Source organism: Ranitomeya imitator, chromosome 4 (genome assembly GCF_032444005.1).
Source record: "Ranitomeya imitator isolate aRanImi1 chromosome 4, aRanImi1.pri, whole genome shotgun sequence".
Taxonomy (NCBI): domain Eukaryota; kingdom Metazoa; phylum Chordata; class Amphibia; order Anura; family Dendrobatidae; genus Ranitomeya; species Ranitomeya imitator.
Window position 1 is genome coordinate 450,211,300 of NC_091285.1, and position 72,089 is coordinate 450,283,388.

General features: G+C 45.1%; 2 protein-coding genes and 3 non-coding genes across 5 annotated transcripts; all 5 read right to left on the reverse strand.

The window, feature by feature from the left end:
• Positions 1 to 8,744: 8,744 nt before the first annotated feature.
• RPS17 (ribosomal protein S17) lies at positions 8,745 to 26,472 on the reverse strand. Its single transcript, XM_069765745.1, has 5 exons — positions 26,334 to 26,472; positions 22,297 to 22,448; positions 19,655 to 19,760; positions 9,759 to 9,824; positions 8,745 to 8,868 (listed from the first exon to the last, which is right to left on the reverse strand). Exons 1-5 carry the CDS (start codon positions 26,334 to 26,336, stop codon positions 8,788 to 8,790), a joined length of 408 nt encoding a protein of 135 aa, XP_069621846.1. The 5' UTR covers positions 26,337 to 26,472; the 3' UTR covers positions 8,745 to 8,787.
• LOC138677731 (small nucleolar RNA SNORA71) lies at positions 9,562 to 9,687 on the reverse strand. Its single transcript, XR_011321125.1, has one exon. It is a non-coding gene; the product is annotated as a small nucleolar RNA SNORA71 (small nucleolar RNA).
• Positions 19,838 to 19,963, reverse strand: LOC138677730 (small nucleolar RNA SNORA71). Its single transcript, XR_011321124.1, has one exon. It is a non-coding gene; the product is annotated as a small nucleolar RNA SNORA71 (small nucleolar RNA).
• On the reverse strand, positions 22,972 to 23,102 carry LOC138677732 (small nucleolar RNA SNORA71). The gene has a single exon (XR_011321126.1). It is a non-coding gene; the product is annotated as a small nucleolar RNA SNORA71 (small nucleolar RNA).
• Positions 26,473 to 38,546: 12,074 nt separating the features above from the next.
• Positions 38,547 to 47,072, reverse strand: LOC138674187 (uncharacterized). The gene is made up of 6 exons (XM_069762095.1): positions 46,800 to 47,072; positions 44,239 to 44,357; positions 43,706 to 43,874; positions 42,453 to 42,546; positions 40,312 to 40,530; positions 38,547 to 40,230 (listed from the first exon to the last, which is right to left on the reverse strand). The coding sequence occupies exons 1-6, from the start codon at positions 46,812 to 46,814 to the stop codon at positions 39,581 to 39,583; spliced, it is 1,266 nt and encodes a 421-aa protein (XP_069618196.1). The 5' UTR covers positions 46,815 to 47,072; the 3' UTR covers positions 38,547 to 39,580.
• Between the last annotated feature and the right edge of the window lie 25,017 nt (positions 47,073 to 72,089).

Consider the following 72,089-nt stretch of genomic DNA (forward strand, 5'->3'; position numbering starts at 1 on the left):
ATATTAGTTATGATTTATGTTGATCATTTTTAGGTTTTATTGTTCTCAACACATTCCACTATGTAATGAATAAAGACTTACAACTGGAATATTTCATTCAGTGATATTTAGGATGTGGGATTTTAGTTTTCCCATTTCTTTTTTTGAGACACGCACGCACACACTAGTGATGAGCGAGTACACTCATTGCTCGGGTTTTCCGGAGCATGCTCGGGTGGTCTGAGTATTTATGACTGCTCTGAGATTTAGTTTTTATTGTGGCAGCTGAATGATTTACAGCTACTAGCCAAGCTGAGTACATGTGGGGGTTGCCAGGGAATCCACACATGTTATCAAGCAGGCCAGTAGCTGTAAATCATTCAGCTACGGCAATGAAAACTAAATCTCCATGCAGTTACAAATACTCGGGAGTCTACCTGAGCGTGCTCTAGAAAACCCGATCAACGAGTACACTCGCTCATCACTAAGATACACACCCCCGGATACGGTCACTGCCGACTCCACAATAACAAAAAGGAACCACAACTAGCTGCCACCAGTACCGTAATAGGTTAAACAGGCCATTAGACACCAGTTACTGATAGTGCATCGCTTCAGGGATGCGGTTTACAGAGCAAGAGGAACAGGGCTACTACATTTTATATATTTAATCTGGACCGGTAGGCAGTGGATATAAAGAAATATACAAAGATGATACAAAATGGTAACAATACGAGCTATAGTTACATAAAATAAAAAGGAATAGTGACAGAATTACTATCCCTGATGTCGCAGAAATGATTCAGAGCTTAGTGGAGGGAAATACTCCTTAGGAAACCAGACAGAACTTACAGCAAGATGTACCTTCCAAGACTGACAAATTACCAAACCCAAGCTTTGCTTTTAATTAGATCAAGGTTACACCCACAAACCTCCCCTTGGTGAGCTCATGTGGGGGCTGGCTGTGGAAAGTGCTAGATCCATCTGAATTTTAGAAGCTCCTCAACTTGAAAATCCCTGACAGTATACAACTCATGTTTTTTATTGCGATTTTATCTTTCGATATGAAACATGGCCTGGATAGCATCATCCACCATACCATTAAGTTAGAGGGGTTATAATGGCTTTACAATTATGTGAGTAAATGTGTTATGTTCAATATTTCTCATAAATATCGGATCAATGCAAACTCCAATATTCATTACTGACTATTGGCTCCAACTCGTCTGCGACCTGTGCTTTGATAAGAGGTTCGTTAGTGTAGAAGCGTTCTTCCCCACCTCTGTGTAACCAAATCTCCCTGCTCTAAATCACCTTGTTACTGCAGGGGGTACTACTTCAATGAAGGTTGAAGTGTAAGCACTCTCATTTGTTATAAATTGGCGCTCTCAGCCATAATTAATCTTTTCTCTTCGCCACGACAGCACCCACTGAGAGGGGATCCGCCCCTAGGAACAGGAAACCCTACGGAGAGATAAAAGGGGCGGTCCCCCTCGCTCCCAGTTTGGTTTCCTGCTCCTACGGGAAAATCCACGGAGAAGAGGATGCCCAGCCTGGACGCCGCTTGCGCAGTTTACCTTTGAGGACGGCAAGGGCTCCAGAGCTGGAAGCAGCGTCGGGGGTTCTGGCTTAGTTTCCTCCCTCTGCTGGCAGACGCCGTGAGGCCAGGACGGGTGGTTGCTGGCTCACGTAGTACCATCTGGATTGTCTGTGGGAAGTAAGCGCTGCGATAGGGAGCGTCGCGCTGTCCTCGGCGGACGCTCAGGCAGCATGGAGCCCCAGTGTGTTCCCCCGGAAGTACAGGTAAGCTTCCGGGGTGATGGAGACGCCGCCTGCGCTGATGCCGGTGGCAGCGCAGGCGCACAGAGTATGGCCGCGACCCGGAGGTGGTTAGCACTTCCGGGTTCAACAGGAAGAAGATGGCGGCCCCCATGTGAAAAGGACACCGGCGCTGACAATCCGGCGTCCAATATGGATTCCATGGAAGTCACCGCTACCACTCCACGCAGCCATGCCAGCAGCAGTCGCTCTAGACAGAGCGGATCTTCTAGGAAGAGCAAGTCGGATCGAGCTGTTCCTCTGCTTGTGCCTCAGTCTCCTCCTCATCAGCCGGTACCTTGACAGACAGCTTCACTGGGTGAGTGTGCATCTACCCCACTAAGCTGATTATTGTTCCCTTTCCCTCTATACACCCTAGGCAAAAAGAACTGAAAAAACGAAACACAAACAGTGTGCGTTATGTCTCCTGCCCCTTCCGGATAGTCACACTAAGAGGCTTTGTAAATCATGCATTGATACTACCTTACGGGATGAAGCCTCAGTTAAATCAGAAGACATTAGAATCATGATTAGGGAAGAATTACGAGCCCTGCATAGTTCTGACAAGGAGCCGCATACTAAGGGAAAAAGGGGTTACATTTCCCCTATATCTGACCAGTCTTCTGATATAGAGAATGCAGACTCTGATAAATCCCAAGAATGTGTTTCCTCAGACGAGGATCAAGATACATGCTTTCCCACTGATGGTATTGATAACTTTGTGAAATCCGTTTGTAACACCATGGGCATCGAGGATTCTAAGGTCCCTAGAACACAGCAAGACATAATGTTTGCTGGACTATCTGAAAGGAAAAGACCATCCTTTCCGGTAATGGCAGCAGTGAAAAATTTAATCAAAAAAGAGTTGGAAAGCCAGGGGCACAGGGGATTACCACAGTCTTCAAAAAGGCGTTATCCCTTCAATGATGAGTTTTCGACATGGTCAAAAGCCCCGGAAGTAGAAGCGGCTGTGGCATCCACATCCAAAAAATCCTTGCTGCCTGTGGAGGATTCGGGCTCATTACAAGATCCATTGGACCGTAAGGCCGACTCTTTTAAAAAGAGCCTGGGAGTCTTCTATGGGGGCTTTTAGACCGGCTATATCGGCTACATGCACCGCTAGGTCCATGCTAGTCTGGCTAAGTGACTTGGAGGAAGGGCTGAAAGGCGGTCTCTCGAGGGAAAAATTGTTATCCTCTATACCCCTAATTAGGGGTGCTACAGCCTTCCTGGCGGACTCATCTGTGGACTCCATACGCCTGGCAGCCAAGTCGGCAGGACTGACGAATGCAGCGCGTAGGGCCCTGTGGCTTAAGGGCTGGAAGGGTGATCCCCAGACAAAATCCAAATTGTGTGGCCTCCCATGTCAGGTCGAGTACCTATTTGGTACTAAACTGGACGAGATTCTAACCAAAGAGGGAGAGAAAAAAGGGCTTCCCTAGTAGTAACATTTACCTTCCATTCTATAGGAGAGCGTTCCGAAAGCCCGCGTTTAATAAAAGGAAGGATTTTAAGAACCAAGACCGCTGGGCCACAAGAGACACCAAACAAAGAGGTGCATTCTTTGGGAAGCGCCCTTTCAAAGTTGAAGACAAACCCCGTTAGAGCAGATCTACCTGTGGGAGGTAGATTGTCCTCCTTCTCAAATCAGTGGCGAGCAATAACCTCAAATGTTTGGGCAAATAGCCTCATCACCTCTGGCTTGAGATTAAAATTTTCCCGAGTCCCTCTGGACTCATTTCTATTGACTTCTTTAAAGTCTCAGTTGCAACAGGAGGCATTGGAGCAGGAAGTAATGAATCATCTATCCAAGGGTGTTTTGGTGGAAGTTCCATTTCTTCAGGAGGGAAAGGAATTCTATTCCCCATTATTTTTGATTCCAAAACAGTATGGATCTTTCAGAACCATTATAAACCTTAAAAAGTTGAACACCTTCTTAGAAAATCAAACCTTTAAAATGGAGTCTATCCGGTCCACCATAAAACTCCTGTTTCCCCATTGCTTTATGACGGTTCTTGACCTTAAAGATGCGCATTACCATCTACCAATCTATATAGAACATCAACAATATCTCCGCATGGCGATTGTATTGAATGGGTGTATACGGCACTTTCAGTATGCCGCAATGCCCTTTGGACTATCAATAGTTCCAAGAGCGTTCACTAAATTAATGGCGGAGGTAATGTCATACCCAAGGTTAAAAGACACCCTTATAATTCCATACCTAGACGACCTTTTGGTAGTAGGAAATTCCCCTTCACAATGTTCGCAACGATTGTGTGATATGATTTCATCTCTACAGGGGTTAGGGTGGTTAATAAACTGGGAAAAATCTAGACTATTCCCAACAACTCGGCAAATTTTTCTGGGGATTATATTAGATTCTATAAGCCAGAGAGGTTTCCTTTGCGGAAACTAAACAAATAACGGTTGGAAATAAGGTTCAATCGGTAATAGATAAACCTCTAATTTCTTTGAGAGGAGGCATGTCCCTTCTTGGCTCCTTCACGTCATGTATCCCAGCTGTTCCATGGGCCCAATTCCATTCGAGGCGTTTACAGTATGCAATTTTACATGAAGAGGTAAAATGACAAGGTCGTTTAGACGGTAAAATTTCCCTTTCTGGTGAGGTAATCCAATCTCTGAACTGGTGGCTAGAACCAAAAAACTTGGTTAGTGGAGTCTCCTGGGTAGTTAAATCCTCAAACACAATATATACGGATGCCAGTCCTAGTGGTTGGGGAGCACATTTAGGAGAACATCTAGTCCAAGGACTGTGGTCAGTTGCGGAGTCAGACGACTTCTACTATAAGAGAGCTAAAAGCTATCTATCATGCTCTATGTGAATTCCTTCCGCAGCTACATGGGACACATACCAGAGTTCTGTCAGACAACATGACATCAGTGGCTTATATCAATCATCAAGGAGGAACAAGATCAGGAACTCATGTCTATAGCCGAAGACATTCTAACTATAGCCGAAGAACATCTTCTGTCCCTGTCAGCGCTACATGTCAGAGGAGTGGACAACTCAAAAGCGGACTTCCTCAGTCGTCATACCCTCCACCAAGGGGAGTGGGTTTATCATCGAATTTTCAAAGTGATAACCGTGAAATGGGGTATACCCGATATAGATCTCTTCGCTACAAGAGACAACAGGCAGTTAAAAAGATTTGCTTCAATGTTCCGGGCCGACAATCCCGACATTCTCGATGCCCTTCAGGTTCCATGGACATTTCAGAAAGCATATGCTTTTCCTCCTTTGATTCTTCTTCCAACAGTAATCAGGAAGATAAGGGAGGACCGAGCAAATATAATCCTGATTGCCCCATTTTGGCCAAAGAGACCATGGTTTTCCCTGCTCAGAGCCATGTCCATCTCAGATCCATGGATTCTCCCAGAGGATCAGAATCTTCTCTTCCAGGGACCCTTCAACCACCCTCATGTGAAGGGTCTACGGTTGACAGCTTGGAATTTGAGAGGCAGCTGTTAAAACTAAGAGGCTTCTCTGATAAAGTAATTAATACCTTATTGTCAAGTAGAAAAAAATCCACTACATCCATATATGTGAGAGTGTGGAAGAAATTTCTAAGTCTCTATCCATCGGCCTTGTCAAATGAAATTCCCGTCTCTACTATTCTAGAATTTCTTCAGAAAGGACGTGATTTAGGCCTTTCAGTTAGTACTCTAAAAGTACAAGTTTCTGCTCTAGGCGCCTTGTATAATCACAATGTTGCGGGTAATAGGTGGATAGCCATATTTATTTCAGCCTGCCAGAGATCAGAACCAGTTCAGATTCCCCAAATACCTCCTTGGGATATTAATTTGGTCCTGGAAGCCTTGACAGGTCACCCGTTTGAGCCTCTAGACTCAGCTCACATTAAACGTGTTTCCCTCAAGACTGCTCTTCTTGTCGCTCTGGTGTCGGCAAGAAGGGTAAGTGACATACAGGCACTATCAGTAGATCCTCCCTTTATGTCAATATTTCCAGATAGAATTGTCCTGAAAACAGACCCTTCCTACCTAAAATGTGTACTAAATTTCATAGGTCTCAAGAAATCCTTCCTTCTTTCTATAATAACCCTACAAATCAGGAGGAAGAAAAGTACCATACTTTAGATGTGAGAAGGGCTATAATAGCTTATCTAGACAGGACTAGAGCCTGGAGGAAGAGCAGGGCTCTCTTGGTTTCCTTCCAGGGTCAAAGGAAAGGATCCGGTGTTACAAAAGGCACATTATCCCGATGGATTCGGGAGGCGATATACCTGGCCTATTCGTCTAAAGGGGAGAATCCACCTGAGGCTGTGAAGGCATATTCCACCCGGGCGATAGCATCATCCTGGGCTGAGTGAGCAGATGCTCCTATAGAACTCATATGTAAGGCCGCAACCTGGTCTTCTCCTACTACCTTCTATAGTCACTATAGATTAGATCTATCTGCCTCCACTGACTTGTGTTTCGGTAGATCAGTCCTTAATACGATAATTCCCCCCCCCCCAAATAACTATCTCTGAAAGTCTCTCAGTGGGTGCTGTAGTGGCGAAGAGAAAACACCGGATTACGTACCGGTAATGCTCTTTTATAGAGCCACGACTGCACCCCTTCACTTCCCTCCCATTTACATATATTAGTTTGCATATGAGCACTGTTAAGGGTGGTTGGTTCTTGTAATTATACGTAATTAAGTTAAAATAGATGATGATATAGAATTACCTACTAAAACTGGTGGGCGGTTCCTCGCAATCTCTGTAACCCAAACTGTGGGAGCGAGGGGGACCTCCCCTTTTATCTCTCCGTAGGGTTTCCTGTTCCTAGGGGCGGATCCCCCCTCTCAGTGGGTGCTGTCGTGGCTCTATAAAAGAGCATTACCGGTATGTAATCCGGTGTTTTGAGATGTCAGTATTCATTTTTATTTTCCTCTATGACAGAGCTTGTAACATGAATACACAAAAATTTGCTTTATACAGTTACGTTGTTTTAACCCCAAACGTGTCATGTTCACACAGAATAATAGAAAATAAACCCCTCAATTTGTTATACAATTTCTCCTGCACAAGGTCATACCCAACATGTAACATAGTAACATAGTTAGTAAGGCCGAAAAGACATTTGTCCATCCAGTTCAGCCTATATTCCATCATAATAAATCCCCAGATCTACTTCCTTCTACAGAACCTAATTGTATATAGTAACATAGTTAGTAAGGCCGAAAAAAGACATTTGTCTGTGATCAAAGCTAATGTTTGCAAATGGGTCCGCTCCGAGCCAAGAGAGATTGATGCAGGGCACAACAAGCAGGTAGTTTGCCCTAGAGGGAAACAAACAAAAAAAGTCCCAAATAATCCCTTTAAGTGAGCTCTGCGTTTTTCTTTTTTTTAACAATGATTGCGATTTCAGACCCAGGAACTCAGGGAGAATCTAATTTGTCATCACTGGAAGTCAGGGGGATTTTCAGCCAGGCATCATGCGTCACACAGCATTTTAGGTTACAGAATGATTTGGAAATACAAAAGAGCCCATCGGTGGCAGTTAGTTCACATTAAAGGGAGTTATAAAGTTGGCAACCCCTTTAAGAACAGAGCCCTCCACTACACATTTCTAGACCTGTCACTGTCAATTTTTATCCATTTGTTTTACATTCCATTACTTGCCTGACAAAAGATTGTAATACGTGATTTATATACACATTGCCTTGGGTCTTGCTGCAAAAAAACAAGCAGCTGACCCATCATGTATTCATTTAGAGGTGATGTATAAAGATTAGTGATGAGCGAGTGTACTCGTTGCTCGGGTTTTCCAGAGCACGCTCGGTGACCTCTGAGTATTTGTTATTGCTCGGAGATTGTAAATCATGCAACTGAGGCGATGAAAACTATCTCCGAACAGAACAGAATGACTGTTCAAACCAAGTTCTGGCTATCAGTGCACCCTTGTTGTGGCAAAACTTTTAGCACACCTTCCCCACTTACTTGTTTTCCATCCACCTCCTCCCTAGTCTGACTATAAAACCAGAGCTTTCAAGGAAGAGTTATAGTAAAAATGCATGCATATTAAATAAAAATCATTTATAGAGCCCAAAATTTGCAAAGTCACAAGGGGGCACAGAAAGATGCTGCTGCATTTTTTTTTTAAATATCAATCTGCTCATTCATCTGCTGTCTGTAGCCCTTTTCCACATAGAATTATCTAGCACTTCATACCATTAAATTTTCCATTTTCATTTATTATTAAATACAAACTAGGCATCAGATTCCATGTTATATCAAAACCTCTTAATCATAGCTGGGAGACAGGCGGGTGACAATGGCTTGGTAAAACATAAAATCTGTGATAAAGAACATGAATAATGGCTTAGTACAACATAACTATTTATAGCTTAAGACATCGTTCGTAACATTCCCAGATTCAAAATGGGCCTGTCTTAATAATGGATCCACAATAAGCCCCTATTCTTTAACACACCTTTCATGCTCAAACAGACATAGTATCTCATAGCTGTGATTAAAAGTCCCATGCTCATAAGACTGCTGTCAGCCGGAATTGCCTAAAGTCAATCGTTCATGTCTGATTTCATTGTTCTCCTGAAGATAACCAGCCGATACGTCAGTCTGCAGTTTTCTCAGAACACAGGAACGTTTGGCCAAACAAGAGCTACTATACATGCGAGAGTTGGTTTTCTGATGAACAGTCGCTCGTAGCATCGTTTGGCCAACATATATGCCCTATATGTCTATGATCGGTTTAGAGCTCATGATTTAAGCATGCAAGCCGATGCCATATACCGTATTCATGGATGCCACATACAGCACTATAACGTAATTCGATGTATCAGTCTTCAGTTTTAAACAGACCTCAATAATAATGGGAGCCAGTGTTCATTTAAGCTCCAAGAACTCATTGTTGATATTTTACAGGATCCGAAAGATCAAAGAACATTTGCACAAGTATTTGGTTTTCCCAAGTTTATTGGAAATGGTATGATACAAACATTTAAACAGCCCCCCGTGGTGTTTTGAAGTTCATGCCAACAGTAGGCTGGGTTACTTGCAGATTGGACAGGCCGCCAAAGTCCTGAAAATGAAAAGAAATAATTTAACAGATGCTTTAAAAGGTCTGTGTGAATTTAATCTATTCCCTACTTAAGCACCATCAGTATTTTAGAATAAACTACATATTTTTCAACTTTATTATTTTAAATATTTAAATGAAACCTGTAACCTAAAAAGCTAAAGTAGTAATCTGCAGGTATTGTTTAAATCATGTTAGGATTGTTTTACTGGAAGTGCAGATACAGGGAGAAAAGGAAGTTATATTCTCTCTGCAGCCACTGGTGCAGGAAGCGGATACAGTCCCCACTCACTATACAGGGAGCGTAGCTGTCATCACTCCCCAGCACATTGATAGATCTCTCTCACACACACACACACGACTAACTTTGTTCTCTCCCTGTAACTGCTGCTGCAATAAAATCTGGAAAATATTTCCAGATATTTGTAAAAACATAGGGAAACAAGGCAAAAACCAGTGCGCCTATAACTTGCTAGTAACATCAGAAATATTATTTGACAATAACTATTATTATTCATTTTTATAGCGCCATTTATTCCATGGCGCTTTACATGTGAAAAAAGGGGCATTCAAAGACAAGTACAATCAACATGAGCAATACAAGACACAAGTACAGAAGGAGAGAGGACCCTGCCCGCTAGGGCTCACATCTACCCAGTACAAACATTAATACCTTGAGGATTATTTTATCTATATTGTCTTAAAGGAACAGGATTTGGGATGTACAAGTGACACCCAAATACGGAAAACCTTTCATATTGCTTTTCCTGCAGTATCAATGACTAGGTCACTGATCAAACCATAATCACTTTCGATGCAGGTAGAAAACAGCATCTGGGTCCAGACTTATATGCCTCATTTGAGGGAATAAAAAAGGTTTGCATAACACCTACCAGCAACTTCAGCATTTCCTTGGTGTCAGGGTCAACCTCAATGATCTCTTGATCTAGGGCAGACACCTAAAGAAGAAAAAGTGAAAGTTAGCTATTCAATTATAGGCACAACCAAGATCTGCAGACTTGTGCCCCAATAATATATCAAAAGGGTTGTCGCAAACGCTTTTCCCAATATCTGATAAACTGTGCTCTATAAAATAGGCCAAAAATGTCATGTGCGAGCTAACCTTTTTACAGAATATTAACACTGCATCATCTAATGGTTATAACAATAATAACCCTCGCATAACTTAAACTAAGTACCTAATTTAAGAATGATGAACTAAAGATAACTGCACCGAATGTTGGGCCACATGAATTAGTTGAAAGAGCACATCAATACAACCTTAGTAACTGCTATACATTGATCCTTACAAGAGTCATGGCAAATATGTTTGAGGCAAGAATATCAGGATGCAATCAAGCAAAACCAAAGCTACTGTAATTTTGGGACTATAACACGCACTTTTTTCCTCCCAAAATTAAGAGGCAAATGGGGGGGCATGCATCTTATTATTATTTATTGTTATAGCGCCATTTATTCCATGGCGCTTTACATGTGAGGAGGGGTATACATAATAAAAACAAGTATAATAATCTTAAACAATACAAGTCATAACTGGTACAGGAGGAATGAGGACCCTGCCCGCGAAGGCTCACAATCTACATCTTATAGTCCGGATGTATGTGCTCTGGCTGTGGTGGGGAGGTGTGTTGGCGGAGCATCGGATCACAGGAGGCTGAAGCCAGCATCTCCGGCTAACTCCTGTGTCCACTGCTAAACAAATGAATATGCACTGCATTCCACGCCCATGGGCGTGGAGGGCAACGCATATTCATTTTTCTGGCATCCTGGTATAAATGGCCCCATCCTGTTCCTAGTATGATGAGGCCAATTATAAAAGATAGGATGGGACCAATCCCGTTCCTGGTATGCAGGGCCCCATCAGGAAAGATTATTAAATAAAAACCCATTACACTCACCTACACGGAGCTCCCTCGCAGCGTCCTGCTCCGGTGCCAGCAGCTGCTTGGTGCTATGGGGGGGGGACCATGTGTATCAGAATGGGGATGGGGGAGGGACAATGGATATCAGAATGGGGATGGGACCATTGATATCAGAAAGGGGATGGGGACCATGTGTATCAGAATGGGGATGAGGTGACCATACATACCAGGATTAGGGATATTACAGTACAGAATTGCCTTTTTTTTTAGACTCAATTTTTTCCCCTAATTCCCTCCTCTAAAACCTAGGTGCGTCTTATGGTCTGGTACGCCTTTTAGTCCGAAAATACTGTAATCCCTTCCTGACAAACCAATATTCATTTTTTTTTACTTTTTCCTCCAGTTCTTGCAAGAGCATTAATTTTTTTTGTTCACATAGCTTTGTGAGGGCTTATTTTGGCAGGACAAGTTTTAGCTTTGAACGCCATTCATGTACTGGGAGAGAAGATTTTTTTCCCTCTCAAAATTGCAAAAAGGAAAAAAAAACCAACAATTTCCGCAACTGTTTTTATGGTGTTCTTTGTGCGGTATGTACGATTACAACAATACCATGTATAGCTTTGTTTTAAAGTTTTTATTTTTAAGTCTTTGGGGTCTTCAGCCTCTGATCTATCACACAATGTAGCAGGTTACAGCTGTCATTACAACACATCAGATCCCAGTGATTGCATCTCAGGGCCTGGAGGATGCCGGTGACCATGCATACTGGCACCGACGTCATGGTCAGGAATTCTCAGAAGCATTGAAGTGGTTAAACTAAAGCAACTGTAGTGCTCCAGGCGGTGTAGTTACAGGCAGATGCCAGCTACATACCATAGTATGACTAGTATCTGCTTGGTTTAGCTAGAGCTCCATACACGGAGAACCAGCGCAAGATTACTATTGTATTATCATAAATGGGTTAATCCGATTGTCAGACATTTAGGGTATGTTTCCACGATCAGTAAATGCTGCAGGCGTTATAGGGAGGTCAGCCACAGCATTCAATCTGCAGCGTCCAGATGTTACAGCATAGTGGAGGGGCTTTTATGAAATTCCATCTCCACTATGCATGCAGGGACGCCTCCGGCATCCCTGCGTATACACACATGCAGCATGTCTTTCTAGACTGCAGTATGTCAATTTATCTTGCGGGGACGCTCCGTCTCTGCAAGATAAATATTACAGTCCTATGTATAGGATGCAGTGATTCCACAAGGTTCAATATGGAATCACCACGCATACAAAAGCCGGCAGCGCTTTGGATGGAGCGGACATGCACGGCCAATACTGACTGTGGAAACATACCCTTAGGCTATGTGCACACGATGCGGATTTAGTGCGGATCCGCAGCGGATTTTTCCGCGCAGAAACGCTGCAGATCCGTACTGTGATTACAGTACAATGTAAACCAATGTGAAAAAAAAAAAAGCTGTGCAGATGGGGCGGAAAAATCCACGCGGAAACGCTGCGAATTTTAAAGAAGTGCATGTCTCTTTTGTGCGGATCTGCAGCGCTTCTGCACCCTTCCATTATAGAAATCCGCAGTGGTAAAAACCGCACAAAATCCGCATCAATTCCGCACAAAATCCACATAAAATCAGCGGCAAATCTGCACCTGTGGATTCTGCCAGGAGATGCGGGTTTTGTACAGAAAATTCTGCACCCCATTCCGCAAAGTGTGCACCTAGGTGCACAAGTCAGGATTTTATGCAGAAATTTCCTGAACAAAACCAGACTTTTTCTGCAGAAAAACCGCATGCGTTTGTCACGCTTTATGTGGATTTTTCACATTTTTTTCCTGGAGCTTCCCAATGCATTAAATAGCGGGAAATCCGCAAAATTAATGAACATGCTGCGGATTTTTCCACGATGCGGTTTTTTTGCGAAAAAAAAAAAAAAAAAACACATGTGCACAAAAAATGCGGAATGCATTAAAAAATGATGGGATGCTTAATGTATGCATTTAAGCGTTCTTGCTGCAGAAAACCGCCGAAAAAAAACACACAAAATCCGGAATGTGTGCACATAGCCTTACAGTGGCATTTTAAGAAGTTACATAGCAGCAATCGGAGGCATCTTCAATCTCTGCTGTTAGAGGTAGGTGGCAGCCGTATAACCCATTGTAACTACCATAGTAAGGGCTCTGCCCCATGATCACATCTCATGATCCTGATGGCTTTCCCTCCCTCCGGTAAACCAATCAATCACGAAGGAAGGTCCAGCTCCATGACATCCATAAAAATTATTAGTAATTCATTAAAAAGTTGATACAATTGGCATGAATGTCACAAGCCCCTTATGGGGAGGTATATAGTAGCAAAAGAGTTTCAAACCTTGCGGTTCTTAATCATTTGATTACTTAAAGAGGTTGTCCACTAGTACGGTAGTACCCCATCTCAGTTACTGCTATTGCCATAAATGTTAAGGATAATGACACTTTCAGACAATTTTCAACATTTTATAACTTTCAGGATCACTTCCCTTGCATCAGCTACATTGCTTACAGCCATCACTACTTTTTTTTTTTAGAATCCCCAGCTTTCCGCTGACTACATTCCCCATCATTCATTGTGCTGGGCTACAAGCAAGCAATGAAGCACAGACATGTCATGCCACCCAAATCCCTCTCTACATCTTCATCATACCATCCTGTCCAGGACACTGCTGCAGACAGATAACTGATACAATCGGACTTATAAAGAAGTGATCAACCCCTTTAAGTCATCCAAGTCAACACACAAACCAAACACCAGAATAGCATTAAATACAATTTCCTGGCGAGTTCATAATCTTTAATCTTTATTTTTATATAGCGCTAACATATTCCGCAGCGCTTTACAGGTTGTACACATTATCATCACTGTCCCCGATTGGGCTCACAATCTAGAATTCCTATCAGTATGTCTTTGGAATGTGGGAGGAAACCGGAATGCCCGGAGGAAACACACGCAAACACAGAGAGAACATACAAACTCTTTGCAGATGTTGTCCTGGGTGGGATTAGAACCCAGGACCCCAGCGCTGCAAGGCTGCTGTGCTAACCACTGCGGCACCGTGCTGCCCACGGTTCATCCAACTAGATGCTCAAAACCAACATTTTGGGTCATATCACAAGTCACAACTTTTAACCCCTTAGTGACAGAGCCAATTTGGTACTTAATGACCGAGCCAATTTTTACAATTCTGACCACTGTCACTTTATGAGGTTATACAGTCATGGCCAAAAGTATTGACCCCTTGCAATTCTGAAAGATAATACTCAGTTTCTTCCTTGAAATGATTGTAATCACAAATTCTTTGGTTTTATCTTCATTTAATTTGTCTTAAATGAAAAAACACATAAGAGAATGAAGCAAAACATTGATCATTTCACACAAAACTCCAAAAATGGACCAGACAAAAGTATTGGCACCCTCAGCCTAATACTTGGTTGCACAACCTTTAGCCAAAATAACTGCGACCAACCGCTTCCGGTAACCATCAATGAGTTTCTTACAATGCTCTGCTGGAATTTTAGACCATTCTTCTTTGGCAAACTGCTCCAGGTCCCTGATATTTGAAGGGTGCCTTCTCCAAACTGCCATTTTTAGATCTCTCCACCTCTCCACAGGTGTTCTATGGGATTCAGGTCTGGACTCACTGCTGGCCACCTTAGAAGTCTCCAGTGCTTTCTCTCAAACCATTTTCTAGTGCTTTTTGAAGTGTGTTTTGGGTCATTGTCCTGCTGGAAGACCCATGACCTCTGAGGGAGACCCAGCTTTCTCGCTGGCCCCTACATTATGCTGCAACATTTGTTGGTAGTCTTCAGACTTCATAATGCCATGCACACGGTCAAGCAGTCCAGTGCCAGAGGCAGCAAAGCAACCCCAAAACATCAGGGAACCTCCGCCATGTTTGACTGTAGGGACAGTGTTCTTTTCTTTGAATGCCTCTTTTTTTCCTCCTGTAAACGATGTTGATGCCTTTGCCCAAAAAGCTCTACTTTTGTCTCATCTGACCAGAGAACATTCTTCCAAAACATTTTAGGCTTTTCCAGGTAAGTTTTGGCAAACTCCAGCCTGGCTTTTTTATGTCTCGGGGTAAGAAGTGGGGTTTTCCTAGGTCTCCTACCATACAGTCCCTTTTCATTCAGACGCCGACGGATAGTACGGGTTGACACTGTTGTACCCTCGGACTGCAGGGCAGCTTGAACTTGTTTGGATGTTAGTCGAAGTTCTTTATCCAACATCCGCACAATCTTGCATTGAAATCTCTTGTCAATTTTTCTTTTCCATTAACATCTAGGGAGGTTAGCCAGTGTGCCATGGGCTTTAAACTTCTTGATGACACTGCGCACGGTAGACACAGGAACATTCAGGTCTTTGGAGATGGACTTATAGCCTTGAGATTGCTCATGCTTCCTCACAATTTGGTTTCTCAAGTCCTCAGACAGTTCTTTGGTCTTCTTTCTTTTCTCCATGCTCAATGTGGTACACACAAGGACACAGGACAGAGGTTGACTCAACTTTAATCCATGTCAACTGGCTGCAAGTGTGATTTAGTTATTGCCAACACCTGTTAGGTGCCACAGGTAAAGGTACCGTCACACTAAGCGACGCTGCAGCGATACCGACAACGATCCGGATCGCTGCAGCGTCGCTGTTTGGTCGCTGGAGAGCTGTCACACAGACAGCTCTCCAGCGACCAACGATGCCGGTAACCAGGGTAAACATCGGGTTACTAAGCGCAGGGCCGCGCTTAGTAACCCGATGTTTACCCTGGTTACCATCGTTAAAGTATAAAAAACAACCACTATATACTTACCTACCGCTGTCTGTCCTCCGGCGCTGGGCTTCTCTGCTCTGGCTGTGAGCACAGCGGCTGGAAAGCAGAACGGTGACGTCACCGCCGTGCTTTCCGGCTGCCCGGCGCTCACAGCCAGAACAGAGAAGCCCAGCGCCGGGGACAGACAGCGGTAGGTAAGTATGTAGTGGTTTTTTTTACTTTAACGATGGTAACCAGGGTAAACATCGGGTTACTAAGCGCGGCCCTGCGCTTAGTAACCCGATGTTTACCCTGGTTACCAGCGAAAACATCGCTGAATCGGCGTCACACATGCCGATTCAGCGATGTCAGCGGGAGAGCCAGCGACGAAACAAAGTGCTGGACTTTCTGCCCCGACCAGCGATATCACAGCAGGGGCCTGATCGCTGCTGCCTGTCACACTGGACGATATCGCTAGCGATATCGTCTAGTGTGACGGTACCTTAAGTTACAGGTGCTGTTAATTACACAAATTAGAGAAGCATCACATGATTTTTCGAACAGTGCCAATACTTTTGTCCACCCTCTTTTTTATGTTTGGTGTGGAATTATATCCAATTTGGCTTTAGGACAATTCTTTTTGTGTTTTTTCATTTAAGACAAATTAAATGAAGATAATAATACCAAAGAATTTGTGATTGCAATCATTTTCAGGAAGAAACTGAGTATTATCTGACAGAATTGCAGGGGTGTTAATACTTTTGGCCATGACTAACTCTGGAACGCTTTAACGGATCCCGCTGATTCTGCGATTGGTAACATTTTTTCGATATTACTTGCGATTATTTATGAAAAAAAAAACGGAAATATGGCGAAAATTTTTAAAATTTTGCAATGTTCACACTTTGTATTTTTATGTCCTTAAATCAGAGAGATATGTCACGAAAAATAGTTAATAAATAACATTTCCCACATGTCTACTTTACATCAGCACAATTTTGGAAACAAAATTTTTTTTTGTTAGTGAGTTATAAGGGTTAAAAGTTGACCAGCAATTTCTCATTTTTACAGCACCATTTTTTTTAGGGACCACATCACATTTGAAGTCATTTTGAGGGGTCTATATGATAGAAAATAATGAAGTGTGACACCATTCTAAAAACTGCACCCCTCAAGGTGCTCAAAACCACATTCAAGAAGTTTATTAACCCTTTACGTGCTTCACAGGAACAAACAATGTGGAAGGAAAAAATGAACATTTAACTTTTTTTCCGCAAACATTTTAATTCAGAACCATTTTTTTTTATTTTCACATGTGTAAAAACAGAAATGTAACCATAAATTTTGTTATGCAATTTCTCCTGAACACGCCAATACCCCATATGTGGGGGTAAACCACTTTTTGGGTGCACCGCAGAACTTGGAAGTGAAGGAGCGCCTTTTGACTTTTTCAATGCAGAATTTGCTGGAATTGAGATCGGACGCCATGTCGCGTTTAGAGAGCCCCTGATGTGCCTAAACAGTGGAAACTCCCCACAAGTGACACCATTTTGGAAACTAGACCCCTTAAGGAACTTGTCTAGATGTGTGGTGAGCACTTTGAATCCCCAAGTGCTTCACAGAAGTTTATAACGTAGAGCCGTGAAAATAAAAAAATCACATTTTTTCTACAAAAATGATCTTTTTGCCCCCAAATTTTTATTTTTACAAGGGTAACAGGAGAAATTAGACCACAAAAGTTGTTGTGCAATTTCTCCTGAGTATGTCAATACCCCATATGTGGGGGTAAACCACTTTTTGGGCGCACCGCAGAGCTTGGAAGAGAAGGAGTGCCGTTTTACTTATTCAATGTAGAATTGGCTGGAATGGAGATAGGACGCCATGTCGTGTTTGGAGAGCCCCTGATGTACCTAAACAGTAGAAATCCCCCACAAGTGACCCCATTTTGGAAACTAGGCCCCCCAAGGAACTTATATAGATGTGTGGTGAGAACTTTGAATGCCCAAGTGCTTCACAGAAGTTTAGAATGCAGAGTCGTGAAAATAAAAAATATTTTTTTTTCCACAAAAAAGATTTTGTAGCCCCCAAGTTTTTATTTTTTTTACAAGGGTAACAGGAGAAATTGGACCCCAGAAGTTGTTGTCCAATTTATCCCGAGTACGCTGATGCCCCATATGTGGGGGTAACCCACTGTTTGGGCGCACGGCAGAGCTCAGGAGGGAGGGAGCACCATTTGACATTTTGAGCGCAAAATTGGCTGTCGTGTTTGGAGACCCCCTGATATACCTAAACAGTGGAAACCCCCCAATTCTAACTCCAACCCTAACTCCAACCCTAACCCCAACACACCCCTAACCCTAATCCCAACCCGATCCATAATCCTAATCACAACCCTAACGATAATCACAACCCTAACGATAATCACAACCCTAACCCCAAAACAACCCTCATGTCAACCCTAACCCTAATCAAAACCCTAAATCCAACACACCCCTAATCCTAATCTCAACCCTAACCTCAAACCTAACCCTAATCCCAATACACCCCTAATCCCAACCCTAACCTTAACCCAACCCTAACCCCAAACCTATCCCTAATCCCAACCCTAATCCAAACCCTAATCCCAACTCTAACCCTAAATTTAGCTCCAACCCTAACTCTAAGGCTACTTTCACACTTGCGTCGTTTGGCATCCGTCGCAATCCGTCGTTTTGGACAAAAAAACGGATCCTGCAAATGTGCCCGCAGGATGCGTTTTTTGCCCATAGACTTGTATTGCCGACGGATCGCGACGTGCACTGGATCAGTTGTGTTTTGGCAGACCGTCGGCACAAAAAAAATCGTTCAATGTAACGTTGCAGCGGATGCGTTGAAAAACTGCATCCGCTGCCCACGTTGTGCACAATTTTCACAACGTACGTCGGTATGTCGGGTCGACGCATTGCGACGGCCCCGTACCGACGCAAGTGTGAAAGAAGCCTAACTGCTTTCTCCTGCCGGCCGATGGCGACAGATGTGCATGCGCCCGCCATTTTGTTTCCCAAAGAAGACGCCGGCGGGCAGGAGAGGACGCAGGAGGACCCAGGGACACCGGTAAGTACAATAGGGTCCCGAATTATTATTATTATTTTTTATTGTTATAGCGCCATTTATTCCATGGCGCTTTACATGTGAGGAGGGGTATACATAATAAAAACAAGTACAATAATCTTAAACAATACAAGTCATAACTGGTACAGGAGGAATGAGGACCCTGCCCGCGAAGGCTCACAATCTACAAGGGATGGGTGAGAATACCGTAGGTGAGGGTAGAGCTGGTCCTGCAGCGGTTTGGTCGATCGCCCTATTTCTCGGTCCTCTGATGTGCGATCACATCATAGGACAGAGAATTACACACCACCTTTTTTCTTTTTTTGCAATCGCCGGTAAACAGTTAATTACCGGCGATCGCAAAACAGGGGTCGGTGTAACCGACCCCAATCATGTTCTTTGGGGTCTCGGCTACCCCCGGCAGCCGAGACCCCGAAGATCCTCCCGGTGCCGGCCGGCGCACTGCGCCCGCCATTTTTTGGCTGGAAAATGATGGCGGCGCCCATCGGGAGCCTCGAGGAGCACCGGGGGAGACAGGTGAGTATTGGGGGCTATCTGGGACCCCATTTCTCTGTCCTCTGATGTGCGATCACATCGGAGGACAGAGAAATTAAAAGGGAAATCACGTTTTTTTGTTTTGTTTTTTTAATTTTTTTGCGATCGCCGGTACACGGTTAATTACGGGCGATCGCAAAAGCGGGGTCGGTAAAAAAAAACCCCGAATCATGTTCTCTGGGGTCTCGGCTACCCCCGGCAGCCGAGACCCCGGAGAAAAATCGGACTCTGGGGGGCGCTATTTACTTTTTCCACAGCGCCGTTAATTAATGGCGCTGTGGTTTAAGTACCCTTAACTGCCGCCGTTAAAAGGCGTATCGGTGGTCGTTAAGGGGTTAATATCACTTTGTGCAAGTTTAGTTCCACCATGTCCAATAACAGTTGCTTCACAACATTGCACTGCTACCATAGACCCCAAAAGTAAATATAAAGCAGCACTTTAGGGAGAGATTTTTTTTTTTTGTCAGGACCCTTACCTCTGGGACATAGTTATCCCTTCTCTCCCTCTCCTCCTCTTGCAGTTTGATAGAAATGCCTCTGACAGGGCCTCTCTGGATGCGCTTCATTAGATGTGTGACATACCTGCAAGGAAATTTACAATACAGAATATAGTAGAATGCAAACTTTCACTTCCAATATAAGGTCACAAATATATGGGCTGTGTGAACGTTACAGGATTTGGAAGGTATCACAACCTACAAACACGGAAAATCGTTCACTTATGCTCTCCCTGCATTATCAATGACTGGGTCACAAGCAGAGCCACAATCACTTTCGATGCAGGTTGTCAAAATTTGGCACAAGGCAGAATAGAAGGATAGCAAAACACTCCTTTACTATAATACAAAAGTTGTAAAGAGATTGATACTCTTTAGGGCAAGTGCAAACGGCTGTATTATTGGTCTGAGTGTGATCAGATATTCATATTGCACTAGGCCATGCAAGTCAGAGCGAGTTGAATTATTGGACTGCAGTCTGATGACAAATGAGTGCAGTCTGATTTCCGCAACTCATACAATGTAGATGAGAAACATTGTATTTAATCTTCTCTTATCCGAGGGAACCGGATCGAACTCGGAGTTCGATCAGAGTGTAATGTGCATAATCAGCCAGATTCTCTTAGATGAGAGAATCTATGACCGTCTGCACGGCCCTTAAAGGGACACTGTCACCCCCCTCCAGCCATTATAAACTAAAAGAGCCATCTTGTGCAGCAGTAATGCTGCATTCTAACAAGGTGGCTTTTAGTTTTGTGTTCATGTATTAGTAAAATAAAGCGCTTTGAAACTTTTCAAAAATACCTTTGTCCACGGAGGCGGGTCTGAAGCCTCCTCTGTGAAGCGCCCAACTGCTGTCACTCATCTCTTCTGGGGCGATGGTCGCCGCCCCCTGCGCACTGTTCTTAAATCCGGCGCCTGCGCTGTGCGTGTCTGCCTGGGGCAGGCGCATTGAGAATTGGCAGTCATAGCTCAGATGTCGGCTTCCTGACTGCGCCTGTGCAGGCAGTGCCGCCACCCTGTTACTGAATCCCCGCCCCGTGTTATGCATTATGCACAGTGCGGGGCTGGGATTCCTGGGCAGATTCCTGCACAGACCGACGCTGGAAGGCGGGGAACCTGGGGGAGCGTCTGACAAGCGTAGTGCGCATGCCCAGGAATCCCAGCCCCGCACTGTGCATAATGCATAACGCAGTGCGGGGATTCAGTAACAGGGTGGCCGCACTGCCCGCACAGGCGCAGTCAGGAACCGGCATCTGAGCTATGACTGCCAATTCTCAATGCGCCTGCCCCAGGCAGACACGCACAGCGCAGGCTCCAGATTTAAGAACAGCGCGCAGGGGGCGGCGACCATCGCCCCAGAAGAGATGAGTTACGGCAGTTGGGCGCTTCACAGAGGAGGCTTCAGACCCGCCTCCATGGACAAAGATAGGTATTTTTGAAAAGTTTCAAAGCGCTTTATTTTAGTAATACATGAACACAAAACTAAAAGAGCCACCTTGTTAGAATGCAGCATTACTGCTGCACAAGGTGGCTCTTTTAGTTTATAACGGCTGCAGGGGGGTGACAGTGGCCCTTTAAGGCGTGTACTCATGTGAAAGACGTCCAGTGGCCAAATTGCACACATCACTGTCACAAATTCTGTCACCGGATAAGATATTAAAATGTGTAAGCCACAATTTGGACAACCCCCCTTTGTGACCAGCCAAATTTTTGAAATCTGACTGCACTATGTGGCAACTCTGGAATGCTTAACCCCTTAACGACCAGAGGTATTTTTGGTTTTACATTTTTGCTCCCCTTCTTCCCAGAGCCATAACTTGTTTATTTTTTGGTCAAAATGACCATGTTTTTTGCAGGACAAGTTGTACTTTTGAACGGCACCATTGGTTTCACTATATTGAGTACTGGAAAACAGGAAACAATTCCAAGTATGGAGAAATTGCAAAAAAAAGTGCAATTACACAGTTGTCATTACGAGTTCATAGTCACCAAACATGTCTAGGTTGTTTATTATTTAAGTGGTTGAAAAAAAAGTCAAAAGTTTGTTAAAAAAAAAAATTCTGCCATTTTCCAATACCATAGCATCTCCATTTTTCATGATCTCGGCTAGGGTGAGGGCCTATTTTGGTGCAGATACGATCTTTTGATCGCCTGTTATTGCATTTTAATGCAATATTGCGGAAACAAAAACACAAAAAACAACAAAAAAAAAAAAAAATCACATAATTGTGGCGGTTTGACTTTCTCGTTATGCCGTTTAGCGATCGGGTTCATTCTTTTATCTTGATAGATTGGACGATTCTGAAAGCGGCGATACCAAATATGTGTATGTTTGATTTTTTTGTGTTTTATTTTGAACCTCTGGGAACATTTGTTTTTTAAATCCAAGAATTACCCATTGATAAGTGGGAACAAAACAACAACAAAAACTGGCTGCTTTTGTCCTGGTGAAAGGTCCTCTTTACGCTCTATTCAAATGAGCACAGGCAAGTGGAGCTCCAGTAAATATGGGAGTTTGTGGTCACAGAGCTCACCTATACCTGCATGAAGTCACTTTTTTTTTTTTTTCTTGTTTGCACTTTTGATACTGAAGATTGCCTCTTGGCAGCATCTCTTACCCAGCGATCTTGTTGCGCAGCTTTTTGCTGGGGATGATGGCGATCTCCTCACAAACGCGCTTGTTTGTGTGGAAATCATTGCCCAGCCGGGTGTAGTACTTTTCAATGATGACCCGGGCGGCCTTCTTCACGGTCTTTGTTCTGACACGTCCCTATATTAAAAAGGCACAGATGACAATTAAAACACATTTAACACGAGTGCCACATGCCATTCAAGACAGCCAACAAATAAGGAGGTCTTGGGTAGGCCGCCAATCAAAAGAAACATGCAAAATATCCGCAACTAATGCCTAGTAACAGCCAAATCAGGAAAGGATACCTTAAAAGTGCTTCAACATTTTAAAAATAAATGTATATATACATTTTAAGCGGTCAAGCATGGCAAAAAAGAGCAAACATTTACTGACCTTGCACATTTACTGCCAGTCTCTACTTGCTGGTTTCTCCGAACACACAGCTCAGCCAATCACTGACTGCAGCGGTGACCCAGAGACACATCTGTGCATTGAGACATCACTGAAGCAGGAACTAGAGACTGGTGGAGGACTGGGCAAAGTAACAGCAGAGCAACAGAGGTACCGGAAATATTACTTTTTGGGAATATACTCAACTTACCACTTCCAAGATTGTAGTTACATTTACTGGCCACCAAAAGTCCAGCACCTACACAAGACGTGTGAGAAAGCCACAGGGCTTGGAAGCCATTGTGAATGGTTCCCAAATACGGAAAAGCTTTCCCAAGATTCTCTACCTGCAGTATCAATGACTGGGCCACGTGCAGAACCACAGTCACTTTCGATGCAGGAAGCGCATTTAGCTAAACATAGTATCAAGAGCCCATGTGCTACCGATGCCAGATCTAGAGGCAAAAGATCAGATGTAAAACATTCCCACCAGATTCATGGCTGCGCGATACACAGACAGGCTGAACCAGACACCGGCTGTGTTAACGCTGCCGTGTATGTCTCACTCTGAAAAGCTGCTCAGCATCTTCCCCGACATCAACTGTCTGAAGGACCCCATACACACTGGGCTGTTGGCGACATCGGACGCCATAAGACTAATATGTATAGGGCCTTCACAGTACAGGACAATCTGCAACCGCTGCAACTGACAGAACACAACCTGAAAACCTAAAGGTACCGTCACATTAAGCGACGCTGCAGCGATCTAGACAACGATGCTGATCGCTGCAGCGTCGCTGTGTGGTCGCTGGAGAGCTGTCACACAGACATCTCTCCAGCGACCAACGATGCCGGAGTCCCCAGGTAACCAAGGTAAACATCGGGTAACTAAGCGCAGGGCCGCGCTTAGTAACCCGATGTTTACCCTGGTTACCAGTGTAAATGTAAAAAAAAAAACAAACAAAAAAAAAAAAACACTACATACTTACATTCCGGTGTCTGTCGCGTCCCTCGGCGTTCTGCTTCCCTGCACTGTAAGCGCCGGCCGTAAAGCAGAGAGGTGACGTCACCGCTGTGCTCTGCTTTACAGCCAGCCGGCGCTGACACAGTGCAGGGAAGCAGAACGCCGGGGGACGCGACAGACACCGGAATGTAAGTATGCAGTGTTTTTTTTTTTTTTTACATTTACACTGGTAACCAGGGTAAATATCGGGTTACTAAGTGCGGCCCTGCGCTTAGTAACCCGATATTTACCCTGGTTACCAGTGAAGACATCGCTGAATCGGCGTCACACACGCCGATCCAGCGACGAAATAAAGTTCTGGCCTTTCTGCTCCGACCAACGATGTCACAGCAGGATCCTGATCGCTGCTGCGTGTCAAACTGAACGATCTCGCTAGCCAGGACGCTGCAACGTCACAGATCGCTAGCGATATCGTTGTTAAATCGTTCAGTGTTAAGGTACCTTAAGACTTACAGGTACCCTAAGACTTACAGGTACCCACAGCCCCATAGATTACCCAACACCACAGCGTAGCAAGGACATATAGGATATGCATATCCACCGCCACACACTACGCTAATCCTCCACACAGCACCCCTCCAAATACACGCCGTACACAGACCCATCAAATACACAGGGCAGCCATATACACCGTACACCCCCCTCCATACACACAGGCCAGCAGTATACACCGCACACCCCCCTCCACACACACACAGGCCAGCCGTATATACCGCACACCCCCCTCCACACACACACAGGCCAGCCGTATATACCGCACACCCCCCTCCACACACACACAGGCCAGCCGTATATACCGCACACCCCCCTCCACACACACACAGGCCAGCCGTATATACCGTACACCCCCCTCCATACACACAAGCCAGCCGTATATACCGTACACCCCCCTCCATACACAAGCCAGCCGTATATACCGTACACCCCCCTCCATACACAGGCCAGCCGTATATACCGTACACCCCCCTCCATACACAGGCCAGCCGTATATACCGCACACCCCCCTCCATACACAGGCCAGCCGTATATACCGCACACCCCCCATACACAGGCCAGCAGTATATACCGCACACCCCCCATACACAGGCCAGCAGTATATACCGCACACCCCCCATACACAGGCCAGCAGTATATACCGCACACCCCCCATACACAGGCCAGCAGTATATACCGCACACCCCCCATACACAGGCCAGCAGTATATACCGCACACCCCCCATACACAGGCCAGCAGTATATACCGCACACCCCCCATACACAGGCCAGCAGTATATACCGCACACCCCCCATACACAGGCCAGCAGTATATACCGCACACCCCCCATACACAGGCCAGCAGTATATACCGCACACCCCCCATATACACAGAGGCCAGCAGTATATACCGTACACCCCCCATATACACAGAGGCCAGCAGTATATACCGTACACCCCCCATACACAGTTCAGCAGTATATACTGTACACCCCCCATACACAGGCCAGCAGTATATACCGCACACCCCCCATACACAGGCCAGCAGTATATACCGCACACCCACCATATACACAGAGGCCAGCAGTATATACCGCACACCCCCCCTACACAGGCCAGCAGTATATACCGCACACCCCCCCATACACAGGCCAGCAGTATATACCGTACACCCCCCATATACACAGAGGCCAGCAGTATATACCGTACACCCCCCATATACACAGAGGCCAGCAGTATATACCGTACACCCCCCATATACACAGAGGCCAGCAGTATATACCGTACACCCCCCATACACAGTTCAGCAGTATATACTGTACACCCCCCATACACAGGCCAGCAGTATATACCGTACACCCCCCATACACAGGCCAGCAGTATATACCGCACCCCCCCCCCCCCATACACAGGCCAGCAGTATATACCGTACACCCCCCATACACAGTTCAGCAGTATATACCGTACACCTCCCATACACAGTTCAGCAGTATATACCGTACACCCCCCATACACAGGCCAGCAGTATATACCGCACACCCACCATATACACAGGCCAGCAGTATATACTGTACACCCCCCATACAGTTCAGCAGTATATACCGTACACCCCCCATACACAGGCCAGCAGTATATACCGCACACCCACCATATACACAGGCCAGCAGTATATACCGCACACCCACCATATACACAGGCCAGCAGTATATACCGCACACCCACCATATACACAGGCCAGCAGTATATACTGTACACCACCGCTCCCTATACACGGCTCAGCCACATTCAGTGCACCCGCATCCACAGCACAGGGTGTAGGCCACAATCCCCGGCCTGTACTGCGGACACCACCCGGAACAACACTGCACAACCCGACCTCACCGCCTCACTGAGGTAAGAAGCGTTTCAGAGAGAGGCCGTACACCTCGCACGACAAGCGGGCCTCCATGACACCCTCACAGGCACGGACACCGGGTGTAATCTCCGCCAGGACGGGGACCTGCAGCCAATATCCAATGCCGCAGCATCAGGAGGGTGTCTGGGAGCCTCTGCCGGGCCAGACAAGGAGAACTTCAGGGCGCAGGGGAAGGATGATTACAGATTGTGCGACGGACGGAGTAAGATAAGAGACCCACCATGTTGGACCGAGCTGGTAGAAGAGGGCAAAGGATGCCGGGAGCGAGGCTATAAACAGGCGGAAGCGAGACTGGGAACGGCACTGACGCTGGCGGCCACTAGTGGCTTGGAGGAAAGGTGCAGCGTTTACTGATTCCTTCTAGGAAAGGCAGCGTGTATATGTATGTACGCATGCGCATAGGTCATCTACGTATCAATCTGCATGTACACTTACACAGCGTATATATACAGTAGATTATATATATATATATATATATATAGATATATATACTAGACTAGATGGTGGCCCGATTCTAACGCATCGGGTATTCTAGACTATGTATGTATGTATATAGCAGCCACATAGTTTATAGCACAGGCCGCGTAGTATATAGGAGTACTACGTGGCCTGTGGTATATACCATGTGGCTGCTATATACATACATACATATTCTAGAATACCCGATGCGTGAATATAGGCCACGTAGTATATAACACATCCCACACAGTATATAGCAGCCACGCAGTATATAACACAGCCCACGTAGTATATAACACTGGCCACGTAATATATAACACAGCCCACGTAATATATAGCACAGCCCACATAGTATCTAACAGTGGGCACGCAGTATAGAACACAGCCACGTAGTATATAACGCAGCCCACGCAGTATATAACACTGGCTATGTAATCTATAGCACAGCCTACGCAGTATAGAACACAGCCCACATAGTATCTAACACTGGTCAGGTAGTATATGGCAGCCACGCGGTATCTAGCACAGCCCACATAGTATTTAGCAGTGTGGGCACCATATCCCTGTTAAAAAAAAATAATTAAAATAAAAAATAGTTATATACTCACCCACCGGCGGGATCCAGCGTAGATCCAGCAAACCTCTGGCGATGCGCGCGGCTGCCGCCATCTTGCGTTCCCAGGATGCATTGCGAAATTACCCAGATCACTTAGCGGTCTCGTGAGACCGCTAAGTCTTCTGGGTAATTTCGCAATGCATCTCTGGGACCGGATGCTGGCGGCAGGCGCGAGCGCATCGTCGGACTACGGAAGGTGAGAATAGCAGGTTTTTTTTTTGTTTTTTTTAAATTATTTTTAACATTAGATCTTTTTACTATTGATGCTGCATAGGCAGCATCAATAGTAAAAGCTTGGTCACACAGGGTTAATATAGGTGGTAACGGAGTGAGTTACCCGCAGCATAACCCGGTCCGTTACCGCTGGCATTAACCCTGTGTGAGCGGTGACTGGAGGGGAGTATGGAGTAGGCGCCGGGCACTGACTGTGAGGAGTATGGAGCGGGCGCCGGGCACTGACTGCGGGGAGTATGAAGCGGCCGCCGGGCACTGACTGCGGGGAGTATGGAGCGGGCGCCGGGCACTGACTGCAGGGAGTATGGAGCAGGCGCCGGACACTGACTGCGGGGAGTATGGAGCGGGCGCCGGGCACTGACTGCGGGGAGTATGGAGCGGGCGCCGGGCACTGACTGCGGGGAGTATGGAGCGGGCGCCGGGCACTGACTGAGGGGAGTATGGAGCGGGTGCCGGGCACTGACTGCGGGGAGTATGGAGCGGGCGCCGGGCACTGACTGCAGGGAGTATGGAGCAGGCGCCGGGCACTGACTGCGGGGAGTATGGAGCGGGCGCCGGGCACTGACTGCGGGGAGTATGGAGCGGGCTCCGGGCACTGACTGCGGGGAGTATGGAGCGGCGCCGGGCACTGACTGTGGGGAGTATGGAGCGGGCGCCAGGCACTGACTGCAGGGAGTATGGAGCGGACGCCGGGCACTGACTGCAGGGGAGTAGGGAGGGACTAATCGGACTGTGGCCGTTGCTGATTGGTCGCGGCAGCCATGACAGGCAGTGGCGAGACCAATCAGCGACTTGCATTTCCAGGACAGACAGAGGCCGCAACCAATGAATATCTGAGCCAGATAGACAGACAGAAAGACAGAAGGACAGACGGAAGTGACCCTTAGACAATTATATAGGAGATGGTGGCCCGATTCTAACGCATTGGGTATTCTAGAATATGCATGTCCACGTAGTATATTGCACAGCCTACGTAGTATATTGCCCAGCCACGTAGTATATTGCCCAGTGACGTAGTATATTGCCCAACCACGTAGTATATTGCCCAGCCACGTACTATATTGCCCAGCCACGTAGTATATTGCACAGCCACGTAGTATATTGCCCAGTCACGTAGTATATTGCCCAGTCACGTAGTATATTGCACAGCGATGTAGTATACAGCACAGAGCCACATCGTATACAGCACAGACACGTAGTATATTGGCCAGTCACGTAGTATATTGCCCAGACACGTATGTAAAAGGTTAAAAAAGACTTAAAATAAAAAATAAACATATACTCACCTTCCAAGGGGCCCCTTGTAGTCCTTGCGCCTGTGTGCGGTGCACTGCAGCTTCCGGTCCCAGGGTTGGTATGAGTGCAGGACCTGTGATGACGTCGCGGTCACATGACCGTGACGTCATGGAAGGTCCTTCTCGCATAGCATCCTTGGCACCGGAACCTGCCGCTTGCACTGCCAAGGACACCGCGCACGTCGGAGGGTGAGAATAACGTTTTTTTTTATTATTATTATTTGTAACATTAGATCTTTTTACTATTGATGCTGCATACGCATCATCAATAGTAAAACTTGGTCACACAGGGTTAATAGCGGCGGTAAAGGAGTGAGTTACCCGTGGCATAACACGGTCCGTTACCGCAGGCATTAACCCTGTGTGAGCGGTGACTGGAGGGGAGTATGGAGCGGGCACTGACTGCGGGGACTATGGAGCGGGCGCCGGGTACTGACTGCAGGGGAGTAGGGAGGGACTAATCGGACTGTGGCCGATCGCCATGACAGGCAGCTGGCGAGACCAATCAGCAACTTGGATTTCCATGACAGACAGAGGCCGCGACCAATGAATATCCATGACAGACAGAAAGAAAGACAGACAGAAAGACAGACGGAGGTGACCCTTAGACAAATATATATATATATATATATATATATATATATATATATATACATATACAGTATATATATATCAGGGGTGGACACTGTTGGCTCCCCGGTCATGTGACGGGGTCATCATTTACAGTTATATGAAAAAGTTTGGGCACCCCTATTAATCTTAATCTTAATATTTTATAAAAATAGTTTTTTTTGCAACAGCTATTTCAGTTTCATATATCTAATAACTGTTGGACACAGTAATGTTTCTGCCTTGAAATGAGGTTTATTGTACTAAGTAAGTAAGAAAATGTGCAATCTGCATTCAAACAAAATTTATTAGATATATGAAACTGAAATAGCTGTTGCAAAAAAAACAATTTTTATAAAACATTAAGCTTAAGATTAATAGGGGTGCCCAAACTTTTTCATATACAGTCATGGCCAAAAGTATTGACACCCCTGCAATTCTGTCAGATAATGCTAATTTTCTTCCTGAAAATGATTGCAAACACAAATTATTTGGTATTATTATCTTCATTTAATTTGTCTTAAATGAAAAAACACAAAAGATAATGAAGCAAAAAGCAAAACATTGATCATTTCACAAAAAACTCCAAAAATGGGCCAGACAAAAGTATTGGCACCCTCAGCCTAAGGGCCCCTTTCCACTTGTGAGAAAAAGAAACTGTCCGATTTACGGACCGAAAAAACGGATGTAACGTGTGCGATTGTCATGCGATTGTCATGCGAGTGTCATGCGATTTTTTTATCGCAACATCCGTATGACATCCGTATTGCTCTCCGATTTTTACGCACGGGTCTCCTTTGAAAAGCCGGTAATTCAGCGCAGTGTACAGTAAAATCACACTGACAGGTTAGATTAGAGTAGATATATACACATAGAATAGGTATATATACATATATATATGTCAGGGAGACACCTATATATATATATATTTATATTTAATGCAGCGCTAGATAGCTTTAAAGCCGGTAATTCAATTGCCGGCTTTTGCTATCTCCTTCCCAAACCCGACATGATATGAGACATGGTTTACATACAGTAAACCATCTCATATCCCCTTTTTTTTGCATATTCCACACTACTAATGTGCAAAATTTGGTCGCTCTAGCTATTAAATTAAAGGGTTAAATGGTGGAAAAAATTGGTGTGGGCTCCCGCGCAATTTTCTCCGCCAGAGTAGTAAAGCCAGTGACTGAGGGCAGATATTAATAGCCTGGAGAGGGTCCATGGTTATTGCCCCCCCCCTGGCTAAAAACATCTGCCCCCAGCCACCCCAGAAAAGGCACATCTGGAAGATGCGCCTATTCTGGCACTTGGCCACTCTCTTCCCATTCCCGTGTAGCGGTGGGATATGGGGTAATGAAGGGTTAATGTCACCTTGCTATTGTAAGGTGACATTAATCCAGATTAATAATGGAGAGGCGTCAATTCTGACACCTATCCATTATTAATCCAATTGTATGAAAGGATTAAAAAAACACACAGACATTATTAAAAAGTATTTTAATGAAATAAACACACAGGTTGTTTTAATATTTTATTGCTCTCTCAATCCACCTGAAGACCCTCGCTCTGTAACAAAGAAAAAACAATAAACCAACAATATACATACATACCTTCCGATGATCTGTAACATCCCACGATGTAAATCCATCTGAAGGGGTTAAAATATTTTACAGGCAGGAGCTCTGCTATAATGCAGCTGTGCTCCTGCCTGTAAAACCCCTGGGAATGAAGGTAATGTAGGTCAATGACCTTTAGTTACCTGCAGTTGCGGTGAGGCGCCCTCTGCTGGATGTCCTCAAATGACCTCGAGCGTGGGAACTTTCCTGGAAAGCTCCCAGGCTCGAGTTCATATGAGGACAACCAGCAGAGGGCGCATCACCGCGAATGAAGGTAACTACAGGTCATTGACCTACTTTACATTCATTCGCTGGGGTTTTACAGGCAGGAGCACAGCTGCATTATAGCAGAGCTCCTGCCTGTAAAATATTTTAACCCCTTTAGATGGATTTACATCGTGGGACGTTACAGTTCATTGGAAGGTATGTATATTGTTGGTTTATTATTTTTCCTTTGTTACAGAGCGAGGGTCTTCAGTTTTTCAACGCATCCGCTGCCCATTCTGAAGTGCGGGGAAGAGGGTGCGGAGTTCCGGCTGGTAGAAAATGGCAGATGCGACGTACGAAAAAATGTTCCCTTGAACGTTTTTCGTGACGACGGTCCGCCAAAACACGTCGTCAATACAAGTCTATGGGGAAAAAACGCATCCTGCGGGCACATTTGCAGGATCCGTTTTTTCCCCAAAACGACGGATTGCGACGTACGTCACACGACGCAAGTGTGAAAGAAGCCTTAGGGTTAGAACTAGGGTTAGGGCTAGGGTTAGGGTTGCAATTAGGGTTAGAATTAGGGTTAGGGTTAGAATTAGGGTTAGAACTAGGGTTAGGGTTAGAATTAGGGTTTGAATTAGGGTTAGGATTAGAATTAGAGTTAGGGATAGAATTAGAGTTAGGGTTTGAATTAGGGTTGGAATTAGGGTATGTGCACACGGTGCGGTTTTGGCTGCGGATTCGCAGCAGTTTTCCGTGCGGTGTACAGAACCATGTAAACCTATGGAAAAGCAAATCTGCTGTGCTCATGGTGCGGAAAATACCGTGCGGAAAAGCTGAGTTGTATTTTCCGCAGCATGTCAATTCTTTGTGCGGATTCTGCAGCGTTTTACACCTGCTCCTCAATAGGAATCCACACGTGTAAAACTGCAGGTGAAATCCGTACAAAAAAGGCAGGAAATCCGCGGATTTTTCAAAAACGGTGCGGAAAAATCTACACACGAATCCGCAATGTGGGCACATAGCCTAAGGGTTAGGGTTGGAATTAGAGTTATGGTTGGGATTAGGGTTGGAATTAGGGATAAGATTAGGGTTAGCGGTGTGTTGGGGTTAGGGTTAGGCTTGTGGTTAGGGTTAGGGTTGGGATTAGGGGTATGTTGGGGTTAGTGTTTGAGTTAGAATTGAGGGGTTTCCACTGTTTAGGCACATCAGGGGGTCCCAAACGCGACATGGAGTCACCATTGATTCCAGCCAATCTTGCGTTCAAAAAGTCAAATGGTGCTCCATCCCTTCCGAGCCCCGACGTGCGCCTAAACAGTGGTTTACCCCCACATATGGGGTATCAGCATACTCAGAACAAACTGGACAACAACAATTGGGGTCTAATTTCTCCTGTTACCCTTGTAAAAATAAAAAATTGCGGACTAAAAAATCATTTTTGATGAAAAAAAAAAAGATTTTTTATTTTCACGGCTCTACTTTATAAACTTCTGTGAAGCACTTTGGGGTTCAAAGTGCTCACCACACATCTAGATAAGTTCCTTGGGGGTCTAGTTTCCAAAATGGGGTCAATTGTGGTGTGTTTCTACTGTTTAGGCACATCAGGGGCTCTGCAAACGCAACGTGACGCCCGCAGACCATTCCATCAAAGTCTGCATTTCAAAACGTCACAACTTCCCTTCTGAGCCCTGACGTGTGCCCAAACAGTGGTTTACCCCCACATATGGGGTATCAGCATACTCAGGACAAACTGGACAACAACAATTGGGGTCCAATTTGTCCTTTTACCCTGGTGAAAATAAAAAAAAATTGAGGGCTAAAAATCATTTTTTTGAGGAAAGAAAAATGATTTTTTATTTTCACGGCTCTGCGTTATAAACTTCTGTGAAGCACTTGGGGGTTCAAAGTGCTCACCACACATCTAGATAAGGTCCTTGTGGGGTCTAGTTTTGAAAATGGGGTCACTTTTGGGGGGGTTTCTTCTATTTAGGCACATCAGGGGCTCTGAAACGCAGCATGACGCCTGCAGACCATTCCATCAAAGTCTGCATTTCAAAACGTCACTACTTCCTTTCCGAGCCCCGACGTGTGCCCAAACAGTGGTTTACCCCCACATATGGGGTATCATCGTACTCAGGACAAACTGGAAAACAACTTGTGGGGTCCAATTTCTCCTGTTACCTTTGTGACAATGAAAAATAGCGGACTAAAAAATCATTTTTGAGGAAAGAAAAATGACTTTTTATTTTCACGGCTCTGTGCTATAAACTTCTGTGAAGCACTTGGGGGTTGAAAGTGGTCACCGCACATCTAGTTTAGTTCAATGGGAGGTCTAGTTTCCAAAATAGGGTCACTTGTGGGGGAGCCCCAATGTTTAGGCACACAGGGGCTCTCCAAACGCGACATGGTGTCCGCTAACGATTGGAGCTAATTACTCATTCAAAAAGTCAAATGGCGCTCCTTCCCTTCCAAGCCCTGCCGTGCGCCCAAACAGTGGCTTACCCACACATATGAGGTATCGGTGTACTCAGGAGAAATTGCCCAACAAATTTTATGATCCATGTGAAAATGAAAAAAATTGAGGCTAAAAGAATTTTTTGTGATAAAAAAGTACTTTTTCATTTTTACGGATCAATTTGTGAAGCACCTGGGGGTTCAAAGTGCTCACTATGCATCTAGATAAGTTCCTTGGGGGGTCTACTTTCCAAAATGGAGTCACTTGTGGGGGAGCTCCAATGTTTAGGCACATAGGGGCTCTCCAAACGCGACATGGTGTCCACTAAAGATTGGAGCCAATTTTTAATTCAAAAAGTAAAATGGCGCTCCTTCCCTTACGAGCCCTGTCGTGCGCCCAAATAGTGGTTCCCCCCCACATATAAGGTATCAGCGTACTCAGGACAAATTGGACAACAACTTTCGGGGTCAAGTTTCTCTTTTTACCCTTGGTAAAATAAAAAAATTGTTGCTAAAAGATCATTTTTGTGACTAAAAAGTTAAATGTTTATTTTTTCCTTCTATGTTGCTTCTGCTGCTATGAAACACCTAAAGGGTTAATAAACTTCTTGAATGTGGTTTTCAGCACCTTGAGGGGTGCAGTTTTTAGAATGGTGTCAGCCATATAGATCTCTCAAACTGACTTCAAATGTGAGGTGGTCCCTAAAAAAATGGTTTTGTAAATTTTGTTGTAAAATTGAGAAATCGCTGGTCAAATTTTAACCCTTATAACTTTCTAGCAAAAAAAAACATTTTGTTTCCAAAATTGTGCTGATGCAAAGTAGACATGTGGGTAATGTTATTTATTAACTATTTTGTGTCACATAACTCTCTGGTTTAACAGAATAAAAATTCAAAATTAGAAAATTGCGAAATTTTCAAAATTTTCGCCAAATTTCAGTTTTTTCACAAGTAAACGCAAAAATTATCGACCTAAATTTACTACTAACATGAAGCCCAATATGTCACAAAAAACAATCTCAGAATCGCTAGGATCCGTTGAAGAATTCTTGAGTTATTACCTCATAAAGGGACACTGGTCAAAATTGCAAAAAATGGCCAGGTCATTAAGGTCAAAATAGGCTGGGTCATGAAGGGGTTAATATTATGCAGTCACTCAGATTTAATATCCTTCAAAGTTTTTTGTCATCAGCAGAGACTGACATTTACTCTCAATTCTATCCACTAGGTCATCAATAAAGAGGTTAAAAAGAATCGGTCCTAGCACAGATCCCTGCGGTCCCCACTGTTGACTGTATCCAAGGCAGTACCATTTATGACGACTCTTTATTTCATGTCCTTCATCCAATTCCTTACCCATCTGCATATAGTTTCCACCAGTCCTTGCTTCTGTAGCTTCAGTATAAGGCTGTTTTGTGGTACAGTATGAAATGCCTTTGCAAAGTCCAGATAAATCACATCAGTCGCATTACCAACATCCAGATTTGCACTCACTTCCTCAAAGAAACCCAACATGTTGGTTAGATACAACTTATTTGTGAATCCATGCTGGTTGTCAGTTATTATATTATTCTCGCCAATATACCTCTGCAGGTCATCTCTTATAATACCCTCAAAAATTTTGCACACTACTGATGTCAGGCTTACCAGATGTTAGTTGCCTGGCTCCATCCCAGTTCACATGGTGTTAAGCAACGCCACATTTTTTGCAACCTGATGTGTAAGGCCAGCTTATATATGCATGTAGAACACGTACTTTTCAGTATACTTTTTCAGAATACTACATGTATTTATTCAACCTAGTCTTCTTTTTCTTTAACTTTACAAGCGGTATTTGCTTATATCCCTACTAGCTATTGAACCCATTCTACGCCCGGGTGGCGAGCATTTATATTGGTATATGGTCTCCATCCTGGTATGTGCTGCTCCATCCTACATCCCCATCCTGTCATGTGCTGCTCCATCCTGCGTCCCCATCCTGTCATGAGCTGCTCCATCCTGCGCCCCCCTCCTGTCATGTGCTGCTCCATCCTGCGTCCCCATCCTGTCATGTGCTGCACCCATCCTGCGCCCCCATTCTGTCATGTGCTGCTCCCATCCTGCGCCCCCATTCTGACATGTGCTGCTCCCATCCTGTGCCCCCATTCTGACATGTGCTGCACCCATCCTGCCCTCCATTCTGACATGTGCTGCTCCCATCCTGCGCCACCGTTCTTTAATTTGCTGCTCCCATCCATGTGCCCCATACACTGCTCCATAAAGGTTTATGGCCCCCATAAGATGCTCCATAGTATATGCCCCGTACACTGCTCCATAAAGGTTGATGGCCCCCATAAGATGCTCCATAGTATATGCCACGAACACTCCTCCATAAAGGTTTATGGCCCCCATAAGATGCTCCATAGTATATGCACTGCTCCATAAAGGTTTATGGCCCCCATAAGAAGCTCCATATTATATGCCCCGTAAACTGCTCCATAAAGGTTTATGGCCCCCATAAGATGCTCCATAGTATATGCCCCATACGCTGCTCCATAAAGGTTGATGGCTCCCATAAGATGCTCCATAGTATATTCCCCGTACACTGCTCCATAAAGGTTTATGGCCCCCATAAGAAGCTCCATATTATATGCCCCGTACACTGCTCCATAAAGGTTTATGGCCTCCATAAGATGCTCCATAGTATATGCCCCATATGCTGCTCCATAAAGGTTGATGGCCCCCATAAGATGCTCCATAGTATATGCCCCGTACACTGCTCCATAAAGGTTTATGGCCCCCATAAGATGCTCCATAGTATATGCACTGCTCCATAAAGGTTTATGGCCCCCATAAGAAACTCCATATTATATGCCCCGTACACTGCTCCATAAAGGTTTATGGCCCCCATAAGATGCTCCATAGTATATGCCCCGTACACTGCTCCATAAAGGTTTATGGTCCCCATAAGATGCTCCATATTATATGCCCCGTACGCTGCTCCATAAAGGTTTATGGCCCCCATAAGATGCTCCATAGTATATGCCCCCGTACACTGCTCCATAAAGGTTTATGGCCCCCATAAGATGCTCCATAGTATATGCCCTCGTACACTGCTCCATTATGGTTGATGGCCCCATAAGATGCTCCATAGTGTATGCCCCGTACGCTGTTCCATAAAGGTTTATGGCCCCCATAAGATGCTCCATAGCATATGTCCCCGTACACTGCTCCATTATGGTTGATGGCCCCATAAGATGCTCCATAGTATATGCCCCCGTACACTGCTCCATTATGGTTGATGGCCTCATAAGATGCTCCATAGTGTATGCCCCGTATGCTGCTGCGATATATATATAAAAAAAATACCATACTCACCTATCGTTGCTGGGTGCCGAGTGCTGGGGGACCTGAGCAGGTGGGGACACCGGCGCGCTGTGGGGGTCAGGTGCCGGAGTCGCCGCTAGCTCAGGCCCCCAACACTTGCTATATTCACCTGTCTGTCCCGTTCCAGCGCTACGTGCCGCTCTCTCCCGGGTCCTCTGGCTGTGACTGTTCAGTCAGAGGGCGGCGCGCATTAAGCGCGTCATCGCTCCCTCTGAACTGTGAACGTCACAGGCAGAGGACCCGGAAGAGAGCGGCACGCAGCGCTGGAACGGGACAGACAGGTGAATATAGCTCATACTCGCCCTCGTCCCTGCTATCCGTTGGAGATCGCGGTGTGTGTTCAGTGCTTACGCATACCACGATCTCCTGGGAGCGTCACTCTGTGGGGTCCAGACTGCGCCGGCGCTTGCGCAGTCTATAAAGGCTTCGGACAGAGTGATGCTCCCAGCGTTATATTATAGATGTGTTTATTGCATTTTTATAGTGCATTAAACTGCCTAAAAAGATACATTTATTTACTGAATGTACATTAAAAAACAGGCACACATCACAACTTGAGGTACTGTTACACTAAACGATTTACCAACGATCACGACCAGCGATACGACCTGGCCGTGATCGTTGGTAAGTCGTTGTGTGGTCGCTGGGGAGCTGTCACACAGACAGCTCTCTCCAGTGACCAACGATCCGTGGAACAACTTCGGCATCGTTGAAACTGTCTTCAATGATGCCGAAGTCCCCGGGTAACCAGGGTAAACATCGGGTTACTAAGTGCAGGGCCGCGCTTAGTAACCCGATATTTACCCTGGTTACCATTATAAAGGTTAAAAAAAACACTACATACTTACATTCCGATGTCTGTCACGTCCCCCGGCATCAGCTTCCCTGCACTGTGTAAGCGCCGGCCGTAAAGCAGAGCGGTGACGTCACCGCTGTGCTCTGCTTTACGCCCGGCTGGCGCTGACACAGTGCAGGGAAGCTGACGCCAGGGGACGTGACAGACATCGGAATGTGAGTATGTACTGTTTTTATTTTTTTTACTTTTACAATGGTAACCAGGGTAAATATCGGGTTACTAAGCGCGGCCCTGCACTTAGTAACCCGATGTTTACCCTGGTTACAGGTGAACACATGTGTGACGCCGATCTAGCGATGACAGCGGGGTGAACAGTGACCAAAAAAAGGTCCTGATCATTCCCCACGACCAACGATCTCCCAGCAGGGGCTGTCACACATAAAGATATCGCTAGCGGGATCGTTGCTACGTCACAAAAAGCGTGACGTTGCAACGAAATCCTTAACGATATCGTTATGTGTGAAGGTATCTTAAATCACTCAAAAAGGAAGATAACTTGTGTAAAGTCGAATTATGTAAAGTACAATTCTTTACCTGGAGATACAGCTTGTTATATGAGACAATTAGAGCAAGCGGACTGTTTGTTTCACAACAGAGCCACAGGTTGGAAATCACAAAAGGCACTTCATTTACAAATAAAAAGGGATTAGCATATTTTACAGGCAAGCAAAAATTGTCTATCAGTGTGGAAAGCAATTCGACAAGATCACACATTTTTTATTTTTATTGTTCTATGCACAGAATCTAATCAGACTTTGCTGTCCTATGTAATATAGTGTGAGACAAATCTACTCAGCTTTTAGCCCCCAAAAATAACAAAGGCATGCAAAATATTAGAGAGATTTACTAATCTAAATAAATAGAATTCTGGCACAATTAGCTCCAAAAAATGCGTATACATCTCTTGCGCCACCCACATAACTTATATGCTGCAGACACTTTTTGCTTTTCCGTTGTCAAAAGGGATGGCCTAGTGAGAAAGAAATATGGTTTTTAATTTAATCTCATGACCCAAACTTTTAGGCAAATTTCTGGAGCAAAGTTAGCCACCCAGTACGTGGCATAAAGTTAGGCAAAAATGTCTAAAACTGTGTTAAATTTATCAACCGGCATGAACCACTGAGATACAAATGGTGAATTTTAAGACCTAGTCTAAGTTTATATTGCCCTCAAATTAAACAATTTTAGTAAATTTGTTAAACTTTGTCTTTCAACTAGTAGCATTGACCAAGCACAGAAAAGAGCAGATTTTCTAAGGCAGTCATTTTCAGACAGTGTAAACTTTTTGACTAGACAATCTTAAAATGTACACATTTATGGATTTTGCTGCCTGATAGTGATTACATCTTTATTCAATTTTGTCTAATTTTATACACCCATGATTGGCCTAATTCGTGCATCAAAATTTTGGAGCACAGTGTCACATCCTAAGCCACACCTTCCTTCATAAAGCAACATCCCCTTCACACTAATCCAGACTCCCCTCTTGAGCGAGGCGCAAAAAGTGTCTAAACCAATTTATAATTGTGATGTAAGCCACGTAAGACAGTTTTTGGTGCATTGTGCCTAATATTTTTCATACACGACAGCTTAATCTGACGATAAACACAATTTAAATACCGTATAGTAATTAATTGTTGTACTATTTGGATTTGGATATGTAGTTTTGTGTCCTGCTAGAATCACATGTCCAGAAGTTATTCCTTACCAGGACTCTTCTAGACAGACATTTTCTAGAGTATAAAGCCTTTACATTGGCCACTTTTGGGGATAAATTACAATGGACTCTGGGCTGCTGGTAGCCGTCCTTTCTGAGGCTTCGGAATATCTATTTGTTGACTGTGGTAAGTCACAATAACTTTTCTCAGATTCCAGAAGTGACATATCCAGGCTACCATATATTTTATTCTCTTTTGAAAGTTCTAGTCTGTGGAAGGATGTTACAGGAGTTTCTGGATGCCTTATTGATGTTGTACTAGATTCTTGAGATGAAGGATCATGGCCTCTATAAACATTTTTTATATTTGATATATTTAGTTTGTGTGAGGATCCTTCTGGACTCTGCACACTTCTTATTGATGTTGAACTAGAACTTGTCATCCTTGTTTTCAGATTTATTTTTCGGCTTGACATAGTCTCTGCCATTTTTGAAGATCGTGAGGAGCAGGGACAAGACCTTTCCTCAGAGCCTTGGAATGAATAACAAGAACTTGCATCGGACTCCTGAGAGTTATCAAAATTCTGATCAGAGTCTTCACAAGACATAGTTGATCTTCTTGCATTTTTAAGCTTTGTTCTACTCTGAATACCCAGCTGAGATTTTTCACTCATGCACTCTTCCTGAGATCTGTGCTTACATACTATTAGATCATCTTGTTCTCTTCCTCCAGAGGTAATTTCTGTAAAATATTTAGCACAATGTTTGAGTTTAGTAAAAGACTTCTGATCTAATGGAGATATCTCCTGGTCTTTGTTGTTACCTTTCTCTGATGTTGGACTGGTGGCTGTTCCTCTCTTACAGATGTTGTAAGGAGAACTCTGTCCTGAATAGCAATGGTCTTTATCCCCGAACTCGGTATTCACTAACTTTTCAACCTGTATTAAAGATGGTCCTTTCCTGTTTTCTGTGTGATTCGAGCTTACATTTGTTTTATTAGGGTCTGTTCTTTTTGAGATGCTGTAAAGTTTTAGTGTAGATCCTATAAAAATAACAATGTCACATTTGAATTAATTATATAAAACTCCAATAAGAAAACAATTGCTGAACAAAGCAGCGTATATAAAAAAAAAAGTTATCCAGCAACATAAAAAGCGCTTTAATTGTTACCAAAATGTGAATTAATAAAAATACCAAAGTACCTTCATTCTTCATACATCACCATTTGCCCTTGTTAAGAAACCCTCTTGCATCTCTGTGTGAATAAGGTGGTGAAAGGAGTTGGCTGTCTAGTTTACCTCCATATCTAAGCCTCCACCTTCTCCATCATGGATGATGTAGAGGCAGAGAGCATAGTTGATTAGCTGGTCAGCTAGCCCCGTCCATCATGTTACAAGAAGGGTTTCAGGAGCTGACACAGAAAGGGATTCCTGTGTAAGAACAGTATATTGACCCTTTGCAGTCTGATAAGTCATCATAATGCAAAATTTCACTGGCTTTGATGGTGGACGTGGACCCCTTTACCTCTTGGACCCCTGTGCAGCTACACAGTTTCCATCACTGGTATGTTCACCCCAGAAAAGTATAATAGAGTTAATCTGCAGGTTAATAGCATTACGTTGCTGTCCAGCTGGCTTACTGTAAGTGCAGATACTGGGAGAAAATTCACTTTTTCCTCCCGGTAGCCACTGGCTTTCAGTTATAGAGGTGTGACCAAAGCAATTTCATTCACCACACAGTGCGCACGGAGTGGTGAGTGCCAGCATGTTTCAGCACTATAATTGACAGCTTGCTCTGCAGCGCATCTAGGCAGAGTGAGCTTTCAATCAGCAGGCTCATAGCTGCCGCTCACAGTGTTGTGAGGGATTAATGAAGTCCCTCTGGGCATGCCTCTATGACAGCATGCTGATGGATCCCGGAAGGAATAAAGTAAATTTTTTCCCATAGCTGCACTATCCTTACAGATGAACCATATATCTGTAGGTTAATAGTGTTTGGGGACATTACATATTCCCTTTAAGACCCGTCATCAAGATTTTCAATACAGCAAACACTTCTTGATTCTGAATAAATATGAGGCCTGAAGAGAAATCTGCATGGCAAATGGATGACTTATGAACAGAAAGACTTTATCTGAAATTAGGATTAATGAGCAGTGAGAATTGTTCCCTTCTGACAGTAGTTTCCATTAAACAGGTTTACTTTTAATACATCTTAACCACTGTATAAGATTTAAAACTTTACAATATGTTTGTAGAGCTTTATTCTCAGACTGGGCCAAAAAGTGTGTCCCTTTGGCCTTCCATTGCTAGACAAACATCATTATACCATTAATAAAATATGGAATAGCTTAGTAGACGACACTAGAGCTGCTCAATAGCTTTACTTTAATACATGTGTAGGTGGTTTGTGAGCACCTTAGGCACCCATTTGTAGGTTGAATTAACCCCCATACTGTATGATGGCCCCCATATTAACCCCCATACTGTATGAGGGCCCCCACACAGGGCTCCCACATTGTATAATGCCCATGACACTTTAAGGGCCCCCCACAGTATATCCTAAAATGTATGAGAGAGTAGTGCAGGGAGACCGTGTATCCATGCTCTACCACCGAGATGAGTTGTATCGGGGTGTTGTGCACACTGATACAGTTAAGGCTAGCTGTAGCTCCAAGTGGGCACTTATGAGTGCGGGTCCTGGGTAACTGCCCTCCCCAGTAGCTTAGCTACTGATTACTGAGCTGCATATTTAATCTTGGAAATTATGAAAAATCATCAGTTCATGTGGTAAATCATTTTCAGATTCCATATATACATTACAGCAAAAAATAGCATCCATAAACTTTGCTACCCTTTAATCAGAATATCTGCCACAGACTCAGGAACGCGTATACCTCCTAGTGAAATGATTGTACATAGCATAAAGCATGCTGGGGCAATTTTGGTGTATATAGTTACTCACTGCTTTGTGAGCTCGATGTCTCATTTTCCTCAAACAGATCAGGGATGTCCATATTTCTTTTATTGTCCATAAATGTGACTCTGTGCTCTCTGGCCTGTTAAGAAACAGAATATATTAAAGAGTTTGTCCACTACCAGGACAACCCCTTTTTAAACTAAATGTTTGGCCCCAATAAATAAAAAAAGCCTACACTCATCTCTTGTGCTGGCACCGTTCCGGCAGTGTCGGCACTCGCGGTCCCAGGGCTGTGATGTAGTCGAATGACACGTGATGCCCGGCTCCCAATCAGCGCTGGTGTCACTGTCTCCGCCTTCGGACAAATTGAACATGAAGAGGAAGTCCAGGATAAGCTGCAGACCTGACTTCCTCCTCATGTTCAGTTTGTCCAAAGGTGCCGACACTGCTGGAACCTCACGGGAGGTGAGTATAGGCTGTTCTATTTTATCGTGGCCGAACATTTAGTTTAGGAAAAGGTTGTCTTAGTAGTGGGCAACCCCTTTAAGAAAAATAATGCATCTCTATTGTCCTGGATTGGATGGTTTAGCATTTGTACACAAACTATATGAAAACATCAATTCTTACATTGCTTGGTGCATTTGAAGAACACAACAATGCAAATAACATTTATATGAGAAAATTACTTATTATTATTAACAATACATATTATATTGGCGTTTAGAGGCTTTTGAAAGCTGAAGACGCGGTCAAGTGGTATAATCATTGTCTTTGCTATCGTCATTGAATGAAGGTGGCATTAATTGTCTACAAAATGCAAAAGATGGGCAGCTGGGGCCTTTATTGGCACAAAAATGTTTTATTTTAAGATAATGATGATTTTACCAGTCCAACCACAGTAGATAACCTCTTTTAATGTCTGTTTAATGTAAAAGAATGGCAATTTTAAAGTTTTTTGATCATACATGAGTATGCTTAAAATCAGGTGTAAGTTTCCTGCTGGAATGTTATTTTATATCCTTGCAAGATTCCATTTTGTGATTTTATAAACACATGTCATTAGAAGTTCCTGCAATACAGAGAAACATCCTTGTAACTTGAAGCATAGCAATAGGAATCAATTACACATTGCTGTCAGGCCATGCTCGTGCCCTAGAATGAATAAATAATTTGTCCCTATCATGTGTCTCTTTTGTAAGAGATGGAATTTATTTTTAATAAAAATATAATCCTCCATGTATATCTTTCCATCATACTGATATCAATGTACACACACCCAGCACGCATTTGCATCTTACCCAAGGAACTTGTGGATATCGGGATATATTTGCTTGTATCCGTTTCACCTTTTCCCACTCTGACTCCCATCGTCCATATTCAGACTCTCGTCTCAGGATTCTCTCTAAAATTTTGCCATTCTCATAGGAAATCTTGTTAAAGTTTTGACGTTGATGGGTAGCATTCAGGCTGCTCATGCGAAAAACATAAAAATAAGCTAGAGTAATAGGGATTATTTTAATCTGAATATTTCAACAAGGAGCATAATCTTCTTGTTGTAGATGCAACCCCCTTAATTAACCAGTATGGAGAGGTAAAGGGTATTTTCATACATTATAGGTACATAAAATCCAAGACAGCATCCAAACTAACATAGTGCAGGATGCAGTAAGAAAAACCATCCAAGCCTTGCTGGATATGAAAGAACATGGAACAGAAGTGACAACTCCAATAGTTTGCAATACATTTAGAATAAAAGAAGGGAACATGACTAAAGCTGTGTCTATGTCTGTGCTGCCCCTTGATACAGTGCTTAGTTTGCCTATTTAGGTACCTGCGCTGAGGATAGAAGTTCCAGTTGTCTACTCGTCCATTAGACTGACGTATAGCACTCAGTCTGTTTGAAAGAATGAGGTTCTGCTTCTCTGTAAGCGCTTGAAGTTCTCGTTTCATCTGTGTTGTGATCAAACACATAAAGCATGAAAGCAAATTCACATGTTGGACAAATGTATCTTTATACAAAACCAAAAATGTTCTCTGCGAACAATACTACTTCAATGATTACCTTTTCAGAATATGAAACGTCATTTGTAGACTCTCACCTACCAAGGAAACCTTCAAAAGGAACCTGACGACCTACCTCTTATGAAAAGCCTACAACCTGCTGTAACCACAGATCCACCAAACCACTGCACGACATGTGTTAATTCATAGTTTTGATGCCTCCAGTGTGAATGTACAATTTTCATAGTTCCAGTGACAGATGACAGACCTGAGTGGGAGCTGGTTTTGTGCTGGATAAATTAGGGTTTTTATTGGTAACACTTTGGGGTACATAATATTGTTCGATAACTTCCAGAATAAGGCTGGGATCATATTCTTGTTTTCTATGCTGAGCACTTATGTGGGGGTTTCCATGTTAATCCCACAAAAATGCATTGCAGATGAATCCCCAAGCAAACCAACCACCATGAGGCAGAAGGAGACACTTCGTACTCCATTTGGCATCTGCTCCAGTGGTCTCCATCTTTTTAGGTTTGCACAGATCTGTGGTCGCCCACACTTGTGCATTAAAAAGATGCCTAAAATTATGTGACACCGCTGGAACACAGACTAGTCCAAAGTGACTCCATCTGCCTCATAAGTAAGTGGTTCTGTCTGGGGTTTTGTATGAATCGTCATTTTGGTGAATTTACACGGAAACCCCAATGTAAGTGCTCAGCAGATAGTGTAGGATAAATTTGAGCTGTGCTTTATTCCGATTTTTGGGTGATAGCTTATTGCTGAATCTCACAGGCTACCGTACCTTGGGGTCATCACATGACCTCAGGGTACCATGGTAACCATCGGGATCTGCGATTCTCATCACGGGGCTCCGATGGTCATAAGGGGGTCTTGTGACCCCCTTGTAACAACTTAAATTCCGCTGTCACGATTAACAGCGGTATTTAAGGGGTAAACTGCCCCAATCAGGCACAAAACTGGTCGTGTCCGATACTGCAGGGTGTCAGCTGTCATGTGTGTACCTGTGTGTGATCAGCGCCCTATACAAGCCACTTTCATGCAACAAACAGGCTCTCCATGCATGTGTCGTGCCGTGACACATGCAGTTGTGGCGCCGATCAGCTGATCGGCCGGCACGATCCAGGAATCCGGGTTTCCTCTGCAGCTTATTTTGCAAGCGTGCTATAGCTTGCCGAATAAGAGGGAACCCAAGGATATTCGCTCATCTCTAATTATAAGACAACATTGCGATTTTGTGATTCAATAGAAAAGAGAGGGTCTGAGTCAGTCTATTGCTGCTAATGTACATTTGGATTTCCTGAATGAAGATGAATCATGAGTTTAGACTAGCCACACTGACCAGTGTGAAAATTTCAAGATTTCTATTTTGTATCTAATACAGATTGTCATATGAACAAATAAAAAACTAGCATTTTTTAAGCATTCATGTAATATATAAAATGATAGGTAATTTTCTGATGACTCATTACCCTAAACATTCTACATCAGACCTGGGCAAAGTGCCCGCTTGCTGTCTCCGCCATCTACCGTATTTTTTGGACTATGAGAGACACTTTTTTCCTCCAAAAATGTGGAGGAAAACGGGGGGTGCGTCTCATAGTCCGGATGTACCGGCTTTGACTTTGGTGGGTAGAAGGGGCAGCGGCATCTGCGAAGCAGCAGGTCACAGGAGGCTGGAGCCGGAGGTTTTCGGCTAATTCCTGTGCCCGCTGCTAAAAAGAAATTAATATTCACTGCATTCCACGCCCATGGGTGTGGAGGGCAATGAATATTCATTTCTCTTTAATAGTGGCTTGGTATGATTGGCCCCCAACCCTGGTATGCAAGGCCCCATCCTTATAATTGGTCCCCACCCCCGTCCTGGTATGCATGGCCCGATCAGAAAACATAAAAAAAATACCATTACACTTACCTTCCTGGCGCTCCCTCGCAGCATCTAGTTCCCATGCCAGCAGCTGCTTTATGCTTGTAAGCAGCGCATGGCAGGGAGGCTGTGTGGGCCTCATATGCTGGACATGGGGACGCTATGTGAGCCTCATACGATATATATAAGAGGCTGAATTCGGATTCAAACGGTATATAGGGTAATGTCGGCATACTAAATTCTGCTCAATTTTGAGTGATAACTAATATTAATTATAATCATTATATTAATAATTATATGTTGATATTAATAAGGAGCTTAATTCATTTCAGCCTATTGGTTTGGCCCTCCACAACAGTCACGGTCTCTTATGTGGCCCTCGGGAAATTTAATTGCCCACCCCTGTCCTAGATAGATTATCATTATTAGGCATTATTAAATGTGGACCATTGTATTTGATTTGCTGTTTATGATTTATGATCTATTAATAACTATTTGCATCTTACCTGTACTTTTTTCATATTCACAAGCAGATGTATGGGTGTCTCAGACCCTTTTGTATTTACTGCAGGAACAGCCGTTGCTACCTGTGACAAGAAATGTAATTTTAATCCCTTGTTATGAATTCCTTGTTATTTTCTGACCTCTTTTATGTTAAATTTTTCTCCATGTGCTTTCATACGTCCAGTATATAATTTTCATGTTCAGTTCCGATGATCATTTAAGCTGCATAAGCAAAAATAAGGTCAATATGCTCCATAATGTTGAATATGGGTGATTTGCTGCTGCATTAGCAAGCTGATATAATTAATCATTTATTAAACACAAACAAAAAAGCTTGTTGACATTCATAGGCAACAAACTTGTATATACTTAGTCTTGCTATATATCTAGCCAAATCCAATGCTAACAGATTGGGACTGATTTACTAAAATACATACATCAGAATTCTGAATGACTTTGCCCCCCTCCCCCCCCTCAAAAAAAAAAAAAAAAACTGTTTTAGGCTAGGTTCACATTTTTACAGTACATTTTGCTTAACATATACCCCTGAATTACTAAAAAAATGTATTCAGGCAGGTGTACCTATAGACTAAAAAGGGCAAGACAGAAAAAAATGTTGTCATCAATACATTTTGTCAGTTTTATATCGTAGTGTGTATGTTTATTGATATTTAGAAAAAGATGGTTGATTAAGTTATTTTGTTCCAAATAAACAAAGTACTAAAAGAGATGTACATTTTTTTCTTCATTATTCTCAATTAGGTATATATTGAAATTAGGGATGAGCAGATAATTTCAAATTCAATTCATCGCATTTGGCAAATTAAAAAAAAAAAGAATTTATATCGAATAAATTTGCCACAAACCACAATACTGAAAAGCTTGTTATCATCTGGAAAACATCCATGTGTATAACACACAGAGGCCCCCTAGTAGTGTATCAAATTTTTTTTTAGCTCTGTAACGCAAACACAGCCTTATTAAAGGGAACCTGTCACCTGAATTTGGCGGGACTGGTTTTGGGTCATATGGGCGGAGTTTTCGGGTGTTTGAGTCACCCTTTCCTTACCCGCTGGCTGCATGCTGGCCGAAATATTGGATTGAAGTTCATTCTCTGTCCTCCGTAGTACACGCCTGTGCAAGGCAAGATTACCTTGCGCAGGCGTGTACTACGGAGGACAGAGAATGAACTTCAATCCAATATTGCAGCCAGCGGGTAAGGAAAGGGTGAATCAAACATCCGAAAACTCCGCCCATATGACCCAAAACCAGTCCCGCCAAATTCAGGTGACAGGTTCCCTTCAATGTCCAAGTGAACTTAACTTATCTGGCTAGGTGTAAACAGATGGTAAGCGGTGGAGAGCACACGGACAGCACACAAATGCCATCCGCATGCAGTACGTGTTTTTCACGGACCCATAGACTTGTATTTGCCCTTATTATCCGTGCTGCAGGAAAACAAATGGACATGTCTCCATGTGGTGTGGGGAAAACACAAACATGTGAAGATCACCATAGGTTATAATTGGGTACATGTGGTATCCGTGAAAAAAACTGATGTCATATGTACCAGAAGCATGTACATGTGAAGTGGGCCTTGCTGCAAAAATACCATTACAAAGTAGCAAACAGGTATTTGAAGCTGCTAGTCCTTCTGGTGTCCCACAAACCTCATGGTGTAGGATCCTCTAGAACAGGGGTCTCAAACACGCGGCTCGCGGGCCGCATGCGGTCCCTCCGGCTGCTTCATGCTGTCCACAGGCACATAGACCTCGTAATGATCGCGCTCGCTCCAGCAGCCGCCGACATCCGCACTGTAGTGCAGTGTATTGCCGCGCAGAGACCGGCTCTCTGCACAGCAATACTAGTGTCAGCCGCCGGCCTATCAGAGGACAGCAGCTGACATGTGCGCATGGCAGTGACGTCATACACCGCTGCGCTGGGACGCAGATATCAGCTGTAGGCCTCTGATAGGCCGGCGGCTGACACTAGTATTGCTGTGCAGAGAGCCGGTCTCTGCGCGGCAATACACTGCACTACAGCACGGATGTCGGTGGCTCCTGGACTGGGCTGCGATCATCAAGGGGTCTATGTGCCTGTGGGCCACAGGAGCAGAAAGGACACCGAGGGAGGACAGGTGAGAAGAATCTTTTTTTTTCTTCTCTGTTATGTCTATATGAAAATGGGCGGGACCTGGGTTGGGGACCTGTCTGCAATATGGGGGGCCTGTATGGGGGACCTGTCTGCAATATATGGGGGGACCTGGATGGGGGACATGTCTGCAATATATGTGGGGGACCTGGATAGGGGACATATCTGCAATACATGGGGGAACCTGGATGGGGGACATGTCTGCAATGTGGGGGGGTGGCTGGATGGGGGACATGTCTGCAATATATGGGGGAACCTGGATGGGGGACATGTCTGCAATATGGGGGGGGGGGAACCTGGATGGTGGACCTGTCTGCAATATATGGGGAAACCTGGATGGGGCACATGTCTGCAATATATGGGGGAACCTGGATGGGGCACATGTCTGCAATATGGGTACATGGATGGGGGACATAACGACAAGAATGGGACCAGGATGGGGACGTTACTACCAGATGAGGACCAGGATGGGGCCATAGTTGCAAGATGGGGACCTGGACGGAGCACATTACTACAAGATGGGGACCAGCATGGGGCATTACTACAAGATAGGGACCAGCATGGGGCATTACTACAAGATGGGGACCAGCATGGGGCACATTACTACAAGATAGGGACCGGCATGGGACATTACTACAAGATGGGGACCAGCATGGGGCATGGTATCACTAAAAAATTCATTTTGTCATGCAAATAATGCGGCCCCCGTAATTAAATGTTTTTCCGTGTACGGCCCATATACCCAACCGAGTTTGAGACCCCTGCTCTAGAAGCTTTCAGTTGTGCATGAACCTATTTGTTCACACCTAAACAGTGCTGACAAGCAGAAACTATTGCCGTGAGCCCAACTTTAAAAGTAGTCTTGTTTACCGATGAGTGTTGTGCAACCCTGCATGGTCCAGATGGATGGAGTAGAGGATGGTTGGTGGATGGCCACCAAGTCTTACCAAGGCTGTCAGAAAAATCTTCCTCTAGGCTGTGGTAGCTATAAAAAACAAACAAACCAAGTACTACTTACCTTTCCCCAGTCTAGTGCTGACTCTGCTGCTGTCAAGTCAATACCACTACAGCCAATCAGCTGCTGAGCACAATTATTGGCTGCAACACTGTTGACATGATGTCAGCGCTGCAGACAAACAAAAGCTACTGCGGTAGTGGCAGAGAGCTTAGTGTTGGACCTGGAGAGATAAACAATACTTTTTTTTTTTCCTTTAAAGCTACCACAGCCTATGAAAGTTTTTTTTTCTGTACGAGGACAATTCCTTTAAATATAGTGGTTTTAAAATAAACATTATGATTAACCCCTTAGCGACCGCCGATACGCCTTTTAACGGCGGCCGCTAAGGGTACTTAAACCACAGAAAAAGTAAATAGCGCCCCCCAGAGTCGGATTTTCTCCAGGGTCTCGGCTGCCGGGGGTAGCCGAGACCCCAGAGAACATGATTCGGGGTTTTTTTTACCGACCCCGCTTTTGCGATCGCCGGTAATTAACGGTTTACCGGCGATCGCAAAAAAAAACAAAACGCGATTTCTTTTTAATTTCTTTGTCCTCCGATGTGATTGCACATCAGAGGACAGAGAAAAGGGGTCCCCAATCGCCCCCCGATACTCACCTGTCTCCCCCGGTGCTCCTCGTGGCTCCCGATGGGCGCCGCCATCTTCAAAATGGCGGGCGCATGCGCAGTGCGCCCGCCGGCCGGCCCCGGGAGAATCTTTGGGGTCTCGGCTACCGGGCACAGCCGAGACCCCAAAGAGCATGATCGGGGTTGGTTTTACCGACCCCTGTTTTGCGATCGCCGGTAATTAACTGTTTACCGGCGACCGCAAAAAAAAAATAAAAAAAAAATAAAAGTGTAATTCTCTGTCCTCTGATGTGATCGCACATCAGAGGACAGAGAAATAGGGGGATTCGGGGACCCTATTATACTTACCGGTGTCCCTGGGTCCTCCTGCTGCTCCTCCTGGCCGCCGGCATCTTCTGGGGAAAAGAAAATGGCGGGCGCATGCGCAGTGCGCCCGCCATCTGTCTCCGTCTGCCGGCCGGCAGGAGAAGAGCAAGTTGGGGCTAAAATTAGGGTTAGGGTTAGGGCTAGGGTTAGGGCTAGGGTTAGGGCTAGGGTTAGGGTTAGGGCTAGGGTTAGGGCTAGGGTTAGGGTTAGGGCTAGGGTTAGGGCTAGGGTTAGGGCTAGGGTTAGGGCTAAATTTAGGGTTAGGGTTGGGGCTAAATTTAGGGTTAGGGTTGGGGCTAAATTTAGGGTTAGGGATGGCGCTAAATTTAGGGTTAGGCTTCTTTCACACTTACGTCGGTACGGGGCCGTCGCAATGCATCGGCCCGACATACCGACGCATGTTGTGAAAATTGTGCACAACGTGGGCAGCGGATGTAGTTTTTCAACGCATCCGCTGCCCAATCTATGTCCTGGGGAGGAGGGGGCGGAGTTACGGCCACACATGCGCGGTCAGAAATGGCGGATGCGACGTACAAAAAAACGTTACATTGAACTTTTTTTGTGCTGACGGTCCGCCAAACACTGATCCAGTGCACGACGGACGCGACGTGTGGCCATCCGTCACGATCCGTCGGCAATACAAGTCTATGGGCAAAAAACGCATCCTGCGGGCACATTTGCAGGATCCGTTTCTTGTCCAAAACGACGGATTGTGATGGATGCCAAACGACACAAGTGTGAAAGTAGCCTTAGGGCTAGGGTTAGGGTTGGGGCTAAAGTTAGGGCTAGGGTTGGGGCTAAGGTTAGGGTTAGAGTTGGGATTAGGGTTAGGGTTTGGATTAGGGTTGGTATTAGGGTTAGGGTTGGCATTAGGGTTACGCTTGGGATTAGGGTTAGGTTTGGGATTAGGGTTAAGGTTAGGGTTGTGATTAAGGGTGTATTGGGATTAGGGTTAGGTTTGAGGTTAGGGTTGAGATTAGGATTAGGGGTGTGTTGGATTTAGGGTTTTGATTAGGGTTATGGTTAGGGTTAACATTAGGGTTGTTTTGGGGTAAGGGTTGTGATTATCGTTAGGGTTAGTGATTAGGATTATGGATCAGGTTGGGATTAGGGTCAGGGGTGTGTTGGGGTTAGGGTTGGAGCTAGAATTGGGGGGTTTCCACTGTTTAGGTACATCAGGGGGTCTCCAAACACGACAGCCAATTTTGCGCTCAAAAAGTCAAATGGTGCTCCCTCCCTTCTGAGCTCTGCCGTGCGCCCAAACAGTGGGTTACCCCCACATATGGGGCATCAGCGTACTCGGGATAAATTGGACAACAACTTCTGGGGTCCAATTTCTCCTGTTACCCTTGTGAAAATAAAAACTTGTGGGCTACAAAATCTTTTTTGTGGAAAAAAAAAATATTTTTTATTTTTATAACTCAGCATTATAAACTTCTGCGAAGCACTTGGGCATTCAAAATTCTCACCACATATCTAGATAAGTTCCTTGGAGGGTCTAGTTTCCAAAACGGGGTCACTTGTGGGGGGTTACTACTGTTTAGGTACATCAGGGGCTCTGCAAACGCAACATAGCGCCCACAGGCCATTCTATCTAAGTCTGCATTCCAAAACGGCGCTCCTTCCCTTCCGAGCTCTGCTGTGCGCCCAAACAGTGGTTTACCCCCATATATGGGGCATCAGCGTACTCAGGATAAATTGAAAAACAACTTTAGTGGTCCAATTTCTCCTGTTACCCTTGTGAAAATAAAAACTTGGGGGCTACAATATCTTTTTTTTGTGGAAAAAAAAATATTTTTTATTCTCACGACTCTGCATTCTAAACTTCTGTGAAGCACTTGGGCATTCAAAGTTCTCACCACACATCTAGATAAGTTCCATGGGGGGATCCTCTAGAACAGGGGTCTCAAACACGCGGCTCGCGGGCCGCATGCGGTCCCTCCGGCTGCTTCATGCTGTCCACAGGCACATAGACCTCGTAATGATCGCGCTCGCTCCAGCAGCCGCCGACATCCGCACTGTAGTGCAGTGTATTGCCGCGCAGAGACCGGCTCTCTGCACAGCAATACTAGTGTCAGCCGCCGGCCTATCAGAGGACAGCAGCTGACATGTGCGCATGGCAGTGACGTCATACACCGCTGCGCTGGGACGCAGATATCAGCTGTAGGCCTCTGATAGGCCGGCGGCTGACACTAGTATTGCTGTGCAGAGAGCCGGTCTCTGCGCGGCAATACACTGCACTACAGCACGGATGTCGATGGCTCCTGGACTGGGCTGCGATCATCAAGGGGTCTATGTGCCTGTGGGCCACAGGAGCAGAAAGGACACCGAGGGAGGACAGGTGAGAAGAATCTTTTTTTTTCTTCTCTGTTATGTCTATATGAAAATGGGCGGGACCTGGGTTGGGGACCTGTCTGCAATATGGGGGGCCTGTATGGGGGACCTGTCTGCAATATATGGGGGGACCTGGATGGGGGACATGTCTGCAATATATGTGGGGGACCTGGATAGGGGACATATCTGCAATACATGGGGGAACCTGGATGGGGGACATGTCTGCAATGTGGGGGGGTGGCTGGATGGGGGACATGTCTGCAATATATGGGGGAACCTGGATGGGGGACATGTCTGCAATATGGGGGGGGGGGAACCTGGATGGTGGACCTGTCTGCAATATATTGGGAAACCTGGATGGGGCACATGTCTGCAATATATGGGGGAACCTGGATGGGGCACATGTCTGCAATATGGGTACATGGATGGGGGACATAACGACAAGAATGGGACCAGGATGGGGACGTTACTACCAGATGAGGACCAGGATGGGGTCATAGTTGCAAGATGGGGACCTGGACGGAGCACATTACTACAAGATGGGGACCAGCATGGGGCATTACTACAAGATAGGGACCAGCATGGGGCATTACTACAAGATGGGGACCAGCATGGGGCACATTACTACAAGATAGGGACCGGCATGGGACATTACTACAAGATGGGGACCAGCATGGGGCATGGTATCACTAAAAAATTCATTTTGTCATGCAAATAATGCGGCCCCCGTAATTAAATGTTTTTCCGTGTACGGCCCATATACCCAACCGAGTTTGAGACCCCTGCTCTAGAAGCTTTCAGTTGTGCATGAACCTATTTGTTCACACCTAAACAGTGCTGACAAGCAGAAACTATTGCCGTGAGCCCAACTTTAAAAGTAGTCTTGTTTACCGATGAGTGTTGTGCAACCCTGCATGGTCCAGATGGATGGAGTAGAGGATGGTTGGTGGATGGCCACCAAGTCTTACCAAGGCTGTCAGAAAAATCTTCCTCTAGGCTGTGGTAGCTATAAAAAACAAACAAACCAAGTACTACTTACCTTTCCCCAGTCTAGTGCTGACTCTGCTGCTGTCAAGTCAATACCACTACAGCCAATCAGCTGCTGAGCACAATTATTGGCTGCAACACTGTTGACATGATGTCAGCGCTGCAGACAAACAAAAGCTACTGCGGTAGTGGCAGAGAGCTTAGTGTTGGACCTGGAGAGATAAACAATACTTTTTTTTTTTCCTTTAAAGCTACCACAGCCTATGAAAGTTTTTTTTTCTGTACGAGGACAATTCCTTTAAATATAGTGGTTTTAAAATAAACATTATGATTAACCCCTTAGCGACCGCCGATACGCCTTTTAACGGCGGCCGCTAAGGGTACTTAAACCACAGAAAAAGTAAATAGCGCCCCCCAGAGTCGGATTTTCTCCAGGGTCTCGGCTGCCGGGGGTAGCCGAGACCCCAGAGAACATGATTCGGGGTTTTTTTTACCGACCCCGCTTTTGCGATCGCCGGTAATTAACGGTTTACCGGCGATCGCAAAAAAAAAACGCGATTTCTTTTTAATTTCTTTGTCCTCCGATGTGATTGCACATCAGAGGACAGAGAAAAGGGGTCCCCAATCGCCCCCCGATACTCACCTGTCTCCCCCGGTGCTCCTCGTGGCTCCCGATGGGCGCCGCCATCTTCAAAATGGCGGGCGCATGCGCAGTGCGCCCGCCGGCCGGCCCCGGGAGAATCTTTGGGGTCTCGGCTACCGGGCACAGCCGAGACCCCAAAGAGCATGATCGGGGTTGGTTTTACCGACCCCTGTTTTGCGATCGCCGGTAATTAACTGTTTACCGGCGACCGCAAAAAAAAAATAAAAAAAAAATAAAAGTGTAATTCTCTGTCCTCTGATGTGATCGCACATCAGAGGACAGAGAAATAGGGGGATTCGGGGACCCTATTATACTTACCGGTGTCCCTGGGTCCTCCTGCTGCTCCTCCTGGCCGCCGGCATCTTCTGGGGAAAAGAAAATGGCGGGCGCATGCGCAGTGCGCCCACCATCTGTCTCCGTCTGCCGGCCGGCAGGAGAAGAGCAAGTTGGGGCTAAAATTAGGGTTAGGGTTAGGGCTAGGGTTAGGGCTAGGGTTAGGGCTAGGGTTAGGGTTAGGGCTAGGGTTAGGGCTAGGGTTAGGGTTAGGGCTAGGGTTAGGGCTAGGGTTAGGGCTAGGATTAGGGCTAAATTTAGGGTTAGGGTTGGGGCTAAATTTAGGGTTAGGGTTGGGGCTAAATTTAGGGTTAGGGATGGCGCTAAATTTAGGGTTAGGCTTCTTTCACACTTACGTCGGTACGGGGCCGTCGCAATGCATCGGCCCGACATACCGACGCATGTTGTGAAAATTGTGCACAACGTGGGCAGCGGATGTAGTTTTTCAACGCATCCGCTGCCCAATCTATGTCCTGGGGAGGAGGGGGCGGAGTTACGGCCACACATGCGCGGTCAGAAATGGCGGATGCGACGTACAAAAAAACGTTACATTGAACTTTTTTTGTGCTGACGGTCCGCCAAAACACTGATCCAGTGCACGACGGACGCAACGTGTGGCCATCCGTCACGATCCGTCGGCAATACAAGTCTATGGGCAAAAAACGCATCCTGCGGGCACATTTGCAGGATCCGTTTCTTGTCCAAAACGACGGATTGCGATGGATGCCAAACGACGCAAGTGTGAAAGTAGCCTTAGGGCTAGGGTTAGGATTGGGGCTAAAGTTAGGGCTAGGGTTGGGGCTAAGGTTAGGGTTAGAGTTGGGATTAGGGTTAGGGTTTGGATTAGGGTTGGTATTAGGGTTAGGGTTGGCATTAGGGTTATGCTTGGGATTAGGGTTAGGTTTGGGATTAGGGTTAAGGTTAGGGTTGTGATTAAGGGTGTATTGGGATTAGGGTTAGGTTTGAGGTTAGGGTTGAGATTAGGATTAGGGGTGTGTTGGATTTAGGGTTTTGATTAGGGTTATGGTTAGGGTTAACATTAGGGTTGTTTTGGGGTAAGGGTTGTGATTATCGTTAGGGTTAGTGATTAGGATTATGGATCAGGTTGGGATTAGGGTCAGGGGTGTGTTGGGGTTAGGGTTGGAGCTAGAATTGGGGGGTTTCCACTGTTTAGGTACATCAGGGGGTCTCCAAACACGACAGCCAATTTTGCGCTCAAAAAGTCAAATGGTGCTCCCTCCCTTCTGAGCTCTGCCGTGCGCCCAAACAGTGGGTTACCCCCACATATGGGGCATCAGCGTACTCGGGATAAATTGGACAACAACTTCTGGGGTCCAATTTCTCCTGTTACCCTTGTGAAAATAAAAACTTGTGGGCTACAAAATCTTTTTTGTGGAAAAAAAAAATATTTTTTATTTTTATGACTCAGCATTATAAACTTCTGCGAAGCACTTGGGCATTCAAAATTCTCACCACATATCTAGATAAGTTCCTTGGAGGGTCTAGTTTCCAAAACAAGGTCACTTGTGGGGGGTTACTACTGTTTAGGTACATCAGGGGCTCTGCAAACGCAACATAGCGCCCACAGGCCATTCTATCTAAGTCTGCATTCCAAAACGGCGCTCCTTCCCTTCCGAGCTCTGCTGTGCGCCCAAACAGTGGTTTACCCCCACATATGGGGCATCAGCGTACTCAGGATAAATTGAAAAACAACTTTAGTGGTCCAATTTCTCCTGTTACCCTTGTGAAAATAAAAACTTGGGGGCTACAATATCTTTTTTTTGTGGAAAAAAAAATATTTTTTATTCTCACGACTCTGCATTCTAAACTTCTGTGAAGCACTTGGGCATTCAAAGTTCTCACCACACATCTAGATAAGTTCCATGGGGGGTCTAGTTTCCAAAATGGGGTCACTTGTGGGGATTTCTACTGTTTAGGCACATCAGGGGCTCTCCAAACGCGACATGGCGTCCGATCTCAATTCCAGACAATTCTACATTGGAAAAGTAAAACGGCACTCCTTCTCTTCCAAGCTATGCGGTGCGCCCAAACAGTGGTTTACCCCCACATATTGGGTATCGACGTACTCAGGAGAAATTGCACAACAACTTTTGTGGTCTAATTTCTCCTGTTACCCTTGTGAAAATAAAAATTTGGGGGCAAAAATATCATTTTTGTAGAAAAAATTTGATTTTTTTTTTCACGGCTCTACGTTATAAACGTCTGTGAAGCACATGGGGGTTCAAAGTGCTCACCACACATCTAGATAAGTTCCTTAAGGGGTCTAGTTTCCAAAATGGGGTCACTTGTGGGGGGTTTCCACTGTTTAGGCACATCAGGGGCTCTCCAAACGCGACATGGCGTCCAATCTCAATTCCAGCCAATTTTACATTGAAAAAGTAAAACGGCACTCCTTCTCTTCCAAGCTCTGCGGTGCGCCCAAACAGTGGTTTACCCCCACATATTGGGTATCGACGTACTCAGGAGAAATTGCACAACAACTTTTGTGGTCTAATTTCTCCTGTTACCCTTGTGAAAATAAAAATTTGGGGGCAAAAAATCATTTTTGTAGAAAAAATTCGATTTTTTTTTCACGGCTCTACGTTATAAACGTCTGTGAAGCACATGGGGGTTCAAAGTGCTCACCACACATCTAGATAAGTTCCTTAAGGGGTCTAGTTTCCAAAATGGTGTCACTTGTGGGGGGTTTCCACTGTTTAGGCACATCAGGGGCTCTCCAAACGCGACATGGCGTCCAATCTCAATTCCAGCCAATTTTACATTGAAAAAGTAAAACGGCACTCCTTCTCTTCCAAGCTCTGCGGTGCGCCCAAACAGTGGTTTACCCCCACATATTGGGTATCGACGTACTCAGGAGAAATTGCACAACAACTTTTGTGGTCTAATTTCTCCTGTTACCCTTGTGAAAATAAAAATTTGGGGGCAAAAAGATCATTTTTGTAGAAAAAATTCGATTTTTTTTTCACGGTTCTACGTTATAAACGTCTGTGAAGCACATGGGGGTTCAAAGTGCTCACCACACATCTAGATAAGTTCCTTAAGGGGTCTAGTTTCCAAAATGGTGTCACTTGTGGGGGGTTTCCACTGTTTAGGCACACCAGGGGCTCTGCAAACGCAACATGGCGTCCGATCTCAATTCCAGACAATTCTACATTGAAAAAGTAAAATGGCACTCCTTCACTTCCAAGCTCTGCGGTGCGCCCAAACACTGGTTTACCCTCACATATGGGGTATCGACGTACTCAGGAGAAATCGCACAACAACTTTTGTGGTCTAATTTCTCCTGTTACCCTTGTGAAAATAAGAATTTGTGGGCGAAAAGATCATTTTTGTGTAAACAAAATCGATTTTTTATTTTCACGGCTCTACGTTATAAACTTCCGTGAAGCACTTGGGGGTTCAAAGTGCTCACCACACATCTAGATAAGTTCCTTAAGGGGTCTAGTTTCCAAAATGGTGTCACTTGTGGGGAGTTTCCACTGTTTAGGTACATCAGGGGCTCTCTAAACGTGACATGGCGTCCGATCTCAATTCCAGCCAATTCTGCATTGAAAAAGTCAAACGGCGCTCCTTCACTTCCAAGTTCTGCGGTGCACCCAAAAAGTGGTTTTACTTTTTTTTTTTTTGAATGGTGTCACTCTTCGTTATTTTCTATCATATAGACCCCTCAAAATGACTTCAAATGTGATGTGGTCCCTAAAAAAATGGTTTTGAAAAAATTAGAAATTGCTGGTAAACTTTTAACCCTTATAACTCCCTAACAAAAAAAAATTTTGTTTCCAAAATTGTGCTGATGTAAAGTAGACATGTGGGAAATGTTATTTATTAACTATTTTTCGTGACATATCTCTCTGATTTAAGGGCATAAAAATACAAAGTTTGAAAATTGCTAAATTTTAAAAATTTTCGCCGTATTTCTGTTTTTTTCATAAATAATCGCAAGTAATATCAAAGAAATGTTACCACTATCATGAAGTACAATATGTCACGAAAAACTTTCTCAGAATCAGCGGGATCCGTTGAAGCGTTCCAGAGTTATAACCTCATAAAGTGACAGTGGTCAGAATTGTAAAAATTGGCTCGGTCATTAAGTACCAAATTGGCTCTGTCACTAAGGGGTTAAATCTCCTCCAATAAATGTTACAGCTAAGACCGGTCACTCCCTACTATCTTTTTTTAAATACAACTGATGCCCGTTTAAAAGCTTATTCCCACCAAACAAGACTCCGTCCCTTACCTTTTTTCTGTGCGCTTCATATCTATTTCTGTCCCACTTATCCTGCAGGTAGAGATTTGCTGTTGGCAAAATCGGCTGATATGCTCTGTACATTGTGGACATGCAAGAGACAACTGAAAAGGTTTTGTAGAATAAACATTAAACTCTTTGCCCATGTGACAAAAGCGGGGATTATCTGTCACAGAACAAAGATATTACAGCATAAAGGAAATCAAATACTTAATAGCAGTGTATTCGATATCTTGCAAATGGTCAAGTGTACTTTATGCAACCTAGGTGCTAATGTTACCTCTTGCTAAATAGTTAATAGCTACTGAGCACTGGATAGATACTATACAGTAAACAGTGGTTACGGTTCTCATCATTGCAAGCAACGCACAAAGGGGCGATTCATCAAATTTATGGATTGGAATAGATGTTGTGTATCAGTAGACCAAGACCAGCTCTGTACGAGAGCTGGATGCAAAGCTGATTTAGTCTACTGAAACAATATCCATTGGAGAAAATCCAGCTGTTACAGTTGTGACCAAAAGTATTGACACCCCTGCAATTCTGTCAGATAATACTCTGTTTCTTCCTGAAAATGATTGCAATCACAAATTCTTTGGTATTATTATCTTCATTTAATTTGTCTTAAATGAAAAAACACATAAGAGAATGAAGCAAAAAGCAAAACATTGATCATTTCACACAAAACTCCAAAAATGGGCCAGACAAAAATATTGGCACCCTCAGCCTAATACTTGGTTGCACAACCTTTAGCCAAAATAACTGCGACCAGCCGCTTCCGGTAACCATCAATGAGTTTCTTACAATGCTCTGCTGGAATTTTAGACCATTCTTCTTTGGCAAACTGCTCCAGGTCCCTGATATTTGAAGGGTGCCTTCTCCAAACTGCCATTTTTAGAACTCTCCACATGTGTTCTATGGGATTCAGGTCTGGACTCATTGCTGGCCACCTTAGAAGTCTCCAGTACTTTCTCTCAAACCATTGTCTAGTGCTTTTTGAAGTGTGTGTTTGGGTCATTGTCCTGCTGGAAGACCCATGACCTCTGAGGGAGACCCAGCTTTCTCACACTGGGTCCTACATTATGCTGCAAAATTTGTTAGTGGTTTTCAGACTTCATAATGCCATGCACACGGTTAAACAGTCCAGTGCCAGAGGCAGCAAAGCAACCCCAAAACATCAGGGAACCTCTGCCATGTTTGACTGTAGGGACCGTGTTCTTTTCTTTGAATGCCTCTTTTTCCCCCTGTAAATTCTATGTTGATGCCTTTGCCCAAAAAACTCTACTTTTGTCTCATCTGACCAGAGAACATTCTTCCAAAACGTCTTAGGCTTTTTCAGGTAAGTTTTAGTAAACTCCAGCCTGGCTTTTTTATGTCTCGGGGTAAGAAGTGGGGTCTTCCTGGGTCTCCTACCGTACAGTCCCTTTTCATTCAGACGCTGACGGATAGTACGGGATGACACCCTCGGACTGCAGGGCAACTTGAACTTGTTTGGATGTTAGTCGAGGTTCTTTATCCAACATCCGCACCATCTTGCATTAAAATCTCTTGTCAATTTTTCTTTTTCATCCACATCTAGGGAGGCTAGCCACGGTGCCATGGGCTTTAAACTTCTTGATGACACTGCGCACGGTAGACACAGGAACATTCAGGTATTTGGATATGGACTTGTAGCCTTGAGATTGCTCATGCTTCCTCACAATTTGGTTTCTCAAGTTCTCAGATAGTTATTTGGTCTTCTTTCTTTTCTCCATGCTCAATGTGGTACACACAAGGACACAGGACAGAGGTTGAGTCAACTTTAATCCATGTCAACTGGCTGCAAGTGTGATTTAGTTATTGCCAACACCTGTTAGGTGCCACAGGTAAGTTACAGGTGCTGTTAATTACACAAATTAGAGAAGCATCACATGATTTTTCGAACAGTGCCAATACTTTTGTCCACCCCCTTTTTATGTTTGGTGTGGAATTATATCCAATTTGGCTTTAGGACAATTCTTTTTGTGTTTTTTTTTCATTTAAGACAAATTAAATGAAGATAATAATACCAAAGAATTTGTGTTTGCAATCATTTTCAGGAAGAAACTGAGTATTATCTGACTTGCAGGGGTGTCAATACTTTTGGCCACAACTGTATGTGATATTTCTTCTATCCCTGGGTCCAAACCAGTAGCACTGGCAGACCACACATTTGCTATGAAGCTCAAGAATCATCACAACTTCCTGTCATCACAGTTTGTGTTATCTTCATTCTCAGGGCCCTCACAGCACCTCACACAGCTTCATGGCCTCCACAGCCTCCCACTCAGTATGATGGCCCTCCACGCAGCTTGACGGCCCCAACAGACCCTCACATGGTACGGTGTCCCCCATAGAGCCTCACTTATTATGATGCCCCTCACTCAATATGATGGCCCCACAGACCCCATGTGTGGCACTGAGCTCTCCCCATCTGCCCGTGGTAACAACTTTATTGCTACCTGCCTCCTCAAGAAGCAGATACCAGTGAATAGAATGGTGGATCAGGGAGCTAACAGCTCTCTGATACACCATTTAGCATGTGGTTATGCGTCTGAGACTCAGCACACTGCAGGTGTGATGATGTCTCTACATTTTATTCCTACTGTGTGGAGAACCCAGTACTACAGACCCATGCAGCGTACTGGGGTGACATGGCTATGCAAGTAAGCCATCATAATAAGAGAGGGGCTGTGAGGGCATCATACCAAGTGAGGGGCTGTCGGGCCATAATACTCTGTGCGAGGCTTGCTGTGGCACATTCATACTGAGTGAAGGGGCTGTGGGACCATCATACTAAGTAAGGGACTGTGCGGTCATATTGAGTGAGGGGCTGTTGGGTACCCATAGAAAGTGAAGGGCTATGGGGTCACCATACTGTGTGAGGGGCTTTGTGGGCTATTCTACTGAGTGGGGAGCCATCCTACTGAGTGGTGGTGTGCTTTTTGGCTATTTTACTGAGTGAGTAGTGTTGGGGCCATCCTACTGAATGAGGGGTTGTAATGGATATCATACTGATTGAGGGGATGTGAGGGCATCATATTAGTGGTGGTGAACTATTGGGACTATTATACTGAGTGAGCGGCTGTAGCGGCCATCATTCTGAGTGAGGGTTTGTAAGGGCCGTCATAGTAAATGGGGTGCTGTGGGGGCCATCATACTCAGTGGGGGCTGTAGGAGCATCATTCTGAGGGGCCATCATACTATACTGTGTGGGGACTTTGCCACCTACTTCAAAAACAAGATTGACCAATCAAGGCAAACCTTTACTGTTCCACCACCCCAACCACTCAATATACCAGACCTCTGCCCTTACCTAATAACCTCCCTCTCCAACATCACTGAAGGAGAGCTTACTCACCTCCTTTCCAAATCACACCTCACCACGTGTGCACTTGACCCCATCCCTTCCCACCTGCTCCCCAACCTCACTAACACGCTCATTTCAGCCCTAACCCATTTCTTCAACCTATCGCTATCTTCTGCTGTCTTCCCCTCTGTCTTCAAACATTCCACCATCACACCCATCCTCAAAAAACAAACCTTGACCCAACTGCTATGCCCAGCTATCGCCCCATATCACTGCTCCCGTTTGCTTCAAAACTCCTTGAGCAGCATGTCCATGCTCAACTTTCCTCCCACCTCTCATCTAACTCTCTCCTTGACAACCTCCAATGTGGCTTCCGCCCCCACCACTCCATCGAAACTGCCCTGACAAAAATTACTAATGACTTACAGCCATTGCCAACAGACAGTTCTCCATCCTCCTCCTTCTCAACCTGTCCTCTGCCTTCGACACAGTCGATCACTGCCTTCTACTACAGATTCCTTCTTCCCTTGGCATCAAAGACCTTACCCTATCCTTGATTGCCTCATACCTTTCCGACCGCACATTTAGCGTTTCCCACTCCCACACTACCTCCTCATCCCGCCCTCTCTCTGTTGGTGTCCCTCAAGGCTCTGTTCTAGGGCCCCTACTTTTTTCCATCTATACCCTTGGCCTAGCACAACTCATAAAGTCCTATGGCTTCCAGTACCACCGGAATGCGGACGACACTCAGATCTACCTCTCTGGCCCAGATGTCACCTCCCTGCTGTCCAGAATCCCGGAGTGTCTATGAGCCATATCCTCCTTCTTCACCTCTCGCTTCCTAAAACTCAATGTAGACAAAACCGGACTCATCATCTTTCCTTCACCTTGCGTATCTCCCCTACCCGAGCTATCTATTATGGTAAACGGCATCACGCTCTCTCCCGCACCTGTAATCCGCTGCCTCGGAGTAACTCTCGACTCTGCCCTGTCCTTCAAACCGCACGTCCAAACTCTTACCACCTCCAACTCAAAATATTGCCAGAACCCGTCCTTTCCTCAGCCCTCAATCTACTAAAACTCTTGTGCATGTCCTCATCATCTTCCGCCTCGACTACTGTAACACCCTCCTCTGTGGCCTTCCCGCTAACTCTCTTGCACCACTCCAGTCTGTCCTCAACTCTGCTGCCTGCCTAATCCACCTCTCTCCTCGCTACTCCCCTTTTTCTCCCCTCTGCAAATCCCTCCACTGGCTCCCAATTCCTCAATGGATCCAGTTCAAACTACTAACACTGATCTACAAAGCCATCCACAACCAGTCCCCTCCCTATATCTCTGAAATCTCTGAACTAATCTCCCAAAATTTTCCCTCACGCAAAATTCGATCCTCCCAAAACCTCCTACTCTCCACCACACTTATTCGTTCCTCACACAACCGCCTCCAAGATTTCTCCCAAATATCCCCCATCCTCTGGAATTCCATGCCTCAACCCATCCGATTATCCACAAGCCACGGATCCTTCAGACGGAACCTGAAAACCTATCTCTTCAGGAAAGCTTGCAGCCTGCAATATCCATTCTGCTGCCTCACCACCCTCCGAGCTGCCACCTCACCACCACCCGAGCTGCCACCTCACCAAAACCGGAGCTGCTACACCTCGACCTTCTGTCTCTTCCCCATTATCCTGTAGAATGTAAGTCCGCAAGGACAGGGTCCTCTCCCCCTCTGTACCAGTCTGTCATTGTAAATTCGTTTACTGAAAGCGATATCTATAACTCTGTATGTAACCCCTTTCTCATATACAGCACTATGGAATTAATGGTGCTATATAAATAAATAATAATAATAATAATGGGGAGCTATGAAACTTTGATACTGACTGGTGTCATCATACTGTGAGGGAGCCATGATACTGTGTCATACTGTGAGTGAGGAAAGTATGGGAATGTCATACTGTGGGAAGAGGTACTCAGCGGGCAAAATGCTGTAGGCGTGGGGTAAAATTTTGAGGGGGACTCAATGTAGGGGTATCATACTCTGTGTGGGTGTGAGTCATTTTGGTGAGCATCATACTCTATAACAGCCATGTAATGGGTGTCGTGGGTGAGAACACTAAGGGGCTTAGGGGTTTCAAAAGCGGCATAATTACTGTGTATGTGCCACAATACATTTCCTTTTCCCTGTTTATAAAAGTTGAGAGCTATGATCCCAAATCTTTTTTTGGAGGGAATTGGGGAAAGCTCAATTAAAACTTTTGATCCATGATTTCTTTGTACGCCTCTGACGTAGATGCTATTCTATACATAGTGCAGTAGACCACCTGGTTGCTCCTGCTTGATTGTAGAAGCTTAGGCTTTAAACCCTTACTGTACATTTATAAAAGATTGGTTTCAAAGCACATGATGACACATGATGACACATCATTGTTGGTTGTTAACAGGAGCAATTTCTTCATATTGTATTAGAATTGCTCCCATTATAGTAATTTCAAATGTTAGTAGCAGACTCCATTTACGTAAGATTCACATTTATCTTTACTCTCATCTTTATTGCCTGACTGGACTGCTATATCTTGAGCATGGAGCATAATAAATATCTGTGAAATATAATTTTAAAATTTCAGATTTATTTTTAACACTTAAAATTTGCACAATAAAAAAGATCCCTCCCCATCCACCTCTTGCTATGTAATTAGGATGAATCCTGTTTCCTACATTATTTCCAGAAAAGATAAGTTTGAATATAGGATTCTGTTGGAATTAGATTGGGGAAAGGGAGGTCATTCACATTAAACTAGGGGCTACTTATCTACTAGGTTTTAAGATGGCTCAAGTACATAAGAGGGTTAGTATAGCGTCTGAGAGGCCGCAGGCTTGGAAAGGCTTCCTCGGACAGACTTGGCATGAGCCACTGCACCTGACAGATACCAGAGGAACCCTGGCATTCACCCTTTAACTCCTATGCAGGGATTTAGTCTTACAGCAGGTTCCACTGGATTGTTTCCGTGGAAGGGCTGCTGGCCGAAAGAGTGAACCAGAGGCAATAGAATGGTCCTTTAGGCAGGTCAGAACCAGGAGGTCGATGTAAGGACAAACTAAAAAAAGCAGAAGAAAAGTCAGTAAATGAGCCAAGGTCAAAGTCAGGAGTGTCGACTAGGAATATTAGGGAAGCACACAGAAGTTTTCTGAAGCTAGTCAGATTATCACTAGCAGTGTGTCGGAGGATGTCATGATCTTAAATAGCTATCAGCCCAATCCAGGTGACAAATAAAGGAGCAAACACTGACAGAAGTGAAAGAGAAGGTGCCATCCCAAAACATTTTTTTCAACAATTGAAAAATGTTTTCTTTTTTTTATATATTATCAGTTGTTTTAAACAAAGCAAAAATTGAAAAATAATTTAAAAAGGTTTGATATTTTCCAATTTTAAACACTAGGGGGAGCAGCTGCTGAAATTTGCCATAAAAACCTAGTTTACTACTAGCTCACATTACAACTGCAGTAAATGATGGATGAATCTGCTCACATGTGTCTGATGTCACTCCTCTCCTCCCCTTCAGGGTGTCTGCAAAAGAATAAGAAAGGGTGAAGTTTAGGGTTAGCCAGTGACTGAGATGACTGTGCCCTCTATTAAAGAGCAATGAATATTCACTGCTCGCCACGCACATAGTCCCAACATGGGAAGCAGTGAGTATTCTGGGAGCTGTCCTTGGCTTGTAAGCAGCGTTTGACGTCACTGCCATGCGCTGCTTACAAGCATAAATTAGCCACTGGCATCAGAACAAGATGCTGCGAGGGAGCGCAGGGAAGGTAAATAGAATGGCTTGTGTTTTTCTCATGGGGGCCATGCATACCAGGATGGGGATGAGGGGACCATGTATACCTGAATGCGGATGAGCGCCATGCATACCAGGATAGTAATGAGGGGGCCATGCATACCTGGATAGGGATGGGGCCATGTATACCAAGATGATGAAGAGGGGGCCATACATACCAGGGTGGTGATGAAGGGGCCATCCATAGCAGGATAGGGATGAAGGGGCCATGCATACCAGGATGGTGATAAGAGGGCCATAGATACCAGAATGGGGATGAGTGGACCATGTATACTGGGATGGTGGTGAGGGGCCATGTATACCTGGATTGGGGACATATACAGTGGATACGGAAAGTATTCAGACCCCTTTTAATTTTTCACTCTGTTTCATTGCAGCCATTTGATACATTAAAAAAAACATTTTTTTCTCATTAATGTACACTCTGCACCCCATCTTGACTGAAAAAAACCTGAAATGTAGAAAGTTTTGCAAATTTATTAAAAAAGAAAAACTGAAATATCACATGGTCATAAGTATTCAGACCCTTTGCTCAGTATTGAGTAGAAGCACCTTTTGAGCTAGTACAGCGATGAGTCTTCTTGGGAATGATGCAACAGGTTTTTCACACCTGGATTTGGGGATCCTCTGCCATTCTTCCTTGCAGATCCTCTCCAGTTCGGTCAGGTTGGATGGTGAACCTTGGTGGACAGCCATTTTCAGGTCTCTCCAGAGATGCTCAATTGGGTTTAGGTCAGGGGTCTGGCTGGGCCAGTCAAGGATGGTCACAGAGTTGTTCTTAAGCCACTCTTTTGTTATTTTAGCTGTGTGCTTAGGGTAATTGTCCTGTTGGAAGGTGAAACTTCAGCCAAGTCTCAGTTCCAGAGCACTCTAGAAAAGGTTTTCATCCAGGATATCTCTGTACTTGGCCACATTCATGTTTCCTTCAATGGCAACCAGTCGTCCTGTCCCTGTGTAAGGGGGTGAAGACGAGCCCAAAGGAGGTTGCTTTCCCTGCTCCTTACCTGGAACCACTTAATCGGACAGCGTTGTTGTTAGGGGGAGGACTTTCTGCCCTGGACAGAGGAGACCATGTGACTGCTGGGAGCGGAGAGGAAGAGAGAGGAGTGTGGTCAGAAAAGAGCGGGAGAGTGGTCAGAAAAGAGCGGGAGAGCAGAGCGTGCGAGACAGAAGGGACAGCGCGCCAGAGAGAAAGCAGGCTGCATCGCTGCGCTCCCCATGAGGGCACTGAGGCTGAGATACCAGCCGTAGTGAAGGCTGGATGTGAGAGTGTGGACTCGGAAGCCTCCGTAATCAGAGAAGACTTTTCCCCTGACATTGCAGAGAAAGTGACCCGCACAGCCCTGGTGACCGCAGTGACAAGTCAAGACTCCCTGAGTGTGACAAGTAAGCTGCCCTGTGTGTGTGTAGCATCGCTACTGCAGAGAGACTGCCAGCCTAAGGCTAGGTTCACATTGCGTTAATGGGTGTCCGCTAGCGGACTCCGTTACATGGCGCAATTGTCACAATTAGCGCTATGTAACGGATCCGTTAGCGCACCCATTGACTGCAATGTGCTAACGGATCTCTAGCGCATTGCTAGCGCATGCCATTTTTGGCATGCGCTAGCAAGGTCCGTTCCTCGCTAGCGCAGATCGGGTATCTGCGCTATCTGGATCGCCAAACGCGATCCATTTTGGGACATTGCGTTAGCGCAATCCGCTAGGGTATGCGCTAAACGGATTGCCCTAACGCAATGTGAACCTAGCCTAACATACAGAGATTTGTGCAGCAGTGTGACAGTCCTACTTCCTGCTTCCAGTTTCAGTCTGAGAAAAGGATGCAAAGGATTTAACCCCGGCGTCTCCAGTTCTCCAGGAGATAGAGCAGAGACCAGGGTCGGACTGGCCCACAGGGATACCGGTGAAATGCCTGGTGGGCCCCCACCCAGAGAGGAGGAGGAGGAAAAAAAAAAAAAAGACACGGGCCCTTTAAATTTTCAGGCGGCGCCGACCGCTGCCACGACCAGGGCCCCCCCCGGTACCCCGCACCCCCCCGGTGCCATCGCTGGCATTGGGCCCCCCTTCTAATACTCACCTCTCCTGGTTCCTGCGGCAGCTGCAGCGTCTTCAGCGCCCTCTGACTCTGCAATGTCTCAGGGCAGAGGGTGCGATGACATCATCACTGCGCACTCAGCCTCTCTGTCCTGAGCGTTGCAGAGCCGGAGAGACGCTGAGTGCTCCGGACCTGCGCTGGGAACGGGAGAGGTGAGGATTTTACTTTTTTTTTTCTTTATGTCTGACTCTGTCTGTCTGGGGGCAATGCTGGACACACTGGGGCAATGCTGGAGACACTGGGGCAGATTGCTAGACACACTGGGGCAATGCTGGACACTGGGGGCAAAGCTGGACACACTGGGGGTAATGCTGGACACACTGACTGGGGGCAATGCTGGTCACACTGAGGCAATGCTGGACACTGGGGCAGATTGCTGGACACACTGGGACAATGCTGGACACTGGGGCAGATTGCTGGACACACTGGGGGCAATGTTGGACACACTGGGGCAATGCTGGAGACCCTGGGGCAGATTGCTGGACACACGGGGGCAATGCTGGACACTGTGGCAGATTGCTGGACACACTGGGGGCAGTGCTGGACATACTGGGGCAGATTGCTGGACACACTGGGGGTAATATGCTGGACATACTGGGGCAGATTGCTGGACACACTGGGGGTAATATGCTGGACACACTGGGGCAGATTGCTGGACACACTGGGGGTAATATGCTGGACACACTGGGGCAGCTTGCTGGACACACTGGGGCAGATTGCTGGACACACTGGGGCAGATTGCTGGACACACTTGGGCAATGTTGGACACATTGGGGCAATGCTGGACACTGGGGCAGATTGCTGGACACACTGTGGGCAATGCTGGACAATTGGACATACTGGGGCAGATTGCTGGACACACTGGGGGCAGTGCTGGACACACTGGTGCAGATTGCTGGACACACTGGGGGTAATATGCTGGACACACTGGGGCAGATTGCTGGACAACCTGGGGGTAATATGCTGGACACACTGGGGCAGATTGCTGGACAACCTGGGGGTAATATGCTGGACACACTGGGGCAGATTGCTGGACACACTGGGAGTAATATGCTGGACACACTGCGGCAGATTGCCGGACACACTGGGGGTAATATGCTTACCTTTGCGTAGACTATCAGAGATATAGTTTTTCATAGCAGTATGTTTCGGGCCAGAAAGATTGTACAAACGGGCTTTGGGCAATTTAGAACCCGAAATAAGATTGATGGTACAATCATAAGGACGATGGGGTGGTAAGACCTCAGCCTCTTTTTCGGAGAACATATCCCCAAAGTCCTTTAGGTACTCCGGAATACCCTCCGGACTAATGGCAGACACAAACACAGCAGAAAGACAACCATTGGAACAATTAGGACCCCATTTAACAATATCACGAGATCCCCAGTCTATAACAGGATTATGCCTCTGCAACCAGGGGAACCCCAACACCAGTCCAGCAGGAAGATTATTCATAACATAACATGAAATTCGTTCCTGGTGCAAGGAACCCACCTTCAGGAGGAACTCCTCAGAGACAAATTTAAGGACATTTTGAGCCAACGGTGTCTTATCAATGGCAACAATATGGATGGGAGTCTCTAGCCTAACTGTCCCTAACTTTAACTTGGACACCAGACTAAAGTCAATGAAGTTCATGGAAGATCCACAGTCCACAAACGCTGAAGTGGATGCAAAAACAACTCCATAACACAGTTCCACCTCTAACAAAACTTTTTGAAATGACAAAAATGGTACCTGAGGGTCTGGATGACCTCCTAGACCATCACCCAGACTCGGCAGCTTGTTACTCGATGGATAAGAGGGGCAGTCCTTCTTCCAATGTCCTGGATCTCCACAATAAAAACATAATTTCCCATCACATCGCCGTTTCCTCTCCTTCTCCTTGAAATTGATGGCACCAACTTCCATAGTCTCCTTGAATGACATCACCTCAGACTTGGCAGGCAAAACAGGAATCTCACGCTGGATAATTCTTCTCTCCCGTAACCTCCGGTCCATACGAATGGCCTGGGTCATGGCCTCTACCACGGAACTGGGTGGCGTATGAAGGGCCAGCGTGTCCTTGAGATAATCAGAAAGTCCTCTCTCAAACAGGCATCTCAGAGCAGAGTCACCCCAAGACACATCAACGGACCACCGCCTAATCTCAGAACAATACTGTTCAACAGTGAGTTCATTCTGGGAGAGACTCATGATCATGTCCTCTGCAACCCTGACCCGGTTCGGTTCGTCATAAATAAGTCCCAGAGCCTCAAAGAATCTATCCACAGACACACGTTCAGGGGCAGAAGCAGGTAAAGAGAAAGCCCATGATTGGTCTCTCCCGCAGTAAGGAAATAATTATCCCCACCCACTGACTCTCATCTCCAGAAGATCGAGGTCTAAAAGAAAAAAAAGCTTGCAACTCTCCTTAAAAGTATGAAATCTCTCCCTCTCCCCAGAGAAGGTATCTGGGAGCTTGAAAGTAGGTTCAGGAGAGTACAAAGAGACATCAACAATGTCAGAGTGCTTACAGTCAGTCTGCAACGATTTAACTGTGTCAGAAAGCTCCCTTTGCAGGTGGTTATGAGACGAGGACAAGGCCCTCTGTTCCACAAACAGGTCTTGTATCATAACTGTCAAACTGTCCATTTGATCCGCCAAGATATGGAGCGGATCCATAGCAAACAGAGCAGAGAAAAAAAATGCAGAAATCCCTTTAAATGTATTGGTCAGCCATAATGTCAGGCTGCTGCAGTGCAGTACAGCCTAACCTCCACAAGGGGGAGCTTGAGAGGAAAGTGAGACTGCACACACAGGACAGCAGAATAGATGCCACCAAGTGGCGAGAGAGTGGTCAGACAAGCCGAGTCAAAAGCACGAGATAGCACGACAGTATAATAAGATTAGACAGACGCAGGGCTGGACTGACCATTTGGCAATTCTGGCAAATGCCAGAAGGGCCTGTCTGGTTGTGGGCTGCCTTGTCTGCAACGTTGTTAACAGAATCGGTGTTCTCAAGACACCCATACTGCTAAGAATTGTGAAGGAGCACAAAGTTGCTGACTCCGTCACTTACCCCAGCAGCCACTGGGATCATTAGTATATTGGCCTTGTAGTAAATCTTACTTTCCTCCATTCAGGGAAATATTAGTAATATATTCTATCTGGTGTTTGGGGACGGGGACAACATGGGTCTGTGTGATTTCAAATGCCAGGGCTGAATTTCAGTCCCAGTCCGTACCTGGACAGATGGATAGTCAGAACGTAGCCAGAGATCAGTAAACCAGAACAGGTAATATACGGTACAATAGGGACAAACAGTAATTACTTAAATAGCCAAGCCAGGAGGTCAGAACCGGAGAATCAAGCAGATTAACAGACAGAG

Coding starts and splice junctions, on each gene's coding strand:
- RPS17 (XM_069765745.1), bottom strand. Junction 9,825..19,654: donor GGGATAACTATGTCCCAGAG/GTAAGGGTCCTG, acceptor TTTCTTCTTTAG/GTGTCTGCCCTAGATCAAGA. Junction 8,869..9,758: donor AGGAAATGCTGAAGTTGCTG/GTAGGTGTTATG, acceptor TTTCATTTTCAG/GACTTTGGCGGCCTGTCCAA.
- LOC138674187 (XM_069762095.1), bottom strand. Junction 43,875..44,238: donor AACTTCTATCCTCAGCGCAG/GTACCTAAATAG, acceptor TCGCATGAGCAG/CCTGAATGCTACCCATCAAC. Junction 42,547..43,705: donor GATATCCACAAGTTCCTTGG/GTAAGATGCAAA, acceptor GTTTCTTAACAG/GCCAGAGAGCACAGAGTCAC.